The sequence below is a fragment of the Dendrobates tinctorius genome, unplaced genomic scaffold, assembly GCF_039654945.1.
Source record: "Dendrobates tinctorius isolate UK_male_01 unplaced genomic scaffold, ASM3965494v1 ptg000232l, whole genome shotgun sequence".
Lineage (NCBI taxonomy): Eukaryota > Metazoa > Chordata > Amphibia > Anura > Dendrobatidae > Dendrobates > Dendrobates tinctorius.
In genome coordinates, this window is record NW_027361899.1 from 17466926 (window position 1) to 17539014 (window position 72089).

General features: G+C 47.6%; 1 protein-coding gene across 1 annotated transcript; it reads right to left on the reverse strand.

Annotated features, from left to right (window-relative positions):
• Positions 1–12177: 12177 nt before the first annotated feature.
• COQ8A (coenzyme Q8A) lies at positions 12178–41326 on the reverse strand. Its single transcript, XM_073556379.1, has 15 exons — positions 41171–41326; positions 27818–28019; positions 27185–27559; positions 24393–24459; positions 23493–23570; positions 21333–21455; positions 18307–18392; positions 17962–18102; positions 17776–17857; positions 17464–17557; positions 16798–16939; positions 15092–15199; positions 13402–13467; positions 13213–13299; positions 12178–12871 (listed from the first exon to the last, which is right to left on the reverse strand). Exons 2-15 carry the CDS (start codon positions 27992–27994, stop codon positions 12581–12583), a joined length of 1917 nt encoding a protein of 638 aa, XP_073412480.1. The 5' UTR covers positions 27995–28019; positions 41171–41326; the 3' UTR covers positions 12178–12580.
• Between the last annotated feature and the right edge of the window lie 30763 nt (positions 41327–72089).

Genomic DNA, 72089 nt, shown 5'->3' on the forward strand with positions numbered 1-72089 from the left:
TTAACCTAATCTATCCCTGTGTGGCAGAGCCAAAAGTTTTACCATAACCAGGTTCCCCGCATCATGTTCCCACATGCTTTATGCCTCCATTAGCCCTCTGTGTCTGTACTGTTACACACTTAACATTATGGCTGGTCCAAACAATCAGGGCAACTTACCACCCACCTTTCGTGTCTCCCTCTTTCCTCATAGACTGTAAGCTTGCGAGCAGGGCCCTCTTTCCTCTTGGTATTTGTTATAATCTACTGTATGTGATTATTGTTATGCTGTAATGTCTATTGTCTGTACAAATCCCCTCTGAAATGTAAAGTGCTGCGGAATATGTCGGCGCTATAAAAATAAAATTTATTATATTATTACATTACATTACTGATCCTGAGTTACATCCTGTATTATACTCCAGAGCTGCACTCACTATTCTGCTGGTGCAGTCACTGTGTACATACATTACTGATCCTGAGTTACATCCTGTATTATACTCCAGAGCTGCACTCACTATTCTGCTGGTGCAGTCACTGTGTACATACATTACATTACTGATCCGGAGTTACATCCTGTATTATACTCCAGAGCTGCACTCACTATTCTGCTGGTGCAGTCACTGTGTACATACTTTACTGATCCTGAGTTACATCGTGTGTTATACTTTAGAGCTGCGCTCACTATGCTACTTAGGATTAGCACGATTGTATACACACAGTGACTACCAGCAGAACAGTGAGTGGCACACTTTATTATAAAAGTATCAAAAACAATACATAATACATAAGACAAACAAAAACAACATTCCAGAACTAAAAACCAAGACAAAACCATACAGAAACATACAACGCCTGTGCAAAACTTGCAATGTCCTTTGTGGTCCTCAAGCTTTCCAGCTTGGAAGGCCCCCAGCAGGAACTCTCCAATAACACTATACAATTTAAATAAAAATAAAAAACCCAGATATAATCCATTCATCCCCGTTCACACCCCATTCACGCTTCCCACCCATACCTATATACAAATAACAAAAGAAATACTTCCGGCCCATACTGCCTCAAAAGTAGCTTTAGCCATTAACTTGGCAAGAAAACCCCCACCGAGCTTAACAACCCTATGCTTTTTTTTTTTTTCCCCCCCACCTTTTTTCCCTCACCACAGGTCCATATACGTCCATGGCCTATCACTCCACAAGGTCCATAACAGTTCGTGGCCTTATCACATCTACTTGAGGAGCACGAAAGTTTTATGCCCCTCAAGAAAAAAAAACCCTCCACCATTTGCCTCCGATGTGCTCCAGCATGCCTTTTTCCTCCATGATCCATGGTATGATATCTCCACTTGCCACTTCCCTTTCACTTGGGGTCCTTTGATTTTTCCACTCTCACCTCCCCCATTCACCCCCCTCCCAAACTCACTATACCCTCCCATGCCCTCTAACTAAAAGAAAATAATAACACATACACAACACATAACATACAATATAACACCAATTAAATATAATTACTAAATACACCATACCCTTCAAAACTTTTTACAGGCCCAAGTTCAGTGCCTGCAAGCCCAATATCCATTAATGCTCTATGTTTCCAAAACAAAAGACTAGAGTGGCATGCTTTTAGCCCACCACCAGGAAAAGGAGTTCGAGGCCCCGTCCCTCACTAACTCATTCACCCTGTCCCTCAACAACTAAGACTGTCCCTGCTTCTGTCCCTAAAGAAACTGTTCCCATCTGTCCCTACTCCACCTAACTTAACATAACTCTCTATCTGTCCCTCAGTGCCTGTCCCCATCTGCCCCTACTTCTGTCCCTAACACACCCAGTGAAACTTATGCTATCCCTACCCTCATTCACACGGAGCTAGCTCTCCCTTGAGTGCGTTTTTAAAAGGAGAGGCCTCTCCAAAGCCAAGAGGCCTTCCTCACACCCAACCTTTCGAACTCCAAAGAACGGACCTTCACCAGGTCACCCAAGATGTTTCCTACCACCTCATCCCTTGGGAGGGTTTTTTTCTGCGTCGAAACTAGGCACCGTGCATTCCAAGTGTAGAACCTAACCACTACACTGACTAGGAATAAAGTGCACGGGTCCCGACCACCCAGGGATCTGAACGCCCCATAGGCCCACTCAGCGTAGGAGAGGGACGCCAGCCGCGGCCAACGTATGGAAGCACCCGCCCTGTTGTACACCTCTACATTAAAGGGACACTGAAGCAGGAAGTGCTCCATGCTTTCCAGCACGTCGCCACACTCCTCACGGGGACAACCCCGATCATCGGATTTCCTGCACTTCAGGTTATCCTTTACATACAGCCTCCCATGGAAGCAACGCCAGGTCAAGTCCCAAAACTTCATGGGGATCCGCTTAGAATTTAAAAGCCCCAGCCCGACCTCCAGATCCCGGCCTGGGCAATCCTTAAGGGCCAGGGGCTTCTGGAAATGGGTCAACAGGACCCTCCTGTCAAGGCATTGCCTCGACATGGTCCTGATTTCCCACATTCCCAGACCCCACAGGCGGATCACCTTCAGAACCGGGGTACCGTAAGCCGGGAGATGCCCATGAGGTGTGCGTAGGTCCTTCACCTGCCCTCCTGTCTCCCATTCCTGGAAGAAAGGCCAAAGCCAACCCTTGCAGGAGACTACCCACGGAGGAGCCCTCGCTAGCCAGAGGTTGGAGATGTTAGTCTTAAGAAAGGTGTTTACTAGAAACACCACCGGGCTGACCATACCCAACCCACCTAGTCTCCTCGTACGGTATGTAACCTCCCTCTTGATTAGGTTAAGCCTATTCCCCCATAACAATTGGAAGAACAGGCTATAGACCCGTGTCCAGAGAGGTTCCGGCAAGATGCACACACTGCCCAGGTATATTAATAAAGGTAGCAGAAAGCCTTTAGCCAGGGCAACCCTTTCCCTCAGGGTTAAAGACCAACCCTTCCATTGGTCCACCTTTTGGGCAGCGATCTTAAGTCTGCCCTCCCAATTTTGCTGGGGGTAATCCCCGGGGCCAAATTCGATGCCTAGAATTTTGGCGGTGGCCTGGGGCCCTGGAAGGGTGTCCGGGAGATCAAACCTGGGATCTCCCCCTCCCAGCCAGAGACTTTCACACTTATCCCGGTTGATCATGGACCCGGATGCCTCCGAGTAGCGCACTACCTCCGACATGAACCAATCCGGCTCCCCTCTCGAGGACACGAAAAGGGAAACATCGGCATACGCCACCACCCTCAGAGAGGACCCAGAGCCCGCCTGGTCCATCCTGACTCCCGCCAACGGTCCACGATCTACCCTCCTTAGGAAGGGATCGATCGCGAACACGCATAAAAGCGGGCTCAGCAGACAGCCCTGACAGACCCCAAAACCCACCTCAAAAGGGCGACCTGACCAACCGTTCACCAGCGGAAAAGTCTCAGCCCCTTGGTACAAGATCTCTAACCATTTTACAAACCTCCCAGGCAGACCATACCTGAAAAGGACGGACCAGAGGTACTCGTGGTTGACCCGGTCAAAGGCTTTCGCTTGATCTAATGACAGCAAGTACCTCTTCCAGTGACCTGCCCTACCCTGCTCCAATGCCTCTCGGACACCGAGCACAGCACTAAAAGTACTGCAGCCTGGAACAGAGCAATGCTGGGCCCCCGAAAGGAGCCGGGGTGCAAACTTCACCAGCCGATTAAACAGCACCTTAGCCAGAACCTTCCGGTCCGTATTGAGAAGCGCTATGGGACGCCAATTCTCGATACGGGACGGATCCTTACCCTTTGACAGAATAATGAGGGCTGACTTCCTCATTGAGTCGGGAAGAGTGCCCGAGGAGAGACACTCATTAAATACCCCTGTCAAGAGAGGGACCAAGGAGTCCCTAAAAGTCTTATAGAACTCAGATGTTAGGCCATCCGGACCTGGCAATTTCTTGGGCCGAAGCCCATCAATGGCCAGTCTCACTTCCTCTTCCCTGATTTCTTCTGCCAAAACACCAAGAGAGGGATCACCCCCTGGCTCAGGGACGGTTTCAGCCAGGAAAGCCGACATCCTGTCCCGATCCAGATCCTTCTTTTCCAAGAGGTGTGAGTAGAAGGATCTGACCACCTCCAGGATCCCTGATTTGGATCTGTTCAGGGACCCCGTACTGTCGATCAGTCCTGTCACCATCTTACAATTCACTGACATCTTCCAGTTTCTGTAAGGGTCGGGCGAGCGGTACTTCCCGAAGTCCCTCTCAAAAACTAAAAGGTGTGTCTATCATACTGACACCTCTTGAGTAAAGATTTCACTCTGGAGATTTCCTCACGGTCACCTCCAATCGAGACAAGCTGCTCAAGTTTCCTCCCCAGGGCCTGGTACAAGCGGTGCCTGTTCAGACTCCTGAGGCTCGAGAGCTGACGGAAGAACCCCGCCACCCGCTTTTTGAAGATCTCCCATCACTCTGACTTACTACTACAGAGATCCAACAGTGGTACCTGGCTCTGAAGAAAATCCTCGAAGGATTGTCTCACCTCCGCTTCTTCCAGCAGGGACGAATTGAGCTTCCACAGCCCTCTTCCCATCCGAGGAGTCTCTGCAACATTCAGAGAAAAGAATTAGACAGTGATCGGAGAACTCCACCTCAACGGCGGACACAGCAGAAAAGATGGAATCCTCCAAAAAAACCTGTCAATTCTAGACCTACTGCTACCCCTATGGTAGGTGAAACCCCCATGACCTGGGGTGTGCCGGATGTGGACATCCACCAGGCGAGCTTCACTGGCTATGCTATTCATCGCGACGCTATCATAATCCAGGCGATCTCCGGGACCCCCCCGGTCACAGGACCTCGTAATGGTGTTGAAGTCCCCACCGAAGACCACCTGCCGGCTCGTAAAAAGAAAGGGCTTGATCCTCAGGAAGAGACATTTGCGGTCCCAGTTGGACTGCGGGCCGTAGATGTTGATGAGCCGGAGCTCTTGTCCCCTCATGAAGACATCTAGGATCAGGCACCTCCCCATTTCCAACTCAGTAACCCGTCGGCATTCAACAGCTGCAGTCTTAAAAAGGACTGCCACCCCGCTATACGGCTCGGCCGCAAGAGACCAGTATGAGGGCCCGCACCTCCACTCCCTCCGTGCTTTATAGATGGCCCCCATGTCTGTTAGTCTGGTCTCTTGCAAGAATAAAATATCTGCCTCAATCTGGGAGAAAAAAAAATCAAAGGCCGTGAAGCGAGCCGCATCTGACTTAATGCTGGCGACATCAATGGACGCCAGCGGGATGAGTAAAGCCATCATGGGTGATCGAGTTGGATGGCCAGTTTCTTCCCTGCCCCGCTATCACCTCCACCTGGGGAGGGGTCAGACACCTTCCTTTTCAGGGAAGCTCCCGACGTGGCCATCCCACCCCCCCGGTGTCCTCGCCCCCAGGTTCCAGGTCTGTCCCCCCCCTCAGGAGGAACAGTGCCCCCTGACACCCTCCGCCATCCCCTGAAGGACCCTCCGGTGTTGCCCCCAGCCCAGCACCCTCGTCTTGCGGCTCATCATCTGAACCTCCGAGGGCGCTGAACCGGTTGGAGAGTCTGATCAGAGGGGGGGGGGGGGGGGTCAGCGGGCCCTTCCGTGTGCACCCTGGTGGTCGGGGGCGGGGGAGACTTTGAAGGCTTGTCAGCCTTCTTCCCCCCCCGTTTTGCGCTTGGCACGCCTGGTTTTGCCACCTGATGCTGTAGGCTGCTCTCTGACATCTTCGTCGACACTTTCGTAACGAGAGGAGTCGTCTGAGTCAGCCGCTTTCTCCTCTCTCTCCATCCTCCTAATCTCCTCACTCACCGCACGCTCCCCCAGGGCCTCAGAGGCTTTGGCCACGGGCCTGGAGGGAGGAGTAGGCATCACCCCGATTGCCAGAGGCTCCACCTGTCCCTTACCTCCCTGGCGCTTTTCCTGCCTCCGCTGGTACGCGGGGCCCCTTGCAGCATTGCCCTTCCTCACTGGCCCCTCAGCCCTTCCTCCTCCGCCACCACCTGCCACAGCAGAAGAAGCGCCATCGGGGGTTGCCCCCCCCACCGGGCCTGCAGCGGCATTAGAGAAAGAGCGAGGGCAACGGCTGAGAGGGTGACCCAGGTCACCACACAGGTGGCAACGAATATCCTTACACAAGGCGGCCAGGTGACCTACCCCACCACACAACGCGCACTTCTGCACCTTGCAGTTGGCACTGAAGTGGGTGGGGTCACCGCACTTGTGGCAGACCTTCGGCTGCCCCTGGTAGAAGACCAGCATCCTGTCCCTTCCAAGGAACGCCGAGGAAGGGATGTGGGTGACCGTACCGCCGGAAACCTTCAATTTGACCATGAAGGTCCAGCCACCCGACCAGATGCCGAACTCGTCCCTGTTCTTTTTTGGGACCTCGTGACCTCCCCGTAACGGGAAAGCCACATCATGATGTCCATGCCTGAGAGTGACTCGTTACATGTAACCACGGTCATTCGCTTGACAGAATTTTGGTGAGACACTGCTTGAGCCACGAAGTCTCGCCATCCAGGCTCTTCTCGCACCAGCTCGTAATTCGACCAGAAGAGCTCAAGCCCCTCTGGCCGCACGAAGCTGACGTCGAAGAAGCGGGACGCCGAAGGATGTATCAGGGCAAAGATGTCATTCGCCCCGAAGCCCATCTTAAGGAGGAGCTCCACCACCTTGCTCCTAGGTGGACAAGCTTCACTGCCCCCCCACACCTAAGACGGACCACATTCCTTCTTGGCGGCCCCTGCCCAGCTGTGGGGAGAGACCAAACAGTCCCTCCCTTTGATTTTGGAAGGCAGAAAGGCCGTGTCTCTCTATCCAGAAAGACAAGTCCACTGTCCTCCCCTCTACCACTATTGATCTATCTCCCCTTTTGAGAGCCTCCAGGAAACGGCGGTACGAAACGCCGTCACTGGAGCCCGGAGGCGAGGAGACCCCTCCAGGACCACCCCGACCCCCAGCCGCGGCCCCCGCATAATTGCGTTGGGGTCTCACAGCCGGAGGGGCAGACGAGCCAGCCCTCCCACCACCACTTGTGCTAGCACCCTCATTCGTCCTCCCAGTCACTCTCCCATTCACTATTATTTGCATTCACCCCAGCATTCACTCCAGCACACTCACCCACATTCACAGTAGCACTCACTCCCTCATCCATGTCACTCATATCACCATTCACTTCAGCAAACATCTCCTCAAATATGCCCACTCCGCTTTCGTACTCACTCTCACTATTGGTGTACATAGCAACATTTACATTTCCTAAACCAGTGCAGTTCCTCTCTTTGCCTACTGGGGGCCCTGAGCTCTCTTGCTGGGAGCTACTCCAGCTCCTGTCCAGGAGCGCCGCTGCCCCTTTAAATGCCTCAGTGCTGATGACATCATGCACACTGCCCTGGCTGGGCCTAGGAGCAGCAGCAGCTCCTGGTTTCAGCTCCATTTTTTTTTTCTTTTGTTGAGTTTTCATTACTCTGGGCAGGGACGGCCACTGGCACCGCTCCCTGCCCTGCACTTTTCTTCACCCCCGCCGCCGGCTTGCCAGGGAGCGCCAGAGTCCCCATACCCTCAGATGAAGGTAGGTAGGCTGGGGACCCCCGACAACTCCCCGCCAGCTTTTGGGGGCAGCACAGCATTACTTGGAAGGGTGGGTGGGACAGAGGGCAGTGGGCCTGCCGTGGCCACGGCCCCTGCCGGTCGCAGCCACCCCAGGCAGATCCACGGCCCCCCCGGGTGACGCCGCAACCGCTGAGGCCACACACCCCCGCCAGTCACGGCCACCACGGGCAGAGCAGTGACCCCTTGCGAAGCCACGCCCCCCCCCGCGGACGCAGCGGGTGGGACGACGGCCGAGGACACCCCCCCCGCATGCCGCAGCCTTTGCAGGCCGGGCAACACTCGGGGAGGCCACGCCCCCCTCACGGACCACCGCCGCCACCCTATGCCCACCACTTGAGACAGACAAGGCCGGCCACTCCCCCTCGTCGCCCAGCAGCGGCGGAGCCCCCTGCACGGACCCCTTTTTGGGTCGACGTGCCAGAGACCCCGCTCTCACCACAGGCGCCGACATGGAAGCGACCAGCACTTTGCACCGCCTCAGCTGCTGCTTGATGTTCTGTTCGCCCTTCCTAGGCCTCTGGACCCCCACTAGCGATCCAGACTTAGCGGATCCATACGTGGGGGGTCCAGAAGCCCCAGCACTCACCACCGGAGGTGCGGCCCTGGCTCTACCAACTTTACCTGGTGCCAGGCCAGCCCCCCCGCCACCGAGGGCTGAGCCTGGGCACCACCACCAACACCACAACCAGCACCGACCTACATGTCGCTGCCCTGGTCTGAACTGTCACCAGATGGGACAGTCAGGTCACAACAGTCATCTCTCTCCCCGCTCCCTCACTGGGGACCCACAACAGGGCCCGAGCCGGGGTGGGTAGCGGGTTCCACACAGCGGGACAGAGGGGCCCCGGGAAGAGGAGCAAAAACCAGTTGTTCCTCCACGCCTTCAGAGGCCTTACGCCTGCGCCTCCTGTTTCTCCTCTTCCCGGTTGCCTCATCCTCCGGGCAGACTTCATACCCAAACAGCGTGCCAAACCGTGCTGGGGATTCCGTCTGCCGTACTTGTTTAGTTTAAGGATGAGGCAGCCCCCCTCAGAACTACTCCCGCTCCCTCCATCCTCCCCCTCGCTCCCACTTTCCTCCGCATTACTGGAGTCCAGCGGGAGGGCCACCTGCTCAGGGGCTATCCCACTGTATGTTACCTGGCTCACGCTGGTGTCCGCCAGGTCTTCAGGTGGAGGTGGCCCGGGTGTGGTGTGGGCGCCATCTTGCTCTTCCTCCTCCTCGCTTTCCTCCACCTGGATGGGGACTCCTGACCCCCCCCCAGGAGACCCACCGGCCATGGCCCTGAACCGGTCCTCGTTCTGCAGCTTCTCCTGGAAGGGGCCGCTGCCGGCCATTATGGAACTTCGCCGGTCCTCCAGGGCCCGAATCTCCCCTTTCAGCAGCTTGACTGTGATGGCGACTTCTGCTCTCTGAGGCAGGGAGTCTGTTTTTACTGATGACCGGGGCTCCCTCCAACTCCCCCCGGAGTCTCCCGAGCTGCTTGCCGGACTCCTTGTACTCAGAGAGGTGGGCATGGATGCGCGAGGCGTAGGTGGTAGCCGGCTCTCCCGCAACCTTGGAGCCCCAGATGTTAAGGGGGGGGCCCCGCCTCACCTCTGCCGGCTGCTGCACCTCCGGGGGAAGGGCCCGCCACAGCCTTCACTTCAGAGACCCCGGACCCTGGCGTCCGCTTTTTCCCCATCCCTGGGACTGGCTGGCTGTGCCTTGGGCCTCCTGATGGTGGATGAGGCCCCCCACCCCCAGCTGGCTTGCCGGGGGGTGGGAGCCAGGGGCACAGCTCCGGCGCTCAGTCCCAGGGAGAGTCCTCTTTCCCGGGAAGGGGGCAGATGGAAAGTCCTTGCAGGAAAAACCTCCCTTCCCAGGAGCTTAGCAAAACCCTAGCCTGCAGAGCTCAGCACAGACGCTCCTCCTCTTCCTGGGTGTGTCCAGAGCTGCACTCAGTATGCTGCTGGTGCAGTCACTGTGTACATACATTACTGATCCTGAGTTACAGTGCCTACAAGTAGTATTCAACCCCCTGCAGATTTAGCAGGTTTGATAAGATGCAAATAAGTTAGAGCCTTCAAACTTCACACAAGAGCAGGATTTATTAACAGATGCATAAATCTTACAAACCAAAAAGTTATGTTGCTCAGTTAAATTTTAATAAATTTTAAACATACAAGTGTGGGTCAATTATTATTCAACCCCTAGGTTTAATATTTTGTGGAATAACCCTTGTTTGCAATTACAGCTAATAATCGTCTTTTATAAGACCTGATCAGGCCGGCACAGGTCTCTGGAGTTATCTTGGCCCACTCCTCCATGCAGATCTTCTCCAAGTTATCTAGGTTCTTTGGGCGTCTCATGTGGACTTTAATCTTGAGCTCCTTCCACAAGTTTTCAATTGGGTTAAGGTCAGGAGACTGACTAGGCCACTCCAACACCTTGATTTTTTGCCTCTTGAACCAGGCCTTGGTTTTCTTGGCTGTGTGCTTTGGGTCGTTGTCTTGATGAAATGACGTCCCATCTTAAGATCCTTGATGGAGGAGCGGAGGTTCTTGGCCAAAATCTCCAGGTAGGCCGTGCTATCCATCTTCCCATGGATGCGGACCAGATGGCCAGGCCCCTTGGCTGAGAAACAGCCCCACAGCATGATGCTGCCACCACCATGCTTGACTGTAGGGATGGTATTCTTGGGGTCGTATGCAGTGCCATCCAGTCTCCAAACGTCACGTGTGGTTGGCACCAAAGATCTCGATCTTGGTCTCATCAGACCAGAGAACCTTGAACCAGTCTGTCTCAGAGTACTCCAAGTGATCATAAGCAAACTGTAGACGAGCCTTGACATGACGCTTTGAAAGTAAAGGTACCTTACGGGCTCGTCTGGAACGGAGACCATTGCGGTGGAGTACGTTACTTATGGTATTGACTGAAACCAATGTCCCCACTGCCATGAGATCTTCCCGGAGCTCCTTCCTTGTTGTCCTTGGGTTAGCCTTGACTCTTCGGACAAGCCTGGCCTCGGCACGGGAGGAAACTTTCAAAGGCTGTCCAGGCCGTGGAAGGCTAACAGTAGTTCCATAAGCCTTCCACTTCCGGATGATGCTCCCAACAGTGGAGACAGGTAGGCCCAACTCCTTGGAAAGGGATTTGTACCCCTTGCCAGCCTTGTGACCCTCCACGATCTTGTCTCTGATGGCCTTGGAATGCTCCTTTGTCTTTCCCATGTTGACCATGTATGAGTGCTGTTCACAAGTTTGGGGAGGGTCTTAAATAGTCAGAAAAGGCTGGAAAAAGAGATAATTAATCCAAACATGTGAAGCTCATTGTTCTTTGTGCCTGAAATACTTCTTAATACTTTAGGGGAACCAAACAGAATTCTGGTGGTTTGAAGGGTTGAATAATAAATGACCCTCTGAATAAACTTTTCACAATTTAAAAAAAAATTAAACAAAGAAATAACATTCATTTTTGCTGCAGTGCATTTCACACTTCCAGGCTGATCTACAGTCCAAATGTCACAATGCCAAGTTAATTCCGAATGTGTAAACCTGCTAAATCTGCAGGGGGTTGAATACTACTTGTAGGCACTGTACATCCTGTATTATACTCCAGAGCTGCACTCACTATTCTGCTGGTGCAGTCACTGTGTACATACATTACTGATCCTGAGTTACATCCTGTATTATACTCCAGAGCTGCACTCACTATTCTGCTGGTGCAGACATTTAACTAATAAAATGTACAAGACATGACTGAAATAATTACAAAGCAAGCACAATAAGTTTGTCCCTGTCCTCTGTTCCTGCGAAAGCTGGACCACCATACACAGCCCCTGTACAGCTGCATTACTTGTCAGATTTACAGAAGTGTTGCCCACCCTCCAGGTTTTCGTGGGCCCCTTTAACACATACCATGATTCATGATGGACAGATGCGGCAGAGAACTATAGGGATAGTACAATGCCAGTGAATTCACTTCTTACATTACATGAGTGATATATTGTCCCCCCATTCAGTATTATAGTGCTCCATACAGATAAATTGCTCCATATATTAATAAAAAAAAAAAAAAACCACACACAAAATCCTCTCCTCGCTGGCCGCTGCTCTGCTCCGGCCTCCTCAGCGTCTTCCGGCGCTCCGCACTGACCATTCAGGCAGAGGGCGCACAGTATTGACGCCATCGCTCCCTTTGACCTGAAACGTCACAGTCCGAAGACGCCGCAGCGGAGAAGCGGGAAGAGGCAAGTATCGCAAATGCCCATGCCCTGAGCAAGCGGGGGGAGGCCCACACATTGGCGCCAGCACAAGCAGTGGGCCCCCCTAGCGCACCGGTGTCCCGGATGGCGAGTGGGCTCCCCCTCCCCCGCCTGGCACTTGCTTGGGTGCCGACGCCAGCCCGGCCATCCTCCACAGATCAGAGCTGCAGGTCCGGCCTCGTCCAGGGTAAGTGTCATGACGTGCAAGTGCCACATAATGGCGCCTTCTTGTGGTGACTGCTGGTATAACAGGACGAGGGGATGTGTGAAGAAATACATGCTTGGGTACACGAAGGGTTAATCACAGCTCGTGAATCACCCGAAATCAGACTCCTCTTACAAATCCGGTGGTTACAGTACAAAAAGCATTTAATTCCACTTAATTGCCAGAAAAAAAAACAATAATTAATTTGAAAACAAAAATAAAGCGAGAGATTACAGATCCTTCCATAAAAAGCTGAGATACAAAACCTTCCGAGGTCCCCGACATGGGGGGAATCAGTGGTTCCCCCCGTCATCGCGAGACGATCCCAGAAGTTTCCACAGTTTATTTCCTATTCCGGACTTGTAAGGAGCCGGCGACCGATCGTATCCGTAGGTTGGAGCCGTTCGTGGCGGCTTCCGTGACTCCGACCTCTCCTGTCGCGTCCTAATAAAAGCGGCAGGTGATTAGAGTGCAAATGTCTGTGTGTGGGGGAGGGGTGAGGGGTGTTTAAAAAAAAAAAAAAAAACCAAAACAATCAAGTCCGGCCCTTTAAGGCTTCTTGTGCTCCTTCCCCTGCCAGTAGTTCTCGTACGCCTCCTCGAACATATCCTTACAGGGCATGGCAGCCTTCAGCTTGGAGCAGATGAGGAAGGATCCCCCCATCTTGCGGTGCAGGGAGTAGGTCTCCTCCGGCGGCGGGATGAGCCGGTGCTTTAACATGACGGGGATCAGGCGGTGGATCCTTTCCGTGGTGCTTTGGGAGCCAAAGTCAAAGGGAACGTCCGACGCGAAGGCCTCGCCGAGGATCAGGACGGCTTCGAGGTGAGCGTTCTCCATGGCCTGAGGAGGAGGACGACGAGAACAATGAAGAAAATCGTATTGATTAATCTCCTACAGCTTCCTGCACGCAGCTCCTATGCAGACCTGTGTGTCTCCATGGTGACAGACTACAAACAAGCCCTGTGTAGTCTGATACTATGCTCCTCCTGTAGTCTGGGGCGGAGCTACATCACTACAACTATGGTGGAAGTGTAACACGGCCCGCTCCTCTCTGACCACGGACGAAAAGGATATAAATGTCCCTTTAAAGGAGTTCCAAACTATCGGACCTCAGAACCTGGCCAATCAGATTTCGCTATTACAGACATGAGCTGGACTGTGATTGGCTACAGCTACTTTACCTTCGACTCGTATCCGGTGAGAAACTTCATCTCAATTGACTTCTTCAGGAGTTTCTCTCGATCTTTGTCGGCTGCAGCTCGAATTACCTTGAAAACCAAAAACAGTGTCGGGGGTCAACAGGGAGTGCAGAGCATCGTCGTCCTCTGGGGTCCTAGTCGTGTCACGGTCGCACCGTATAATGGTCTCACCTCAATATACAGGTCGGTGAATTCTTCATCAAAGCCGCGGGTCGCTCCGAAATCCAGCAGGGCAACCTATGGGGGACAGAGGGTCAGACGGGACCAGCCGAGGGCGAGCAGCAAGAATACTGCACACAGAAGAACTTAACAAGGAAACCTCCAGCCAGGAAAGTCGGCCACTGATGGAAAGTCAATAGCCACCCATGGAAACTATAGACCGGCAGCTGCCATCTTATTTAACCCCTGTAGCACGAGGCCAGTTTTCCTCCCTTATTTTCAGAGTCATAATACGATCCAGATATTTTGGGGGTTTTGTTTTCTCGGCATTGTACTGTATTATTTTTAAAGAAAAATGTCTGCTTTGAGTTTGGGATTTTTTTTTCACTTTATTCTTTTCCACGTTTACATAGATGAAAATCTACATTTTTATTGATACCACTTATGTGCAGATACGCTCTTTTGATCGCCCATTATTGCAATGCTGCAGTGACCAAAAAAGCGTAATTCCGGAGTGTCGATAATTTTCTCGCTACGCCGTTTACCGATTGGCATCACAACATTCAAAATCGCCCAAATATATGTAAATTTTTTTTTTTTTTTTAATGGTTCTGTTTGAATGGGGCAAAAGGGGGGGTGATTTGAACATTTTTTATATTTTTAAACACTTTTTTTCTTTACTTTTTACTAGAAGCTGCAGTTGTCCGATCCCCTCTGCTACATTTTTGTACATCTGCTAGAGGAAAAAAAAAAAAAAAAAAAAAAATTCCTGCTGCGCTTTAGGTGCCAATAGAGACAGGCAAGAGCAGATCCGGCAGCCGCCTGCGCAGCAGCAGCAGCAGCAAGAGCAGATCCGGCAGCCGCCTGCACAGCAGCAGCAGCAGCAAGAGCAGATCCAGCAGCCGCCTGCACAGCAGCAGCAGCAGCAGCAGCAAGAGCAGATCCGGCAGCCGCCTGCACAGCAGCAGCAGCAGCAGCAGCAAGAGCAGATCCGGCAGCCGCCTGCACAGCAGCAGCAGCAGCAGCAGCAAGAGCAGATCCGGCAGCCGCCTGCACAGCAGCAGCAAGAGCAGATCCGGCAGCCGCCTGCACAGCAGCAGCAGCAGCAAGAGCAGATCCGGCAGCCGCCTGCACAGCAGGAGCACCAGCAAGAGCAGATCCGGCAGCCGCCTGCACAGCAGGAGCACCAGCAAGAGCAGATCCGGCAGCCGCCTGCACAGCAGGAGCACCAGCAAGAGCAGATCCGGCAGCCGCCTGCACAGGAGCACCAGCAAGAGCAGATCCGGCAGCCGCCTGCACAGGAGCACCAGCAAGAGCAGATCCGGCAGCCGCCTGCACAGGAGCACCAGCAAGAGCAGATCCGGCAGCCGCCTGCACAGGAGCACCAGCAAGAGCAGATCCGGCAGCCGCCTGCACAGGAGCACCAGCAAGAGCAGATCCGGCAGCCGCCTGCACAGGAGCACCAGCAAGAGCAGATCCGGCAGCCGCCTGCACAGGAGCACCAGCAAGAGCAGATCCGGCAGCCGCCTGCACAGGAGCAGCAGCAAGAGCAGATCCGGCAGCTGCCTGCGCAGCAGATGCAGCAAGAGCAGATCCGGCAGCTGCCTGCGCAGCAGATTCCTCCATTTCCAGACAGTTCTATCCATTTTGCACATTAGGAAGGATGCTGATGCCGAGCGAGGGTGATGGAAGGTGTAATTACCTTTTTCAGCTCTGGGTCGTAGAAGAAGTTGGACCAGTTCGGGTCGGTCTGCATGAAGCGGAACTCGAACAGCTCCCGGAGGCACAACATCAGGATGTTCTTACAGATCTGAGAGGAGAACACAATTGATGAGTTTACTCCGCAATGAACGCGCAGGCCGGCTCTATAATTAAACTCTATTGTTGGCAGTGGCACTTTTCAATATACATCTTAGGCTGCGGTCAGACTTACGAGAAACTCGAACGAGTCTCACACCTCAAAACCCAGCACTGCCGCCGGCACTCGGATCGGAGCGTTCAGCCGCATAGAAATACATGCAGCCGCACACTCCGGTCGCGAGTGTCGGGTATTAAGGTGCGAGACTCGTCCGAGTTTCTCGTAAGTCTGACCGCGGCCTTAAAGGAACAGTAACCCAATTCTCTGCAGTTTATACCAAATAGTCCATTAGATGTTTTATTACTGAAGATTTGCACTATGGAGGGGGAGGCACATCAGGAGAGCCGAGCGGCCATTCCATGAACCCCACGCTCGATGTTTATCAGCGGTAACTTTCCAGGACCCTTGTGTCACATAGAAAGGGTAAGAAGTTATTTTGGGGAGGTGATGCCAGCGGGGGATGGACGTGGCGAAGCTCCAGGGCGGCAGCTGTAAAGCAGGATCTGTCACACAGTAGACACGTTCCCGGCACACATCCCGCCGGTGCTTCTCAAGGTCGCTGAAGGTGACGCCACTGTGTGCACTGTCAACAGCAAGCAAAACACAGGCGCCGACAGCACTGGGGAGGCACGAGGGAGACCATCTTCTGTAACTCGGTGGGTGGGGCTCCTCTTTAGGATCACGTTTCCAGCGTTTTCTTCTTTTATTTTTTAAAAGCCCCCACAGGGTCCATATGTAGAACCACATCTAGTAGTACACTGCTCCTTTAAATATTTGATAGAAAGTATACATCGTATTCAGCAACAGACAACAAATGTATCTCCATATAATCATTAATAATTCGGGCAGATTTTATACATCTTCATTTTTACACATCTAAAGTTTAGGACATAAAAAAAAAAAAAAATAAATAAAAAAATATATCTTTTGGAATTTCTCTTTAATTTTCTTGAGATCTCCGAGGCCCAGAACCCGGATTGTGGTTTGGTCACTTGTGTAGAGCATGCAATAAATCACAGGATTAGTGATGAGCGAGTGTGCTCGGCACTTGAGATTTCCAAGCATGCTCGGGTGGTCTCCGAGTATTTTGGCGTGCTCAGAGATTTAGTTTTCGTCGCCTCAGCTGCATGATTTACGGCTGCTAGACAGCCTGAATACATGTGGGGATTCCCTAACAAACAGGCATTCCGCACATGTACTCAAGCTGTCTAGCAGCCACAAATTAAGCAGCTGCGTCGACAAAAACTAAATCTCCGAGCATGCCAAAATACATGGAGACCACACGAAAATGCTCAGAAATCCTGAGTAACGAGCACACTCGCTCTTCACTACACAGGATCCATGACGCCCATTGCCAGCGCATGTGACCAGGAGCAGCAGCAACACACACAGCTCCCCCCAGCGGCCACAACTGGACGAGAGGAACCAGCGAAGCCTCGGCAGGTACACACACCGCTCTGTACTAGCAGAGCTGAAGTTGTCGCCCATGTCCATTCGAAGGTTTGCGTCCGCCAGCACCAGCGGTCACCCCTGTACTCCCCATTACGCACCTCGTTGCGCGTCTCCTGGCTGAGCTGCTCCGCTTGATCGAGTGGGAAACCGGTTACTAGTTCTGTGGTCAGGACGTGCGCGCTGCACAGATCGTCCACGACGGCCGGCACGTAGAAGAAGGGGTGATCATTCAGCAGCTCCCTGCAATCCATAGGGAAGAGTCAGTGCAGTGTTCACCCCCATCCAACCCGCTCGGCTCTGCTACATCAGTGATGGACGTCTGCGACACCAACACCCGTTATCAAGGCGCCCTAACCAAATCCACAGTAAACAGGTGAAAAACGTGATGTAATTGGGGGGGGTCGTGGTCCATTAGTGCGTGGGGCCCCTAATTGCAGCAGGCGACAGCACAGAGCAACACAGGGATGCAGTCAAATCTGCAGTTTCCAAATTATCCCCATCTTAAAGAAGCCAGACTTGGAGCTTCCCCAATTACAGGGATCCCTTTTTGGACTTTTTTTTTTTTAATGTCTTAGAAATTGTAAGCACCCCAGTAGCGCCACCACAGGACAAACATGGTGCCCACCGAGATCATCAGGCTGCAATAACGCCAGGTCCTCCAGGGGTGAGGAACGCTCATTATTACTAGTTAAATGTCCTACTAGGGACCAGAAAAGAGACTTTTTCTACATGACAAACCCCTCCGACCCCCGGTGCGGACCTACTTGAATCTCTTGGCACACGCGGCCTCCCTCTTGTAGTCGCACTCCAGGGCCAGCTCTCGGCTGAGGACTTCTATCAGGTGTTCGGGGAACAGACCTTCAAAGAAAAAAAAAAAAACAAAAAACGAAGAAACACAGAACCATGTAACGCGGCTGATACCTTATAGGACGGGCAGTCACGGAACAGCGGGCGAGGCAGAAGAGGACGAGAACGCGTCGGTGCACCGGCCTCAGTCCCGAGAGCCCGACCGACTGCGGGCGGGAGAACATCACAGACCCACAACATGGAAGACGGGAAAGGGTCATTCATTTTACCTTCAGGCAGAGCGTTGCTCATATTGAGGACGGTCATAAGATTATGCACATCGCTGTTAATACTTTGAGCCACTCCAGGATACTAAGGAAAGAGATAAACATGATTAATAGTTAAAAGAAAAATAAAAAATAAATAAATAAATCAAAACTAAAATAAAAATAGAGAAAAGAAAGAAATCGCCAGACCTGTATTTTCATGGCGACTTCTCTCCCATCCTTTAGACGGGCCAGATGGACCTGACCAATGGAGGCAGCAGCAAATGGCCGTTCTTCAAAGGACTCCAGTTTGTCCCTCCAGTTGGGTCCCAGGTCGGCGTTCAACGTTTTCTGTGGATAATTTATTATAAACACCAATGGTTCAGGACGACTGATGCCACATATACTCTCCCCGCAGGAGGATACATGAAGGGCTCCGCCGTTCGGAGCAGGAGCCTCGGTTACTGTCTCTTGGTTCTGATACGCAGACCGGCGGTTCAAGGTTAATATTCCCCTAATATTTCAGCCACATACAGTGCAGAGTCGGAGACTCACCGTCATTTGCTTGATGGGCATGAAGTCGGCGCTCTGACGCACCCGCTCAAAGATCTTCTGCAGCTGCGGATTAATAAAGGCGTCGTCTGCACGGAAACAAAGAAACAGAACTTTAGTCAAAGGGAGACTATAGAAAAAGGATTACTTGCTCCGCACTGCAGAGCTTGGTTTTATTTTATTCACAGATAGAGAGGAGATAGCATGTGTAGTCTCTGGGAGGGCAGGGAAAGATAACCAATAAGGATGAAGGGGGGGGCGGGGCGCAGGACAGACGTTTTGACAATATACATAAATGACCTAATAAAACACCCTGTATACACACACAGAGCTCACATCCAGCCTATGTTACTGCGAGAGACACACAGAGCACATATCCAGCCTATAATACTGGGAGAGACACTCTTGCAAGAATAAAAATGGATATTTAGTTTAACATGATCAGCGGGGGAAGGAAAAAAGAAAAAAAAAAAAAAAAAAAAAAAAAAAAAAAAGAATGAAACTATGTGCACAGCTTGATAAGCTTCTAGCACAACTAATAGCAAATCCACAAAGTTTATGACAGCACTTTATGGTCACTTCATAAATTGATAATGGAGTCATTCAAAACTATAACTTGTCCTGCAAATAAATAAGCCCTCGTAACGCTGTGGGGTCAGGAAAATAAAGTTGTAGCTCTTGGGAGGAGGGGAGAAGAAAAGAAATAACACCCCCCCACCACATATTTGCGGCATGAAGTAGACATTTAAGAAGAGTTGCCGTACTTTTTAGACACCAGATTATATTTGGAGTCACAGTGGTTTTTTTGCTTTTTATTTTTAATCTGCAGTAACAATGTTTTCTGTAACTGAACCCCCTCCCGGTCGTTGATATTTCAGGGTCGGACATTTTCAGCATGCAGAGAGTGTTTTTATTTTTTTTCTATTTTTAACGCCCAACATTATTTTCGTCCTCCCCTTCAACTGCTGGGCTTCCCCCAGGATGATTTCTGGAGGCTGCGGCTTATTATAGACCGGACGACAGCTGCACGACATGTCACCACTACAGCCGGCGGTCGTAGGTAAGACGGGACCGGTCCGCACCATTGTTGGGCAACGCGCTAAGGACGAGCAGTCACCGCGATCACTACTCCTCTGCAAATCCCCCCGGCTGCATGTCCGCTGCCAGCAGCGGCTATTTATACTATGTGCCAAGAAGCCGGCCAGCTATAGTGGAAATGTACCGAGCCGAGTCTACAAGCGAAGTGCAGGGGTCGCCACGAGAGAAAGTGGCCACAGCTCAGATCACATGCACTTCAATGGGAGCTGAGATGCAGTACCGAGAACGGCCACTACACGTACGCAGCGGTGCAGACCCGGCTCTCACCCTATTGACCCAGCCAATAGGGCGTCAGAACTCCCCCACACACACACACACCTGATCGGCATCAATATTTCAATCCTGGTCAGTCCCTTTAAAAAGCAAAAATTCTACTCAATGTCAGGCAGCAGCTACAAAAGCACAAGATTTTAGTGCGGGGGTGACAAAGAAAAAAAGACTGCAATTCAAAAGTAATTAGTCTTCTAAAAGATGACGAGAGGCGAGGAGATCAATCAGCGAGCTCTGCATACAATCCTACATATATGCCTGATGTTAGACGTTCACCATGTGAGGACATGGACCCCGGAGCAGAGCGCTCGCTCCAGCACAGAGAGCGCAGGCGAGGGGGCTTCAGTAATGGACAACTGTTAGAATTCTGCCCCCCACCCCAGGGTCCTAATAGAAGAGCAGCTGTGTCCTGGGATATCGGGGGAGGGGTGAGGGATATCCGGTCTCAATACAGTCAGGGCGAAAAAAAAAGAAATTCAAATTAGGAATCTGGAGTAAGTTTACTGAACACCCTCCCCCCCCCCCCCCCCGAAAAAATAAATAAAAATAAACACCACTCTGCCCTCTGGCCCCTGTGCGTGGAGCTCTGCTTGTACCAGCAAAATGGAAAATGCGCTCGGCTGTACTCCGTTTCCCAGATTTCGAGACAGGAAGCCGCTGCCTGCTCCGCAGTCACCTAAGGTCAGTCACATGCCAACTAGACTGGCCGGTGTACCCCGGGTGCAGCCGAGTGCACCGCACCACTGCATACGCCGCCTCCCTCACTGGCAATCGATGGCGCTTTCTTTGCAGACCAGGCTCTCTCCAGGAAAGCCACTGCTGTCAATCACCAGTGAGGGAGGCGGGGCATGCAGAACCAGTGGCTGGAATGATGCGCTGAGCTGCTCGGCCACTCCTAGAGTGCACTGATCACTTAATTAGCATATTTGATTAACCGCTGCCTTTTTTCTGCAGAAGCTAAAAAAAGTTTCAAACCACTAAAGTTGACATTTTTACAGGGGAGATCTCCCCATGAGGCTGTGCGCTCAGGTTATACTGGAGGTTGCTGAGTGACGGCATTTGTCAAAAGATTAAATTATTACAAGACCGACTACGGGGAGTGAATGGGAGCCAAAATCACGGCTGTAAACAGGACGGGGAACATCCTGCACCGATGAAGGGTAGCTCCGGAGAGAGGGAGATTTACACTTCTCCAATTCTGCTGATGGCCGTATTTCCACTGATTACGCCGCTCCGCTCGATGTGAAGGGGGAAAATTAGGCGACACCAAGGTCAAGAGGACTTTTACCTTGGAGGAATAAAATGCAAAATTTTACTGTGTATTTCGTGCAAATAATTTTTTTTTCTGATCTAGATTACATCTTCTCTATTCTGCCAATGAGAGGACCAACTGAGCACCGACCGGTCCTGAGGCCGCTGCATAAACCGATGAGACGCCTGATTAATCTTCTGACACTATTGGAGGCCTTAAAACATGTACGGTAAGTTTGCACCATCGTATAGATAACATGCGCCCCTGTTGAAGTCAAAATGTCAGAATTTTGGAATTCTGTCATGAATCAGAATGCTCTGGATGAACAGACCCTCCTGAATGTGCAGCATTTTTCTGACAAACGTCGTGTGGCCACGAGGTGCGACGTCACGGCCATGGGGGACCTTACCTTGAATACTCAACATCTGGCCGAGTTTCAGGGCAGCGCCACGGACCTTGCACAAGGTCCTCACGATCCGCTCGGCGTTGGCTTCTGATAAGAAGGGGCTGGATTCCATGACGGATTTTTTACCTGAAAAATTAAGAAAATAAAGATTCAGAAAACAGAACGACAAACGTCCACGGCTGCACACAAATGTTCAATGCAAAAAAAGAAAAAAATTCTCGTTAATTTGACCAGTTTTGCCAATAGTCGGTAATCAATGAAGGTCTAGAGAGCGTTCTCCCGCTCCGGGCCACACAGGTGGGAGTGCAGCTCTGCAGCCGATATCAATGACAAATCACTACTCAGCAACAATCCACCCAGCGCCGCGCCCCACGGGTCAACGGACTCACAATAAACAATACCACGAGCCCACGCCGGCCGCAGAGGGCACATTCCTGGGCGCTGATCTAGGGAGAAAACAACCGGGCATCAGAGCTGGCAGCGGATCCTTCGTGCCCATGTCCGGATGACGGATCAGGCAAAAAAAAAAAAAAAAAAAAACTGTTTTATGCATCCGAGCTGTACGAGGTCAGACAGAGACCACACTAAACGGAGCAATCCGGCCAGAGCCACTAAAGCTGCAGCCGGCACCAGCTGTCCGAGCGGAGATCTGAGCGTGAGGTCACGAGGAGCTTACAGACTCCAGAATCTTCTATGTAAAGCAGAAGTGAGGACGCGGTGACCCCCTGCAGCCCCCACAACGGAGGATAATAACCTGGACACGGGCCACACATTGCCGCATGGTGGAGTGTACAGAACACACATTCTCCACGTCAGGACGGGAGGGGGGGGGGCACATATTTGGCAAATTCACACATACACCCTCGAGGTTTGCCGACAGATAAAAGGGGATCAGTGAATGAACCTCAGGGTCCGGGCGAGTTCACAGCAAGAGATTATGGTGCAGAAGTGGCAGGAAGAGAAGCAACTCACTAATGGAGGGCCAACGACCAGGACGGGCCGGACATATCCTCACCGAGATGCAGAACTGGAGGTGAAGCAGCTGAAACCGGAGAGCGGTGATCGGGGATGAGCTGCGCCAGCACGTGCTGCATGGTGACCCCCAATACCCCGTGTGCCAGAGCGTTCAGGTCAGAGCGGGAGCGTTCAGGTCAGACTCCGCCATGTGGAGTGGGGGGCCATGTTTGTAGGCAGAATGGGACTCGGGTGTTGTGCCCACACCGCCACCCAAGGGGGCAACACTTGCCCCGACTCCAAGGACTTTGGGCACAAACAGGAGGCGCCGACATTCTCTGTATTCTGGTCACTTCTGCACAAGGCAACACCCACCCTAAAGCCGGACCTGGACGGAGCGCACCCTCTAAACTTTGCACTTGGCAAACCCTTCACTTTACTTTGTCAGAAAACCTATTCGACAGGCGGCAACACCCCCTGAGGATGTGCGAGCTCCGGGCAGAGTCGAGCCGTTCCCTGGAGGCCGACCCACAGCTTGGTAGATTGTTTGATTTCAGCACTTGATTTGTCAGGATTCAGAGACTACATACACACCTCTAGGAGTGGTAGCGAGACATTGTCATGTGATGTGACCGCTGCAGCCAGCCGCTGACTAGCTGCAGCCTTTATCATTTCATCAGAGCAGATGTCCACTGACAGACTACTGATTGGCTGCAGTGGTCACACAGTAAAATGTCAAGTCACCACCAGGAACAGCACCACTGCAGTAGGAGAGTATCGATTGGTTTTCTAGGGTGCAGTGAATTAAGCTGGAGTTTTCCAATAGTGAACAACCCCTTTATATATTTAAAAAAAAAAAAAAAAAGGCACACGCTACTTCCAGGTTCTATAATCCAAAGCTGCGCGCATCGTTAGTTCCAGCAAGCTTCAGTTCAGTCCCCTGCTGTCTCTTCCCAGTTCCGACAAGAAGTGAGACCATTAAGCTGATCCGAACTATCAATCTTCAGGAGCGCACCGCCACACCTGGGAGGCAGAGGAGCGGTGCGCTCCTGAAGATTATTAATCCTCAGAAAACAGCCTTTAATACGGTTCATTACTGGAGATAGCAGCCTGCCCCACAGCCGAAAACACAAAGCAGACACTGCACCAGAAGGAGGTGAATACTGGCAGATGGCAGGGAACACCATCAAGCACCCACAGATCACTCACCATTGTTTTCACTTTTTGGGCCTAAGCTTTTCTTTGCGACTTCAGCAAGAGCTCCAATGCCCAGACCGACCGCCAAACCTAGAACAGAGGGGGAAAAAAAAAAATCTAAGTGATAAATGGCAGATGTGCAAGTCTCCATCAGAGAGAAGGGGCTCAGCAGAAATGAGTTAAAAAAAAAAAAAAAAAAAAACACCCCAATTTTTACAAAATAAGTTGTTTCGTTGTCAAAACTCCGGCTCTCCGCCCAGACGCGCACACCCACCCTCCTTACATCTCTTGCGCACTCGTCTCACCACGGAACTATTTTAAGCATTTTATCCCCCCTATAATCAGTACCCGATCCTATATCATCATGTGCAGCTGATCCACAGCATTGTGTGCCCACAGAAGAAAGGCCGCCATTGTTTTACAGATCCCTCAGGACACGACACACCACAGGTAATTACAGGACAAGACCGCGATCAGCGCCCGCTTCATAAGGAATAAAAACCATCGGCAGCTTTTTACCATCTTTTGTGCATTGAAATAACCAACTTAGGATTTAAAGACAAATGTTCACATTCACTGACAACAAACTGGGAAGTTTTTACATATATGATGCTCATTAAAAACACAACCAAATTGTCAGCTTTGCTGTGTAGACAAGGACAGACTACGCAGAGTCATCATTAGATGGCGGGCAGGTTCAGGACGGCTCTGTGGTGCTGCCTGAACGCCGTCATTTCTTGCAGATTAATGCCCTACAACATCTAGTAATTGACTCCCATTAGAGCGCAGATAAAGGGGACCACCATTTAGGAGGTAAAACGTAAGTCTTCACGCCCCTAATGAGACGCTCATACAGCACACAGCGCTATTCTTACTCCGCCTTGTTAATCCTCTGCAGCACAATATCTTTACCTCCGAAGTTTGCCAATCTCCCGATCCTCGTCACTGGCACCTTCCTCTCTCGCGCTCGCTCGCTGAGCTGAAAAAACAAACAAGGTTTCATGAAAAGGAAGAACGGACGTTCCTCTGTGCCGACTTTACCGTACAGAACGAGTCTGATTCCACCAGCGCAGTGACTCACCATTTACTCTCCAGTGCAGCAAATGCAAGCGGCCCAAGTAAGGTATGATAAGATGAGCGCCGGCAGACCTCTCCCACCCATGCTCGGTGCCAACACCATATGCTTTCATAACGGGCACCCCCCATGGCATGAGCCCGAGGGACAGGGGACCCACATGGCACAAACATACCGTGGTGCTACATTTAGTAGGGATCCATTTGTCAGAGCAGAAAGCCACAGCAAACCATAACATTCTATTACTTCATGTCAAAAAAGCAAAGACTGACTCAGACCCTCCAAGACCCCCAAAGCTTGATAAGTTAGTGGCAGGGAGAGAACCAAGTGTCCCAATACACGAGACACTGTCCACTGGTAAAGCAGACATCACCTTCATATAACGGCCATGTCCTATTTATTAGGATGAGAGTGCACACCATCGCCCCCACCCAAAAGCCGTGACCGAGCGGGAAAGTCACAGGTGACGCCAAGGTCAGGACAGACTGCATTAATAAAACACTGCGCAGCGGTCACAGTCTGTCCACACTGCCAGAGCGTGACCAGGAGGAGGACTCCTGCCAGACCCCGGGAAAACAGCTAACATTCCCACATAACACAGACAGTGTCCGGGCATCTTACGGGGTCTCCATTGTGCACAACCCCCATTAACAAGTATCGAATATGCAAAGTGGAGAAGTCCTTAAAGGCACCGACAGAAGAGTCTGCCGGCCAATAGGAAGTGATCTCCCTGCAGCGCCACCACAGGGGAAGTGAAGTATTAGGCCCTGTGCACACGGTGCAGATTCTGTGCAGTTCTGCAGCAGATTTGGCCCAGCAGAACTGCACGTGATGTACAGTACCATAAATCAAAAAACACTGTGCACATGCTGCAGATTTTTCCGCGCAGATTTGGTGCGGAATAAAAGCAGCAGCAAGTCGCTCCTTTTGTACGGTTTTGCTGCAGTTTTCCACCTGCTCCATTATAGAAATCTGCAGGTGAAAACTGCAGGGGAAGTCCGCACTAAAACTGCACGTAAAACGCAGGTCATTTTACCTGCAGATTTAGGAAAATCTGCGTGGAAAATTCCACAGCAGAATCCGCACCGTGTGCACATAGCCTTACACAGCAGTGAGTTTTCTGGAGGAGCGGTCCTGACGACAAGGCGGATAAGGAACAGAAGAATAATTTGTGTGTTGTGGCCGATTATTGGGGACTAAATGCCCGACAGACACAAGAGGTTACATCACGTCACACGGACATTCCTCTAATAACACATTTCAGTAGAAATCTCTGAAGAGCGGAGATGTTAATGGCTCCTGCTGTACCGGTGCCAATATATACAGAACACCGGCTCCTGGACCGGAGGAAACAAGGGAAGAAAGCTACATCGCCTGAGCTTTATTATCTGTGAAACACCAAGTGACAGCAGAATAGTGAGTGCAGCTCTGGAGTATAATACAGGATGTAACTCAGGATCAGTAATGTAATGTATGTACACAGTGACTGCACCAGCAGAATAGTGAGTGCAGCTCTGGAGTATAATACAGGAGGTAACTCAGGATCAGTAAAGTAATGTATGTACACAGTGACTGCACCAGCAGAATAGTGAGTGCAGCTCTGGAGTATAATACAGGATGTAACTCAGGATCAGTAATGTAATGTATGTACACAGTGACTGCACCAGCAGAATAGTGAGTGCAGCTCTGGAGTATAATACAGGATGTAACTCAGGATCAGTAATGTAATGTATGTACACAGTGACTGCACCAGCAGAATAGTGAGTGCAGCTCTGGGGTATAATACAGGAGGTAACTCAGGATCAGTAATGTATGTACACAGTGACTGCACCAGCAGAATAGTGAGTGCAGCTCTGGGGTATAATACAGGAGGTAACTCAGGATCAGTAATGTATGTACACAGTGACTGCACCAGCAGAATAGTGAGTGCCAAGCGTCACACACCCACCCCTGTATTATACTGCAGAGCACAGTATCCCAATAGGTAATTAAGTGATTTTCTTGCTCAGGGAACGGTCTGAAGAGCTCTTGAAGCCACGAGCCACCTATATATTAAGCGGAGGACAGTCAGTATACAGGTCATACGCAGGCAGAGGCTCGCCGATCGAGGCCTTCCAGGTGATCGCACATCCTCGGAGCTGAGCGACATCTTCCAGCAGATTTCCCGCCGCCGTCACTGCTGCAGACATATGACGTGGCACAGACGTGCAGACAGACACACGTCCCCAGCGCTTCTTCACAGAGTCATCAGCTTTTCAGGGCTGGGAATCTGCCCGACACGTACAGGGGTTTATATACACGAGTCACGCCGCTCATATTATGAGCGTTCAGCTCTTTGTAATCAGGTTTAATGGGGGTGATTATAAAGACATTAATGTAAAAAAAATAAAACAAGAACTCAAATATATTACAAAGTCTGTTATGACGCTTGGAAAAAGGGGAGGAAAAAAACCAAAATGGCCACATCCGGAAAAGGACAATGCTAATAAACTACAAGATCACACTTCATTTAGGGTTTAAGGATTATTAGGGCCCAGAGTCTGAGTCATCCAGAGCTTCCTGGTGCATGACTAAAATACCAGGGACTACAGTAAAAACAGACATCAGAAAGGAAAATAAAAAGATTTACCATCTGTTTGTGAGGCTTCTGCTCGGGGTTGGTCTTGGCCTCCCGGGCTTTATCAATGTCCTCTGCTGTAAGTCCACCGACAGAAGACGTAGGATCCTGGTGAAACGCCCTTTTCTGACCCGCAGCTGCAAGAGGTCCGGCGGAGTCTCTAAAATGACCAAGTAATGGCCCATTGTCCCGATCGGGGTCTGGACGGAAGGCGAGGACCTCCTGCCCTCGGCTGCTGACCTTTTCTGCACTGGGAATACTGGGTTCGTGGGTGCAAGTCCCATCAGAAGTTGGGGAGTATTCCATGCCAGCCATCTCCAAGACCGGCCCTTCAAAAGTGTCCATCCCTTCCTCCCCGGACAGGTTCTCCTGCTGCTTCCCCAATTCCTGAAACAGAAAAACCAATATGAAACGCAACAGTCGCTTCCTGACCAAGTTCCTGCGTCCCGGCAGGCGAGCGGAGGGGTCGCAACGTCAATCAATCACTTCCAATGCAGAAGTGAGCAGCTCTGGAGGACCCCTTTAAGGTTACTCATCCTGTCCCTCTCCACCGTACTTTGCACTGCAGTTCTGTTTAGAGACAGAGGAGCCAGGAAATTCTGCATCGATTACATAAAAAAACAAAATGTTCCCTGATTTTATTACCTGGACTTTCCCCATGGTGGAGCTGAAACGTTCCTCAGCTGCTACTTGCAAACTTCTTGCCAAGTTCACTGCATCCTTCCCCAGCATCGCCTGCTTCAGCTGCCCGGCCTGCACCTCCAGCACCGCCTTACCGAGCTTCGCCAGGCCTCTCATCACCATGATTGCATCCGCCGCCATGATGGCTGCTCACCGTGTCCTACACCTGCAGAGAGATCTCACATCAGAGCGAGACCGTGCAGTCTCCATATTGTTATTATCACCGCCCGCAAAACCCCAGCAACGCCGAGCAGCGCAGCCCGCAAAACCCCAGCAACGCCAAGCAGCCCGCAAAACCCCAGCAACGCAGCCCGCAAAACCCCAGCAACGCCGCCCGCAAAACCCCAGCAACGCCGAGCAGCGCAGCCCGCAAAACTAACACTGGGGTGGAAGAAAAAAAAAAAAAAAAAAACCAGTATGAAGAGTCACACTGACTGTCCCCTGCAGCTGCTCTTTACTCCCTCTCCCATCCTAAGGGTATGTGCACACCCTGCGGATTCTGCTGCGTTTCCGCAGCGTTTTTGGCTCTGCAGAAACGCAGCAGATTTTGCTGCGTTGTACAGTACCTTTATTTCCTATGGAAATAAAAAAAAGCTGTGCACATGCTGCGTTTTTTTCCGCGCGGTTTTGCTGCGGTTTACAATCCGCAGCATGTCAATTGTTTGGTGCAGAAACGCTGCGGTTTTACACCTCATCCATTATGAGGTGTAAAACCGCAGGGCAAAACCGCAGAAAAAACGCAGATAATCTGCAGAAAAACTGCAGCACTTTGTCCTGCGGATTTCCTGCGGTTTTCTGTACAAAATCCGCAGAGACTAAAAACTACGTGTGCACATACCCTGAAATAGTCTTCTATCATGGGAAACCCCCAGTGACAATGTATGGAGCAGTGGATGCTATAAATAGTAGAACTTCATTTTGGGAAAATCCCTTTTACTGTTGAGTTCCGAACAAGGACGGACCATGGAATAGATATAGAACTGTCAAAATGGTACAAGGAGCCGCACGTCACCCTTCACATTGCTGAAGATAATATACATGCCGATCTAGGCTGCTGACCATTTGAATATTTTCTGCAGCGTGAAAATTTACTAAAACTACACAAAGGATTTTCTATGTGTGAAGTCAAAAGGTTTTATAAGACGGCTTTACAGGTTCAAGCACTAAATATCTGACAATTCTACAGTCACCACTAGGGGGAGCCAAGTGCATACAGTGAATACAGGAATCACAGCATGTAGCCCACCGGCATCATATCAGAGGGGGGGCAAAGAAAAAAAGGAATTGCACAGTCTATTTGCTGGCACCATTCCTACACCCGCTCCTATGGAATACCATGTATTTATAGCTTCTCTACAAGGAGAGGCGAGGGTTCCCCACTCTGATGCAATCCATACATAACAGGGGCGGGGGCTGGGAGACAAATACAAGTTGCACGTTTCAGATAAGCAACTTGTGTTTCAGAGGGGGTTTTTTTTTTTTTTGTTTTTTTTTTTATAAATACTTGTGAGACTGTTGAGTTGGCGCCATCTCAAGGTATTTGTGATAGCAAAATTCTGGCAAAAAAAAAAAAAAAAAAGCGCATTTTAGATATAGAGACCCCAAAAAGGGGCCAAAGACCAATGGTGCAATTGAAAGTCAAGTGACCTAGGGGTTTGGTTGGGGTGGGGTGTCTGAAATTTTTAGGGTCGGGATTTAGGCAAGAACGCAGTGTGATCAGGACCCCAAGGCCAGAAATTACGACCCTTTTATGTTTTTTAAATCCACATTATGCCAGTTTTTCCTGCGCCATGGATGAGGGGGGCCGACTCCACGCTACTGTACTGTCGCCGGTCTATTGAATGAGCAGCCTTGGAGGAAGTTTAGTACATATTTAATAACTTTCCCATTCTTTTGCAGATTTGGCTGCGGACACTTTCACACCTTTGCACTGATGAGAACATGGGATATTTTGTCCACCATGTGCCGTTATGGCACAAGACTGTACAAACCTGGCCTCCTGATTTACCCGATCTCTTTAGGCATAAGAGCCACTACTGCCCCCACAGAGGCAGCAGAGATCCCCCTGACCGTGCCCCCCAGCACAGACCTTACCCAGCCTCTTCTCCCCGCAGCTCCGCCGGCCTCGATCCCGAGAGTTCTCCCCAGGAAGATCCGATAAATCCCTGGGCCTGGAGCCGCCGGACACCGGTGACGTCAGCGAGAGAGGCAGCCCAGGCACCATAATCCGGCTTCCATTAATCACCCTCACATCAGACTGGAGCTGGAACTTGCTCCAACATGAGCCCATTTTTTGCTGGAAAACTGGGTGACAACCAAAACATCTGCTCAGATGCCACCCAGCTTTCCAGGAGTCCAGAGGGACACATCCGGCCATGGCTGAAAGAAAGCAGCGGGTCAGACTAGAGAAATAGGACGACTGGAGTCTCGTGCAGCTGGTACCAACACAGCACATTACTCTGCACTGGAGCTGTGGACAGAAGACGGCAACAGATTTTTTTTTAATTGCAAAGTTGCCTTAAAATAAATGCAGTCAGCCATCTCCCGGGGAGAAGTTTTTCTGGTGTAATGTAAGAAGGAAGCAGTCTACCTTCTACAAGATGTGCGCGCCCCGCTGATACGGCCCAGTCAGACGGCGTTCCTAACCCCACAGTAAACCCAACATTCTGTCCAGGAGTTGGCACCAGATGTCCCAGTGTCACACCCGGGGATATACAGACCTGCAGGGGCCACATGCCGCGCTCCCGGGAGATACAGATGTGGGCTGGAATGTGCATTTCCCCAGAGCTCAGACTTTCCGCTGCCGATGGGACGTGCAGGGGGCCGACGGGGAGTCACTTCAGGTAACTTGGTCTACTAGGGGCTGAAACATGAGAAGTCTGTAAACTGTACAGCGTTCCCTGCACATGTGGAGGGGGCTCCAAAGATTATGCTTAACAGGAGTGGAATAAAAACATTCTGTGCAAAGGAATCTCTTAAAGGCGTCCTTACACCAGTTTGAGCAAGTTGAAAACTTTCCCCTCAGCATGATGTTGACCAATATTAAGCTGGAGTCGTCATACAAGGGGGGGGGGGGGAAATACATTCAGAAGAACCCGCTTTCACCTGTGAGATGTAATGTAAATGGCCCCATCTGCAGAGCTGAGCCATTACAAACACTTCCAGCTTTCCTCACAGCAGTCAGTGTGGTGGTGGAAGGGGAGTAGACAAGCTACATGTCATTACAAACATGTCTGCAGCTCTACTCACAGTGCTGTCGGCGCTGAGGATACTCCCCTCAATCCAGAACACAGACTGCACTGAGAAGAAAGCTGGAGGTGTTTGTAATCACTCAGCTCTGCTCTATATTACTCTATAGCTGCAGAGATCATGGCTGTTTTTATTTTTCCTGCAGAGAAGAAAAAAAAAAAAAAAAAGTAAACAACCCCAGAGGTGAATTTCTGCCAACGTCACACTGGGCTTATAGCAGATGTAACATCCAATCAGGAGCCTGCTTTCCAGAACAAAAAGAAAAAGGTTGTGGAGACCTTAAATTGCACCTCTACTTTCACTCAAAGCTGGAACAAGTATTGTTTTGCTGCCCTCATAAGCTTGAACAAGGAAAAACTATTTTTTTTGTTTGCACATGCCAGTCTAATATGTCCAGGAACTATCCTAACGTTAATGTATCCACTTTAAGGGGACACAGCTCTTCAGGATTCTGCCAGCACTATGGGTGCTAGAACTTCATTTCATTCAATTCCCAGTATGCATTTCACCCGTCATTCAAAGGCTTGCATGATCTTTTGGTTAATCCTGTAGGCCATTTGGCAGACACGAAAAAGTAGAGGGCCACAGAAGCAGTCCCCACACAGAACCACAGACCCTGCCCGTCCTCAGCCACCACTAGAGGGAGCTCAGGGGCTTTCTGCCTACAGATCATACACTGAACTGGCAGAACCCATCATGTCATTCTTATGGCTACTTTTCTCAAAAACTAAGACAAAAATTCAGAAACACCCCCCGATGTAAAGAAGCAATAATTGTCAATGTTCTTTTATAAAGAACCTCTAAATCACACAATGACTAATACTGAAGGCATCTTTACAAAACAACCACCTGTTACAAACTCAACCTACCAAAGTCCTTGGAAGCATTCCCAAAAGTGGCACCGTTCCATTAAAGTAAATCATTGCAACCCCCACCCCCCTCGCTGACCTTGGGCGAAGGAGGCAGCAGCCGCTCACATCGCACCGTATTCCCAGCTAGGAAATAAAACGCACTTTGATTGTGACAAGAGAACGCAGCGGTCAGTAAAGAGACGCTCCAGCCCGAGTCTAACCATTCTGCTTGCTGCCAGTGAATGGAAACAGACTGACCAATCATCCGACCTCGGGGCCCCAGCGCTAATCCAATGGATGACGGGGCCAGTTTCACAACTTTGTGCTGCACTATTCAATAATCATTGGTGCGGTGTCTTCAATCTCAGGATTAGTGGTGGGACCCCCTGTGATGAGAATACCCCTGCTAAGGCCAGGTAGGATCCAGACCTGCGCCATAAATGCCCAAGGAGGGAAGGAGCCAAAAAAACCTTCAGATCTCTCCAGCAAGGGGCACAACAGAAGTTCTCCGCAGGTGATACAAAGGTCTGGTTAATGGCAAATTGCTCCGTAGGCGGCGAGCGTGGATGTCAGGTCACTAACGAAGGCGGATGCCGAGGATATTAAGGGAAGGTAATCAACAGAACACAATGCGGCCGGCCCAGGGTGTCACTACCTACATCAAAAGTGTGTCGAGGTGCAAGAGGGGTCCATCAAATACAGAGATTCACACCAAAGTGTGGGGACACTGCACAAGGAAAAATAAATTTACACCTTCTGTAACCATCTGGGTCATTCCTGACCGCACCATTTGTGATCTGTCATCCAAAGACGTATACAGCCAGGGATGAAGGATGTGGAGGGGCACCAAACTATTTTCTAACACGTTCCAATAAAAAACGCTTTGTGCGCATATGTAACATGCAGCAAGTGAGACAACTCCGCCAGAGTAACCGAGGATTCAAAAACATGGCCGCTTTGCTCCAGAAATGGCGCCATCCGCCCAGGAGGTTAAGCATGGTACTACAACTCCAATCATTCACTTCATCTGAGCCATAACAGCAACACCTGACACAATCCTATATAGAAAAGTATTACCACTTTCTAAATAATAAAAGGATGTGTTTCTCTAGTCTCAGACAATCCCTTTAAGCTTCTGCACAAGGGCTTAATAAACATAAGGCAAGTCTGTGCAGTCAGTCTCCTATACAGCAGACAGAGCCACATGGCCAGCGGTGCACAATGCAAATGCTGCAATAAGATAGAAAAAGAAAGAAGCCAAAATGTTTACTAGGAAACACAAAAGTTACAAAAGCAATACTGCAGGGGGCGCTGCAAGGAGTTACAGGAGACTGAGCAAAATCAAGCTAAAATGACTATATGGCAGAAATCCTGGGAATCCTGATCTCTAGTGGGATCTGCTTTCCTAGAGGAGATCACCAGCTACTGTACAAAATGCTACAGGACAGGCAAGTCTGGAGAAATGACCCTTGTCCAGAAGGAGAACTGCCCGCACCTCTCCCGCAGTAAATAATTAAAAAACAAAACTCATGCCCCGGTAATCCTGTTAAGCGGCTTTACATCAAGCAAAGTCAGATTATTCGGGAATTATACAATTACAGGCTATTTAAAGGACTTGTCGCATAAAAGGAAAAAGAGAAAAGCACGAAATACAAGATACATTTTGGGGCCCGAACATAGAAGGGCCAGCATCCGGACATCATTAGGAGACAAGCCACCCCGATGTGATCATCCAGCAGTTGTGCAACTACAAATCCCAGAAGGTCAAAATGGAGATGCGCGCTGGGACTTGTAGTGTCAGGAAAGCAGGAATAAAGTGGACGTCATCAACCACATCCAGTTAGTGTACACAAAGTGACAAGATGTCGGCCATATCTGCATTTATCAAGTTTTCCTACAGTGAGGAGCGGAGCCGTGTAATAAGAGTTCTACAAGAGATCCTGGACTTATACTGTGACAAAGAAAAAGTACTGTCATATCTCTGACCATGTGTGTCAGCATGCGACGACTTCTATTTATTCCAAAAGTGTAAGAAACTGAACTGACCGATGTAAGATGTGTCAGCCAAACGAGACAGCTATTCCTGTAGTCTATCTAATCTTGTACATAGGAGCAGTATTATAGTTATATTCTTGTACATAGGGACAGTATTATAGTAGTTATATTCTTGTACATAGGAGCAGTATTATAGTAGTTATATTCTTGTACATAGGGGCAGTATTATAGTAGTTATATTCTTGTATATAGGGGCAGTATTATAGTAGTTATATTCTTGTACATAGGGGGCAGTATTATAGTAGTTATATTCTTGTACATAGGGGCAGTATTATAGTAGTTATATTCTTGTACATAGGATCAGTATTATAGTAGTTATATTCTTGTACATAGGATCAGTATTATAGTAGTTATATTCTTGTACATAGGGGCAGTATTATAGTAGTTATATTCTTGTACATAGGGGCAGTATTATAGTAGTTATATTCTTGTACATAGGGGCAGTATTATAGTAGTTATATTCTTGTACATAGGATCAGTATTATAGTAGTTATATTCTTGTACATAGGGGGCAGTATTATAGTTATATTCTTGTACATAGGGGCAGTATTATAGTAGTTATATTCTTGTACATAGGATCAGTATTATAGTAGTTATATTCTTGTACATAGGGGGCAGTATTATAGTTATATTCTTGTACATAGGGGCAGTATTATAGTAGTTATATTCTTGTACATAGGAGCAGTATTATAGTAGTTACAGTTGTGGCCAAAAGTATTGACACCCCTGCAATTTTGTCAGATAATACTCAGTTTCTTCCTGAAAATGATTGCAAACAAATTCTTTGGTATTATTATCTTCATTTAATTTGTCTTAAATGAAAAAACACAAAAAGAATTGTCCTAAAGCCAAATTGGATATAATTCCACACCAAACAAAAAAGAGGGTGGACAAAAGTATTGGCACTGTTCGAAAAATCATGTGATGCTTCTCTAATTTGTGTAATTAACAGCACCTGTAACTTACCTGTGGCACCTAACAGGTGTTGGCAATAACTAAATCACACTTGCAGCCAGTTGACATTGATTAAAGTTGACTCAACCTCTGTCCTGTGTCCTTGTGTGTACCACATTGAGCATGGAGAAAAGAAAGAAGACCAAAGAACTGTCTGAGGACTTGAGAAACCAAATTGTGAGGAAGCATGAGCAATCTCAAGGCTACAAGTCCATCTACAAAGACCTGAATGTTCCTGTGTCTACCGTGCGCAGTGTCATCAAGAAGTGTAAAGCCCATGACACTGTGGCTAACCTCCCTAGATGTGGACGGAAAAGAAAAATTGACAAGAGATTTCAACGCAAGATTGTGCGGATGTTGGATAAAGAACCTCGACTAACATCCAAACAAGTTCAAGCTGCCCTGCAGTCCGAGGGTACAACAGTGTCAACCCGTACTATCCGTCGGCGTCTGAATGAAAAGGGACTGTATGGTAGGAGAGCCAGGAAGACCCCACTTCTTACCCCGAGACATAAAAAAGCCAGGCTGGAGTTTGACAAAACTTACCTGAAAAAGCCTAAAACGTTTTGGAAGAATGTTCTCTGGTCAGATGAGACAAACGTAGAGCTTTTTGGGCAAAGGCATCAACATAGTTTACAGGAGAAAAAAAAAGTGGCATTCAAAGAAAAAAAAACAGTCCCTACAGTCAAACATGGCGGAGGTTCCCTGATGTTTTGAGGTTGCTTTGCTGCCTCTGGCACTGGACTGCTTGGCCATGTGCATAGCATTATGAAGTCTGAAGACTACCAACAAATTTGGAGCATAATGTAGGGCCCAGTGTGAGAAAGCTGGGTCTCCCTCAGAGGTCATGGGTCTTCCAGCAGGACAATGACCCAAAACACACTTCAAAAAGCACTAGAAAATGGTTTGAGAGAAAGCACTGGAGACTTCTAAAGGTGGCCAGCAATGAGTCCAGACCTGAATCCCATAGAACACCTGTGGAGAGATCTAACAATGGCAGTTTGGAGAAGGCACCCTTCTAATATCAGGGACCTCGAGCAGTTTGCCAAAGAAGAAAGGTCTAAAATTCCAGCAGAGGATTGTAAGAAACTCATTGATGGTTACCGGAAGCGGTTGGTCGCAGTTATTTTGGCTAAAGGTTGTGCAACCAAGTATTAGGCTGAGGGTGCAAATACTTTTGTCTGGCCCATTTTTGGAGTTGTGTGTGAAATGATCAATGTTTTGCTTCATTCTCATTTGTGTTTTTTCATTTAAGACAAATTAAATGAAGATAATACCAAAGAATTTGTGTTTGCAATCATTTTCAGGAAGAAACTGATTATCTGACAAAATTGCAGGGGTGTCAATACTTTTGGCCACAGCTGTATATTCTTGTACATAGGAGCAGTATTATAGTAGTTATATTCCTGTACAGAGGGGCAGTATTATAGTAGTTATATTCTTGTACATAGGGGGCAATATTATAGTAGTTATATTCCTGTACATATAGTGATTACCATTAGAAATAAAACGGTCATGTTACTTTTTGGGACATCATCTAGTTCCTGGTGCACACATTGTGACACACACTTCTCTATAACGTCTCATCCAAACAAGCAGAGACATTTAGAAGCTGAACAGGCATTGCGCCAACAACAATACTGACTTGGAAGACAGATCCAGCAGAAGCCAGAGAGTGGAACAACAAGGGGCAGACCTTCCAAGGGTGCAGGGGGTAAAAGAGAGGAAATATCACTGCTGCCAAACACTCACCTCCCCATGGCCGGAATCTCCCTGAGCTGAAGTAAATGGACAGAAGCTACAAAGAGCAGAACTGACATACTTAAGTCCCACAGACCGAATCCTACCTAGAAACAACGTATCACACGCCTTGTATAACACAAGGGGGGCGCTACCACCAGACTGCAAGCCTAGGATCAGCAATATGAACCTTAGTTTACATGCATTATGTCCCCCCGCCGGCTGTAAATATCAGGGCAGTTATGCAATATAGCTGACTTCCTCTTAGCGGAGATCTCCTCCTTCCTTACAATTTCTTTTGACTTTTCTACTTGAAAAAGGATGAGCTACTGAAGGCAAGGTAACAAAAAGAAAGCAATAATTATTAGCTCTGAACTTAGCAACCCAACTGCCTAAAACGAGACGTAACGAAATTGCAATTGGCCATGACCTGCCGCCCTCCCCCAACCCATAGAAAACATTAAAGGTTACAACACATGGACGATAACCAGATCGTTCTGGCTGCGCCTGTTTTAAAATGACCAGTTATAAGATCTCTGCTTGCGTTCTGTGAATGGGAACATTCTTGTTTACAGACAAAAGATGGAATCCCTGCAAATATGCAAAAAATAAATAAACACAAGAGCTCAAGTCTTACAAGTCCTCTTTGTTTGCTACAATGTATCAGTGCAGGATCGACTCTTTAGGACACATTATTGGATACAAATGTAACAAATCCCCAGAGTGTGAAATATTAGGTCTGTTCAGGTTTTCAGTGACCAATAACAAGCTGAAAATGGCAAATTAAAGCAAAGTTATATTCTGCAACACTTAGAAAGAAACGTGAAATACAGGAAAGATTGGAGCAAATGAATTATTACTGAAAAAACAAAAAAAACCTGACAGTTGTGGAATGAGAAGCGAGCACAAAGCCTGCAGGGTAATTCAGCAACTCTTCCCAAAATGATCTCTCATCTTTCAGGTGTTTCACGCCCAGTGTTAAGGATTTCTATGCGGCGCTCACAATCTGCTCCACTTTTCCCCTGAGCTCCATATAAATAAGGTCACGCTGCCAAGGTCAAAGCGACTGGGCATTCAACAGGTGGAACAGTGCAGCTGGCACACGGTGGCTTCGCCATAAGCAACACCCCCTCCTCTCTGCCATGATACCGTCATCTATATTCACCTACAGTAGCGAAAAGGAAGGATCTGCAGCAGAAAGTCCCAGGGCATCAGACAATGGAGTGTCCTAGATTCACAGTCCTCCCTCCGGCTGATGGGGTCTGTGCCAAGTCAGAGGAAAAACTTCCTGGCGGCCAAACCCTGTGCAACCAACTTATACCAGAGGAAACAACAACACAAAAGCCACCTAAAACTAATCTATAGTGACTGGCAATAATATAAATGCCTCCCAGCAGGATGGCTTACGGGGAGGTGCAAGAAAATGCAATAAAAAGGAACAGAGGCCGAGTGCATAGTATAAGGTGGAAATCCAGTCCGATAGGGAGGTGATTTATATTCAACCCATATCACTAGCCTGCAGAGGTTGCAAAACTACAAATCTTATTATGCAGCATGCAACAGAGCTGGAAATCACAGCACAAATAGGTATAGATCGTGCAAAGATAAAAAACGGGAACATGCATTTGAGCCATTCATGTTGGGCTTTGTTCATGGGGTCATTTGGACGTTGCACCTGAAATTAATAAGTGATCTGTTAGATCAGGCATGCAATTGGAAGCAGAGGGAACCTATTGATTATGGGGTCAACTTGATGCCAGGTTTGTTTGGTTTTTTAACAGAAAAGAAAAGAGTATAAAGTTCAACATATAGATGAACCAAAAAAAGAGCACAGACAGATTCCATAATCAGTTGTGTAACTGATGGAAAAGATCACTTGTTCCTGAAAGCGAACAGACAAATAATCTTTATTTTTATATAGCGCTAACATATTCCGCAGCGCTTTACAGTTTTGCACACATCATCATCATCACTGTCCCCGAAGGGGCTCACAATCTAAATTCCCCATCAGTATGTCTTTGCAATGCGGGAGGAAACCGGAGTATCCGGAGGAAACCCACGCAAACACGGGGAGAACATACAAACTCCTTGCAGATGTTGTCCTTGGTGGGATTCGAACCCAGGACTCCACCACTAACCACTGAGTCACCATGCTGCCCCAACACGTGTACAGACGCCTAATCCACAGTGCCTGGTGCTGGAGGTGTTTACAGTCTATTACTGGACATGTGAACACGGCCTTAGTGCCATCTCCTAGAATGGATTCAGCAATCTGTTTTGGATTCAGCAAAAAAAAAGTTGTGCAGATAAACGGCTATTTCGTGTATTTTTTTCCTTCTATAGCTTACAACGAGAAGAGTGGGGGCTTTCATGTTATAGTATGCTATGTTCACACGTCCATCCAGTAATCTTCTATTAGAACGGATCCAGCAGCAATCCATTGCCAAAAAATAAAAATAGATTACAAATGGATCAGTTTGGTGTTTTTTTACATTGAAGTCTATAGAAAACAGATCCATTAATTAGCCGTACGTTTTCTTCTATTTGCAACTGATCCAGTAAGTAAAATATATTAATAACTAGTTGAAGAGCCCGGCGCTGCCCGGGCATAGTAACTAACTGTGGTTAGTTATAGCAAATTATAATTATCCTCCATCCCATAGTCCCGTGCCCATATACCCATCATACATATCCTCCATCCCATAGTCCCATGCCCATATACCCATCATACATATCCTCCATCCCATAGTCCCGTGCCCATATACCCATCATACATATCCACGATCCCATAGGCCCGTGCCCATATACCCATCATACATATTCTCCATCCCATAGTCGAGTGTCCATATACCCATCATACATATCCTCCATCCCATAGTCGAGTGTCCATATACCCATCATACATATCCTCCATCCCATAGTCGAGTGTCCATATACCCATCATACATATCCTCCATCCCATAGTCCCGTGCCCATCATACATATTCTCCATCCCATAGTCCAGTGTCCATATACCCATCATACATATCCTCCATCCCATAGTCCCGTGCCCATATACCCATCATACATATCCTCCATCCCATAGTCCCGTACCCATATACCCATCATACATATCCTCCATCCCATAGTCCCGTGCCCATATACCCATCATACATATCCTCCATCCCATAGTCCCGTGCCCATATACCCATCATACATATCCTCCATCCCATAGTCCCGTGCCCATATACCCATCATACATATCCTCCATCCCATAGTCCCGTGCCCATATACCCATCATACATATCCTCCATCCCATAGTCCCGTGCCCATATACCCATCATACATATCCTCCATCCCATAGTCCCGTGCCCATATACCCGTCATACATATCCTCCATCCCATAGTTCCGTGCCCATATACCCGTCATACATATCCTCCATCCCATAGTTCCGTGCCCATATACCCATCATACATATCCTCCATCCCATAGTCCAGTGTCCATATACCCATCATACATATCCTCCATCCCATAGTCCAGTGTCCATATACCCATCATACATATCCTCCATCCCATAGTCCCGTGCCCATATACCATCATACATATCCTCCATCCCATAGTCCCGTGCCCATATACCCATCATACATATCCTCCATCCCATAGTCCAGTGTCCATATACCCATCATACATATCCTCCATCCCATAGTCCCGTGCCCATATACCATCATACATATCCTCCATCCCATAGTCCCGTGCCCATATACCCATCATACATATCCTCCATCCCATAGTCCCGTGCCCATATACCCATCATACATATCCTCCATCCCATAGTCCAGTGTCCATATACCCATCATACATATCCTCCATCCCATAGTCCAGTGTCCATATACCCATCATACATATCCTCCATCCCATAGTCCCGTGCCCATATACCCATCATACATATCCTCCATCCCATAGTCCCGTGCCCATATACCCGTCACACATCCTCCATCCCATAGTCAACCATTATGACATCACAATGAGGGGCGGGGCTTGATACACACACACACTTTTTCCCCATTATGTAGATAGGGGCAAAATTGTTTGGTGAATTGGAACACGCGGGGTTAAAATTTCGCCTCACAACATAGCTTAGGACGCTCTCGGGGTCCAGACGTGTGACTGTGCCACATTTTGTGGCTGTAGCTGCGACGCTGCGGATGCCTATCCCGGACACACACACTGAGCTTTCTCTATTAGATTGATGGTTTGTGAAGCTGCAGCAATGCTGAGTGCAGGATCAGCTCCTGCTGCACAGTATCACTGCAGACGTGTGCTGCCGCTTCTACCACACCCCATCCCTCCAGATGGCAGCAGCACCCATGTGGTCAGCACCAGAGGCCACAACACTACAAGTCCCAGCACAGCGGGCAGCCAAGGCATGCTGGGAGCTGCAGTTGTAGCGCAGCCGCACTGCCTCCTCCTCCCCAGCACAGCACGTACCCCGGCACCGGCCCTGCCGTCTCCAGCCTCCGCTCTTCTCCCGTCCCAGTCTCTGACACGCGGTGCTCAGTGTTTACCAGCCGTCCTCCCAAGTCCTCCACAGCGGCCCCGCCCCCTACCTCTTCGCATTCACTTTAAGCAATCCTATTGGTCGCCAAAAAGTCTAAACTGAAAACCGATTGGTCAATTCTATTGTCAGTCACGGAGCGTGCGTGCTCAAAGCGTGTGCACGGAGGCTCAGCCAATCAGAAGCTCCGGTGTCAGCAAAATGGGCGTGTCAGGCGGGAGAGCAATAACAAGTATGTCAGCCAATTAGAAGGCGGACATTCTATAACACCCCAGGTGTTCGCTTAAAGTTGTCAGCCCTTTGCATATAAGGCCTGAGAGTTGCCAGCCAGCGCGGGGTGCGGACTGCGGAGTCTGACTCATGAAAACTGTGTGAACTAAGCGTGTCTTTGTTGCCTGTAGTAACCAATCACAGTGCAGCTTTCATTTCTAAAGTTGCTGTGGTAAAATGAAAGCTGCGCTGTGATTGGTTGCTATAGGCAACAGAGTTTTCTGTTAGATATAATTAACGAAGAACGAACAGACGCTAATGGCCGACTAATTTGTTGACACCGTCTCCTAAGTCTGAGGAACTTTTTAGATTTGCGCTGAGGTGAATGTGTGAGGCTTGTTGTGTGCAGAATTTTTTCGAGTTTATGTATTAATTAAAATGCAGTTTATATATAGAAACATTATTATATTTTTTAACAAGTAATTTCATGCGGAGTGACTAGTTGAATTATTGAGGTGTAGGCCTAGGACAGGTGAGGTGTGAGCCTAGGACAGGGGAGGAGCTGGACTAAGGTGAGGGGCGGGTGTAGGACAGATGAGGAGGGGGCCTAGGACAGGTAAGGAGCAGGACTAGTGCAGGTGAGGAGTGGACTTAGGACAGGTGAAGGGCAGGACTAGGACAGTTGAGGGTGGGCCTAGGACAGGTGATGAGCAGCAATGACAGGTGATGGTCGGGCTTAAGAAAGGTGAGGGGCAGGAGTAGGACAGATGAGGGGGCCTAGGACTAGGGAGGGACAGACTTAGAACAGGTGAGGGGGCGGACCTAGGACAGGTGAGAAGAACCTAGGACAGGTGAGGGGGCGGACCTAGGACAGGTGAGAAGAACCTAGGACAGGTGAGAAGGACCTAGGACAGGTGAGAAGAACCTAGGACAGGTGAGAAGGACCTAGGACAGGTGAGAAGGACCTAGGACAGGTGAGAAGAACCTAGGACAGGTGAGAAGAACCTAGGACAGGTGAGAAGAACCTAGGACAGGTGAGGGGGCGGACCTAGGACAGGTGAGAAGAACCTAGGACAGGTGAGAAGGACCTAGGACAGGTGAGAAGAACCTAGGACAGGTGAGAAGGACCTAGGACAGGTGAGAAGAACCTAGGACAGGTGAGAAGAACCTAGGACAGGTGAGAAGGACCTAGGACAGGTGAGAAGAACCTAGGACAGGTGAGAAGAACCTAGGACAGGTGAGGGGGCGGACCTAGGACAGGTGAGTAGAACCTAGGACAGGTGAGAAGGACCTAGGACAGGTGAGAAGAACCTAGGACAGGTGAGAAGGACCTAGGACAGGTGAGAAGAACCTAGGACAGGTGAGAAGAACCTAGGACAGGTGAGGGGGCGGACCTAGGACAGGTGAGAAGGACCTAGGACAGGTGAGAAGAACCTAGGACAGGTGAGAAGAACCTAGGACAGGTGAGAAGGACCTAGGACAGGTGAGAAGAACCTAGGACAGGTGAGGGGGCGGACCTAGGACAGGTGAGTAGAACCTAGGACAGGTGAGAAGGACCTAGGACAGATGAGAAGGACCTAGGACTAGTCAGGGACGGGCTTAGAACAGGTGAGGGGGCGGACCTAGGAGAGGTGAGATGTGGGCCTAGGAAAGGTGAGGAGTTGGCCTAGGACACATGAAGGGGAGGCCCTAGGACAGGTGAGGAAGGAGTCTAGCACAGGTGAGGGTCGGGACTAGGACAGGTGAGGAGTGGGGCTTATGACAGATGACTTGCCAGCCTAAACAGGAGAGAAACCGGCCTTGGTCTGATGAGGGGTGGACCTAGGACAAGAAAGGTTGGCATAGGACACATGAAGGGGCGAGCCTAGAACAGGGGAGTAGAATCTTTTATTTTTGAAGATGAGGCTACACGGGGGGCTTTATATTATCATATGGGGCACAGAGAGGGCAGTATATCGCTGATGTAGAAATCTTATACGGACTCCTTTGGTCAGGAGCGCACCATTCCATAGCCTCCCGGCTTCCTGCGCCCCTTATGATTGACAGTATACGGCTGCACCGTTAGCCCAAGCTGTGCTGTCTAATGCTGCGAACAGAGCAGCGCTAGCAAGCTCTATAGCAAAGAGTCTACAAATGCGCGCTCCTTGCTTAATAGACTGCGCGCCGGAGAGAGGTTTTGAAAAGAGGCGAAGAGGTAAATTGTTTTGTTGCTGGTTTCTACAACCACTTTGCATTTTTACCCATTTATGATGATGAGAAAACCTCTTTAATTTTCGGCTTGCAATTATCCGGTCATTGCTGTATATGCGAGCGCTATTTGGGCATGGCCTGTCGGTATTATTTTTCTCTTATATTGCAGTATTCATGGTAATATTGGCCTCGGTATAGTCGTGTTTGGTAATGATCAGTGTGGTGGCGCTATGTTGCGGTATTATTTACCTCTACATAACGGTATTATTGGTAACATTGGTCCTGGTATAAGGATTTTGTTCATGTGATCAGTCTTAATATGGTGCTTTCTTTTAATTTCTCACTGTGAGATCTCTGCTGTCAGTGAATGATAAAAGCCTTGTTTATATCGAAAGGCTTAAAACCTGTCCTGGCTTAATATGTCTCACATAGGTACAGACTGGGGCTGAAATTCAGCCCTGGCATTTGAAATCACACCGGCCCATGCTGTCCCCGTCCCCCAAGCACCAAATGGGATATATTACTAATATTACACTGCATGGAGAAAAGCAAGATTTACTACAAGACCAATATTTCTAATGATAACTCCGTCACAACTCTTACTATGGGGGTCTTGAGAACACCGATTCTGTTAACAACATAGCAGACAAGGTGGCCCACGACCAGACAGACCCTTCTGGCATTTGCCAGAATTGCCAGATGACCAGTCCGGCCCTGCTCATAGCTGAGGGTTTGCTACAATTACATCCAGTCCAGGCGATAATTTTAGCAAATGCAGATGGGAAGTTTTTTGTTTTTGCAGTCTCCGCTGCGTCTCGTGGTAGATAAGTGATAGCGGGGACGTGGCACACAAGATAATGCCGAGCACCACCTTGTGCTAATATTATGACGGCTCATGTATCGGAGCGAGGGCCGGGAACTAGCACAGCAGGTTGTACGAAGAAGTTTGTTTACTTAAGACATTTTTCACAGATTTTTTTCTTCTTTTTAACATTTTGTTTTTGCCAAAGATAACTTGAGAGTCCACATTTAGGCTTTCTTTTTCTAATTTTCCTGCTTATGCACTTTGGATTAAGATATGTTCACACAGCGCTTTTTTTATAGCATTTTTTTTCCCTAATGCAAAATCTTAGCAGGAAAAATGCTGCATTTTTGCATGATTTTTTAAGCATTCAATTGAATGGTAAAAAATAACCAAAAGGCAGACACCCTCCCTTATTGACACCTCTCCATTATTATTCAAGCAAAAAAGGAAGCACACTGTAGCGCCATAACATGCAAATATGAAAAATGAATTGCATTACTGCATTAGAAATATGAAAAATTGAGAAAGTTTAGCGCATAAAATGGCCAAGTTATGTGTACCTGGATGCCACATTAAGGCATTTCTCGTTTTCCAGGTCCCTGTCTATGCCAGTCCTCACTAAGACTGAAGTCTCCATCTGAATGGGAACCTATGAAAAATCCTCTGTTAGGACTGAATCTATATCTCTGTGGAGGGGTTTTATGCCTTAACGTGGCTTCCAGGTACACATAACTTGGCCATTTTATGCGCTAAGCTTTCTCAATTTTTCATATTTCTAATGCAGTAATTCAATTCATTTTTCATTTTTCATATTTGCATGTTATGGCGCTACAGTGTGCTTCCTTTTTTGCTTGAATGTATATGAGTTGGTGACTCTAGGTTAAGCACCTGTTCACACTATGCTTGGATGTGACGGTCAGTTTTTGAAATTTGACCTCTCCATTATTAATCAGGCTTAATGTCACCTTACAATACCAAGGTTACATTAACCCTTTATTACCTCATATGCCACCGCTACACAGCAGTGGGAAGAGAGCGGGTAAGTGCCGGAATTGGCGCATCTTCCAGATGCTCCTTTTCTGGGGTGGCTGGGGGCAGATTTTTTTTAGCTAGGGGGGGCCAAAAACAATGGTCCCTCCCTAGGTTATTCATTTCTGCCCTCAGTCACTAACTTGCCCTCTCTATTGGAGAAAATTGCGCATGAGCCCACAACAGTTTTTTCCTTGAATTAATCCTTTAATTTAACACCTACAGCTCCAAAATTTAACACACAAACACTACTAACATTACTAGTGAGGGACATATATAAATCTAACGGATATGCAATGGTTTACTGTATGTAACCCATGTCTCATGTCCTGTCGGGTTCTGTAAAGATTTTACAGATGCCGACAATTGATTTTTCACCTATTCTGCTATCTAGATCTCTATGAAATATATATAAATATTTATACTGTATATGTTTTCACAAATGTTTGAGGCTATTGACCCATTATATGTCCATTTTGCAAGCCGGCGAGATCGTACGGATGCCATACGGATGCTTAGATGCGAGAAAATTGCTTCCTCACATTGCCAATGGAGGATATACGGATCACTGTTCAGGGAACATTTCTGCGTATTTCGTCCGTAAAAAACGGACCGTATTTTTATACGTTGTGTGTAACTCCAGCCTTTAGGCGTCATTCAAATGTCAGTGGTTCTTCCTATGTTCTTCATCCGTTTTTGGATCCCATTTTCATCAGTGTTTGGTCAGTTTTTACCATCAGAGTTTTTGGTTTTCACTGATGAAAATAGAAATAAATCGCAAAGCTACTCGGATCAAAGAAAGGACATTTCTCCATAATATTTTGCAGATCATTCGGCCCCATACACTGTAGTGGGTTCAAGAGTTTGTGTGCTAAGATGTTAGTGGTGATTCTGATGGCGAGCATGCTGACTATTTCCAACCATACCTAGCAGAATTGTGAGTAAAGATCGAGTCTATAAAGAAACTTTCACCAATGCAAAATATTTACAAAGTGTCTCAACTGTTTATTTACATTATTTCCATATCCAATCGGAAGTGGACATGTCCCTGATAGTGATGAGCGAGTATACTCGTTGCTCTGGTCTCCCCGAGCATGCTCAGGTGTCCTCTGAGTATTTTGGCGTGCTCGGAGATTTAGTTTTTCCTCGTCTCAGCTGCATGATTTGCAGCTGCTAAACAGCTTGAATACATGTGTGGAATGCCTGTTTGTTAGGGAATTCAAACTTGTATTCAGGCTGTCTACAAGTCGCAAATCATGCAGCTGCGACGCTGAAAACTAAATCTCCGAGCATGCTAAAATACTCGGAGATCACCCGAGCATGCTCAGGGAGACCAGAGCAACGCGTATACTCGCCCATCACTAGTCCCGGATGTACAGGCGGCTTCACATCATGAAATCTAAAGCCCCCGATATTGACATGCGAGACTCATCCGAGTTTCTCGCAAGTGAGGATGAGCCCTAATGTGTATGGTGGGCTTTAGTAATCCACTAGAACTAATAGCGATGATTTTTTTTTGTCCCCACAAATAAGTTCAGCATTCTCCTATCATACTGCGAATAAATTGTGCAAAATTGCATAATAATCACTTCTTCCTGCCAGCCCACATGCAGGCGAGAGTCATTACATGGTTAACCATAATCCTCCCACTGGGGCCGCGGCTGTGGGTAAAAGATCAAGTTCATCTTCCACATCAATGAACTTCTGTTAATCCAGACTCTTCGGATTATATAGCAGATACATTGGAGCAGTGTTATAGTAGCTGGGGTTTGTTACACTGTATCAGTTTATGTAGGAGCTATGATCCTGAAGTCCAGGAAAGTTACAGATCTGCGTTTGTCAGTGGTGTGAACAGCGCCAGATCGTGTAAATGTAAACAAGAGTGGTTCTATTCACTGCCAGCAAGCATTAATCTAGAGAATGGTGATGAGGTGAGACACTGCTGCCTTTCCACCGCTGTTCCCATCTTTGTTGACAAGCTGCAATGGTGACATCCCGATTACGTTGACCTTAATCCGCGTTTATTGCTGAGCCAAGTGATTAGGGGCAGCGGTCATATGCGCTGTAGTTGTGACTTCACCACTGTAGCCTGTCAACAAAGACTAGAACAACAGCGGCGAGGCAGCACTTGAGCAACAGTAGGTGAATAATATGTTTCATGCCTAAAAAAAAATCTGAAAACTCCTTAAAATGATACATTTCTGTCTTCCTGCAGCCACCACAAGGGGGAGCTCACTAACTCACTCATTAAACACAGCTTCCTCTCCATAGTGGTGACCAGGGTGTTATTAGCACTGTCCTCTGGGGCTCATGCCCACGAATGTCCTGAATATTTGAGCTGCTGACTCCCTGCCTCACTCTTGTAGGATGGTTGGAGTTACTTTGGGGGGCATAAAAAGGTGGAAAAATTTCTTTGTGAGTTCTAAAAGGATAGATAATTACTTCAGAGACAGAGAAGGTAATTAAAGGGGTTTTCCCACTGTAATAAAAGTTAACCTGTAAGGGCGGAACAGGTGAGGTGGATCTACTAAGCTAGATCCACTGGTCCGGGGGACACATGGACCCCAGATTTTGGTGGAGATTATAGAGGACACATGGAATTGTGGAGACTAGGACTAACAGAGAACTCAGGAGCAGATGGACAGATGGAGGGGAACCCGGCATGGATGGGTGCGAGTTGAAACACAATAGCACAGTTAATGGACCATACCAAACAAGGAACACTAGAGTCTCATTCCCAAGACATAAGTGAGTGCGCCAGTGGGCCTTAAATAGGTCTGGGGAGATGATGTCATAGACCTGAAAAACTCAAAGTGGAGCACAACAGAGGGCAGCAGACCCAGGAGAAGGGAGTGGAGCCTGGAATATCCAAAATAGGTGTATAACAGTACCCCAAGTGCTCATGATGTCATAGACCTGCAGAACTTGACGTGCAACACAACAGAGGGCAGCAGACCCAGGAGAAGGAAGCAGAGCCTGGAATATCCAAGATAGGTGTATAACAGGAACCCAAGTGCTTATGATGTCATAGACCTGCAGAACTCAACTTGGAGCACAACAGAGGGCAGCAGACCCAGGAGAAGGGAGTGGAACCTGGAATATCCCAAATAGGTGTATAACAGTACCCTAAGTGCTCATGATGTCATAGACCTGCAGAACTCGACGTGGAGCACAACAGAGGGCAGCAGACCCAGGAGAAGGAAGCAGAGCCTGGAATATCCAGGACAGGTGTATAACAGAACCCCAAGTGCTTATGATGTCATAGACCTGCAGAAATCGACGTGGAGCACAACAGAGGGCAGCAGACCCAGGAGAAGGAAGCAGAGCCTGGAATATCCAGGACAGGTGTATAACAGGACCCCAAGTGCTTTTATATATGAAACATATCCAACAGAGCAGGTACTCTCCCTTCGCAGATACATCGCTGGCTCTCCGCTGCTGCTCCAGTCTCAGTGTTTTGGCGGTAGCAGCGACATCACGTCGACTCACACATTTCCACTGAGCAGGTCTGCTTATGTAGCTGGCACAGGCCACCAAAGTCAGTGACTGGCTGCAGCGGTGATGCTCACTGCCAACGTGACATTACCACTGCAACCAGAATACAGACCCGAGGATGGGGAAAAGATAAGGGGGTATTAGTACTATATAGGAGGGTAGTGGGCACCGAGAGAATAAGGACTTTGTCTGCCTCTATTTGGGGAGACCCCCCAGAGTACTAGCCAGTCATTTGGAATTCAGGAAAACTTTCCCTCACACCCACAAGGTCGAGTAAGTGACATTTTATAGTTCTTGTCCAAACAAGTGCTGTTTACGCCTCTTGCTGGGATGTCGGCCAGGACCCAGCAGCGAACACTTCTACATTTCTTGTCCGGACATAGTAATAACAACCAACACAGGAGTCACCCGAACCCTGCAACGTGCGCGATCAGAAGACCTGACCCTGATTACTATCTATGAGACACGAGGCCCAGAGCGCCTCAATCATCACACCGGCCTCCACTAATGAGGCTGCATCGATGGCTCCTTCACTTGCAGATTTGATCGTGTCTTCTAAAATGAAAACTTCTGCAACTTTCTGATAGGCTTTGTGCGTCAAATCCTCACCTTCCCTTCCTGTTCCCTGTATGTATGTCTAGTATTGTCCGTCAAGGGGACAGGGTCTGGCAGAAGACTCCAATGGAGATTAGTCGATGACCACACCTACTTGGCCAAAAGACTACATTTATATACAGAGAAAAAAAGGCCATATCTCAGCAATGGAGAGGAGCAGGGACAAAAGAAAACATCGGCGGATCCAGGAGAACAGCGGAGTTTACACTTAGTTATTAAATGACATTTTTTTGGCACATGATTGGTCTCCTTTAGGTGGAGGTGCTGGTCGTTTCCTTTGCCCCTGGCTTATTGCTTGCAGGTCATTGTTAATATGTTTGTCATTTATTTAACTTATGGGTTAAATTGCTCAGCTTGGAAATGTCTGCAGAGATCTGTTGGCGCCGAGTCAACTCTCCACTCATAGAACAATAGATTTTCCATTGAGTGTTGATCTATGAGGCTGGTCACATGATATGTCAGACCGGACGTCCAGTCATACCCGCGATACTGTTTTATTGTATGCACAGGGATTTTATCGAGAAAGCATACAGTATATACAAATTTCTGGAAGCGTAATCATATATATATACACACGTGGTCAAAATTGTTGGCACCCGTCGTTTAATGACAGAAAAACCCACAATGGTCACAGAAATAACTTGAATCTGACATAAGTAATAATAAATCAAAAATCTATGAAAATGAACAAATGAAAGTCAGACATTGCTTTTCAGCCATGCTTCCACAGGATTTATAAAACCATAAAACTCGTGAAATAGGCCTGGACAGAAATGATGGTTCCTTAACTTAATATTTTGTTGCACAACCTTTTGAGGCAATCACTGCAATCAAACGATTCCTGTAACTGTCAATGAGACTTCTGCGCCTCTCGACAGGTATTTTGGCCACTCCTCAAGAGCAAACTGCTCCAGTTGTCTCGTGTTTGAAGGTCGCCTTTTCCAGACGCCATGTTTCAGCTCTTTCCAAAGATGCTCAATAGGATTTAGGTCAGGGCTCATAGAAGAGGATAATAATAATAATAATAATAATAATAATAATAATCTTTATTTATATAGAGCCAACATATTCCGCAGCGCTTTACAGTTGAACAGTTTCAAACACAACAGTCATAAGTAACAACGTTAACAATACAATAATTAAAGCGAAATAAGCCGCCCCTGCTCATGGGAGCTTACAATCTACAATGAGGTGGGGGAGATACAAAGCACAGGTTTGTATTTACAATGATGTATTTACAATGATAGTCCAGTCATCTTCAGGGGGTGGGGGTTAGATGGAGATAGTGAATGGGCTACACACACACAAACATAACATGACTTTGATTACTGAATGTGATAGGCCGCTCTGAACAAATGTGTTTTGAGCGAGCGCCTAAAACTATGCAAATTGTGGATGGTCCTAATATCTTGGGGTAGAGCATTCCAGAGAATTGGCGCAGCACGGGAGAAGTCTTGGAGTCGGCAGTGGGAGGTACGGATTAGGGCAGAGGTTAGTCGAAAGTCATTTGCAGAGCGCAGCGGTCGGTTAGGCCGATAGACAGAAATGAGGGAGGAGATGTAAAGGGGTGCCGCACTGTGGAGAGCTTTGTGGGTGAGAACAAGTACTTTGAATTGTACCCTGTAATGAATTGGCAGCCAATGTAAGGACTGGCGAAGAGCGGACGCGTCTGAGTAACGATTAGCCAGATGGACAACCCTGGCTGCTGCATTAAGTATGGACTGGAGAGGGGAGAGTCGAGTGAGAGGGAGGCCAATTAATAGAGCATTACAGTAGTCCAGGCGGGAGTGGATCAGGGCGACAGTGAGAGTTTTTGTTGTTTCCATGGTGAGAAAAGGGCGGATTCTAGAAATGTTCTTTAGGTGTAAGCGGCACGAGCGGGCAAGAGATTGTATATGGGAGGTGAAGGAGAGATCGGAGTCAAACATAACACCCAGACAGCGCGCCTGCTGTCGGGGTGTTATTATGGTGCCACCCACAGAGAGGGAAATGTCAGATTTAGGGAGGTTGGTAGATGGTGGGAGCAGAAGAAGTTCAGTTTTGGAGAGGTTGAGTTTCAGATAGAGAGCAGACATGATGTTGGAGACTGCAGACAGACAGTCACTGGCGTTCTGTAGTACAGCGGAGGTAAGGTCAGGGGATGATGTGTACAGTTGTGTGTCATCAGCATAAAGATGGTACTGAAAGCCAAATCTGCTGATGGTCTGTCCAATTGGGGCCGTGTAGAGAGAGAAGAGAAGGGGGCCAAGGACTGAGCCCTGAGGTACCCCAACAGCGAGAGGAAGAGGAGATGAAGTGGAGCCAGAAAACAGAACACTGAAGGAGCAGACGGAAAGATAGGAGGAGAACCAGGAAAGAGCAGTGTCCTTAATGCCTAGTGACTGGAGCCTAGAGAGTAGGAGAGGATGGTCAACAGTGTCGAAAGCTGCAGAAAGGTCGAGAAGAATGAGCAGAGAGTGGTCACCATTACGTTTTGCTGTCAGAAGGTCATTGGTCACTTTGATGAGTGCAGTTTCTGTCGAATGTAGGGGGCGGAAACCGGACTGTGAAGGGTCTAGGAGGGAGTGAGTGGAGAGGTAACGGGTAAGGCGGGAGTATATCAGGCGCTCCAAGAGTTTAGAGATGAAGGGGAGATTGGAGACTGGTCTGTAGTTGTTTGTGCAGGATGGGTCGAGGGTGGGTTTCTTTAGTAATGGAGTAATGATAGAGTGTTTGAAGGAGGAGGGGAAGATGCCAGAGGAGAGGGAGAGATTAAAGATTGTAGTTAGGTGAGTTGTGACGACTGGAAAGAGAGACTGGAGGAGATGTGAGGGAATGGGGTCGGTTGTGCATGTAGTCGGACGAGAAGAGGAGAGGAGCCTGGAGACTTCTTCTTCTGTGATGGGATCGAATGTGGAGAGTGAGCCAGGGGAAATGCAGGGAGGGATGGAAGTCACTGAATTTGGTGATTGGGAGTGGATTTCCTGACGGATATTGTCTATTTTCTCTATAAAGTGGGAGTCAAGGTCATCAGCGCAAATGTCTGTGATAGGGGCTTGTGCTTTTGGCCTGAGGAGGGAGTGAAAGGTGTCAAAAAGTTTCTTGGGGTTGTTGGATAGTGAGGAGATCAGGGTGGTGAAGTAGGTCTGTTTGGCGAGGTGAAGGGCAGAGTTATATGTCCTTAACATAAATTTGAAGTGTATGAAGTCTTCTGGTGTGCGGGTTTTCCTCCATAAGCGTTCAGCACACCTAGAGCATCGCTGGAGAAATCGGGTTTGCGATGTGAGCCAGGGCTGTTTCACTCTGTGTTTGGAGGTTCTGAGGGTGAGGGGAGCTACTTGGTCAAGGGTGCTTCTAAGAGTGTCATTGAAGTGATGTACAGCCAGATCAGGACAGGACAAAGAAGAGACTGGGGACAATGATGAGTGTAGGGAGTCTGAAAGTGTATGAGGGTTAATGGCTTGTAGATTTCTGACTGAATGGTAGGTAGGAGGGTGCTGGGGTGAGCGAGGATTTGTGAGTGTAAAGGAGAGAATGTTGTGGTCAGAGAGGGGAAGCGGTGAGTTATCTAGGTAGGAGATTGAGCAGAGCCGGGCGAAAACCAGGTCCAGGGTGTTACCGTCTTTGTGTGTTTCAGAGGTTGAGAGCTGAGAGAGGCCTAGAGAAGTGGTTAGTGATAGAAGCTGGGATGCAGATGTGGAAGTGGGGCTGTTAATGGGGATGTTGAAGTCTCCCAGGATAAGGGTTGGTAGTTCTGAGGACATGAAGTGCGGCAGCCAGGCAGAGAAATGGTCCAGGAAGTGGGTGGGTGAGCCTGGGGGCCGGTATATGACCGCTACTCTGAGGGAGAGGGGACGAAAGAGCCTGATGGTGTGGACTTTAAAAGAAGGGAATGAGAGTGATGGAACTGGGGGGATGGCCTGGAAAGTGCATTGTGGGGACAGGAGTATGCCGACTCCACCACCAGGTCTGTTTGTCGGTCTCGGGGAATGGGAGAATTGTAAGCCACCATGGGAAATGGCAGCAGGAGAGACAGTGTCAGAATCCTGAATCCAGGTTTCCGTGAGGGCCAACAGATTCAGAGAGTTTTTCAGAAAGTAATTGTGTAGGAAAGGAAGCTTGTTGCATACAGACCGTGGATTCCAAAGGGCACAATTGAAAGAAGGAGATGAAGGAGTGCAAATAATATTAGTAAGATTATTAAGGTTTCGATGTGAGGTAGGGTAGGGGTTGAGGTTGGGGGATGGTGGACCGGGGTTGGGGGAGATGTCCCCTGAAATCAGTAGGAGCAGGAAGATAAAGAGCAAGTAGTTTTTGGAATTGTATGAAGATTTTTTGTGCAGTGTGTTTGGGCAAGATGGGCTGAGGTTTTTTAAGAAGGTGAGAAGTGCATGGGAGCTGTACATGGGAGAAGGAAAGAGAGAGGAGCTGATGTATATGAGTTGTGATGGAGGGGGGATTGGTCGGTGAAAGTGGATTGCAAGAGAACATAGGAGGATAGGAATAAGGCACATGGATAAAAGGGACAGCAGAGTGTGGGTTACCTGACTCCTGTCCTGACTAACTGCCATGTAATAACTGCTGTATCCCGACGCTTATCTTTGTGACGCTTTGCTTCTGTGATGCGTGCACCCCCACATGCGTGCACCCCTATGGATGGTTCTAAATTTATAGTCCAGACTGCAGGGTCAGAAGAGATGGATTGTGGGAACTGGTTGAGGATAATTTGGCAGCTGGGGTCAGCACACCAGGGTTTTTTTTTTGTTTTTTTTTGGGATGATCAAAGACGTTCAGCCTGGCAACATCTATTTTAACACCTCCACCAGATAAGATCTACACTGATCCCAGTCATGGAAATGCAACAGTGAGTTTTAAGTACAATGCACCAAATGATTTATAACAATGAATTAGCAGACACAATAAAATATGTTTCTAGATGGTAAAGCAGCAGATGACACAGCAGACAGCAAGCAGAGGGAATTTTTACCATTAGAGTCTATTGCAGCAGATGAGACAGCAATCAGAGGTGGGAAGTTGTGAATAGTCCAGTGTTTTCCTCTTAGCCATTCTTGGGTGTTTTTAGCTGTGTGTTTTGGGTCATTATGCTGTTGACCTGCGACTGAGACCAAGCTTTCTGACACTGGGCAGCACATTTCTCTCTAGAATCCCTTGATAGTCTTGAGATCTCATTGTAGCCTGCACAGATTCTAGACACCCTGTGCCAGAGGCAGCAAAGCAGCCCCAGAACATAACAGAGCCTCCTCCATGTTTCACAGTAGGGACAATGTTCTTTTCGTGATATGCTTCATTTTTCCGTCTGTGAGCATAGAGCTGATGTTCCTTGCCAAAAAGTTCCATTTGTGTCTCATCTGTCCATAGGACATTCTCCCAGAAACTTTATGGCTTGTCAACATGTAGTTTGGCCAATTCCAGTCTGGCTTTTTTATGATTTTTTTTCAACAATGGTGTCCTCTTTGGTCATCTCCCATGAAGTCCACTTTGGCTCATACAACAACAGATGGTGCGATCTGACACTGATGTTCCTTGAGCTTGAAGTTCACCTTTAATCTGTTTAGAAGTTTTTCTGGGCTCTTTTGTTACCATTCGTATTTTCCGTCTCTTTGATTTGTCATCAGTTTTCTTCCTGCGGTCAGGTCCAGGGAGGTTGGCTACAGTCTCATGGAGCTTACATTTCTGAATAATATGTGCAACTGTAGTCACAGGGACATCGAGCTGCTTGGAGATGGTCTTATAACTTTTACCTGTAACATGTTTGTCTATAATTTTCTTTCTAATCTCCTGAGACAACTCTTTCCTTCGCTTCCTCTGGTCCATGCTGAGTGTGATACACACCATGTCACCACACAGCACAGTGAGGATCTGTAGCCTCTATACAGGCCACTCACTGACTCCAGGATTGTAGACACCAGTGATGATCATTAGTCGACACACCGCAATGTAACATGGCCCTTTTGTCACATTATTTTCAGGGGTACCATCATTTCTGTCCAGGCCGATTTCATGAGTTTTGTTTTTTATAAATCCTGTGGAAGCATGGCTGAAAAGCAATGTCTGACTTTCATTTGTTCATTTTCATAGATTTTTGATGTATTATTACTTTTTTCAGATTCAAGTTATTTATGTGACCATTGTGGGTTTTTCTGTCATTAAAAGAGGGGTGCCAACAATTTTCACCACGTGTGTATATTAGTGGTTCAATTGTTTGGAATGTTGACGATCACTGTTTGCTGTCAGTAAAATGGAAGCTCAAGAAAGTGAAAACTTACACAGACCTCAGAGTTCTGGGAAGGTTTGTTGTAATTTTATTCAGTATAGACGATCCATTTTTGTCCCTAGGTAAACTAAACACATCATCAGGAGCAGAAACCTCCATCATATCCCTATAGTATGTTACAATGTATCAGTGCAGGTAAAATATATCAGTCTGGAGATGTCTTGTGTGTGTCACACCATCCTGGGAGATCTGGGGGTAGAACATCACTGCGTATTGTGAACAGCAGATCTACATCACGAAGCAATCACTGACCACAGGGAGACCAGTCAAAGAAAACACTGCGGCAGCCGGCAAAGGCACTCAATCAGTGAAATCCTAGGTGCTAGAACCGCAGATCTGACATTTAGCCTGTTCATTTGGATTCCATAGTTAATGAATTTGGCTTCCTTTGGTGCTGAAGAGGTTAACAACCTTTTCTATGCTGATCAGAAACATGCAGCTCCATTTCAGCTGCTTATGATCTGATTGTTAACTGTTCCTATAATACCTGGCCAGACCTTCTGTCTTGGTGTTGAAAGCTCTGCTTACTTGCTCTTAGGAGACGCTGTGCTGTGTGCTAAAGCTAAGTAGTTGAAGTTTGGATTTGGAGATGTGGTGTTCTGTAGTTTGCAGTAGTGGGTGTGTGTTTATCTCTTGTTCCCTTTTCCCATTTAGTTTGTTCCTTCCAGTCCTTATTCTCCTCACTGTTGTTGGTTAGTGCTTTTCTATGATATAGGTTTTCTCTTATCCATATTTTGTCTTGTGTGTCTGGTTTACCCTTCATTTTTCCCCCACGCCTCATGGGACGTGGGAGGTGACAGACTAGGTTTTTTACAGGACCATAGTTAGGTCGGAGACTCTCTAACTTAAAGAGTACCCCCGGGACAGGGATAGTTAAGACCCCAGCTTCAGGGACAGTTTGAGATACCTCTTCCTTAGTGAAGACTGTCACAGCGTGACAGGAGACCCTACTACAACTACTATAACACTGCTCCTATGTACAAGAATATAACTACTATAATACTGCACCTATATACAAGAATATAACTACTATAATACTGCTCCTATGTACAAGAATATTACTACTATAATACTGCCCTTAGAGTTGAGCGAAACGGGTCGAAAAATTTCAAAAGTCGCCGACTTTTGGCAAAGTCGGGTTTCATGAAACGAAACCCGACCCTAGGATGAGGTCGGCCACGAGGTCGGCGACTTACGCGCCAAAGTCGTGTTTCAAAAGTTTGTTTTGTGCTCTTTTTCAGCCAATCAGGATCCACGGACACTGTGGGCAACGTGATGACATAGGCAGGGGTCACCACCATCTTTCAGAAGGGCATGCAAGTGATTGGCTTGCTTTGGTGGGCGTCACAGGGGGTATAAAAGGGCGTGCACGCCGACCGCCATCTTACTTCTGCCGATCTCAGTATAGGGAGAGGTTGCTGCTGATTCTGTAGGGAGAGCGTTAGGCAGGGAAGAAGACAAAAAAACTGCTTCTGCTGCTAGCGATTTGGCCTGCACAACACACCAGTCACTGTGTGTGCAGTGCAAGGGGAGGCTATATAGTGGTGTATCAGTGGTGTTGGTTGTTGGGCTGCCTTCTAAGGCTTCCTGACATTCCTGCATTGCTGTTTACCCACTGCTCCGCAAACTGCTTTTTTAAAAGCAATCCCAATTTTTTTTTTTTGTCCTGCTGAGAAGAAAAAAAAACTGCTTCTGCTGCTAGCGATTTGGCCTGTACAACACACCAGTCACTGTGTGTGCAGTGCAAGGGGAGGCTATATAGTGGTGTATCAGTGGTGTTGGTTGTTGGGCTGCCTTCTAAGGCTTCCTGACATTCCTGCATTGCTGTTTACCCACTGCTCCGCAAACTGCTTTTTTAAAAGCAATCCCAATTTTTTTTTTTTGTCCTGCTGAGAAGAAAAAAAAACTGCTTCTGCTGCTAGCGATTTGGCCTGCACAACACACCAGTCACTGTGTGTGCAGTGCAAGGGGAGGCTATATTGTGGTGTATCAGTGGTGTTGGTTGTTGGGCTGCCTTTTAAGGCTTCCTGACAGGCTGGCATTGCTGTTTACCCACTGCTCTGCAAACTGCTTTTTTAAAAGCAATCCAATCTCCCTTATCCTCTAGTCACTTTTGTCACAGCTGTGCCATCGAGCCTGTGACATAGCGCTCAGATATCAGTGGGCCTCACACAATCCAAAAGTGTCCAGTGTCCACAAGTGTCTGCAGAAATTCAAAATCTCCCTTATCCTCTCGTCACTTTTGTCACAGCTTTGCCATCGAGCCTGTGACATAGCGCTCAGATATCAGTGGCCCTCACACAATCCAAAAGTGTCCAGTGTCCACAAGTGTCTGCAGAAATTCAAAATCTCCCTTATCCTCTCATCACTTTTGTCACAGCTGTGCCATCGAGCCTGTGACATAGCGCTCAGATATCAGTGGCCCTCACACAATCCAAAAGTGTCCAGTGTCCACAAGTGTCTGCAGAAATTCAAAATCTCCCTTATCCTCTAGTCACTTTGGTCACAGCTGTGCCATCGAGCCTGTCACATAGCGCTCAGATATTCATTGGGCCTCACACAATCCAAAAGTGTCCAGTGTCCACAAGTGTGTGCAGAAATTCAAAATCTCCCTTATCCTCTAGTCACTTTGGTCACAGCTGTGCCATCGAGCCTGTCACATAGCGCTCAGATATTCATTGGGTCTCACACAATCCAAAAGTGTCCAGTGTCCACAAGTGTGTGCAGAAATTCAAAATCTCCCTTATCCTCTCGTCACTTTTGTCACAGCTGTGCCATCGAGCCTGTGACATAGCGCTCAGATATCAGTGGCCCTCACACAATCCAAAAGTGTCCAGTGTCCACAAGTGTCTGCAGAAATTCAAAATCTCCCTTATCCTCTCGTCACTTTTGTCAGAGCTGTGCCATCGAGCCTGTGACATAGCGCTCAGATATCAGTGGGCCTCACACAATCCAAAAGTGTCCAGTGTCCACAAGTGTCTGCAGAAATTCAAAATCTCCCTTATCCTCTCGTCACTTTTGTCACAGCTGTGCCATCGAGCCTGTGACATAGCGCTCAGATATCAGTGGCCCTCACACAATCCAAAAGTGTCCAGTGTCCACAAGTGTCTGCAGAAATTCAAAATCTCCCTTATCCTCTCGTCACTTTTGTCACAGCTGTGCCATCGAGCCTGTGACATAGCGCTCAGATATCAGTGGGCCTCACACAATCCAAAAGTGTCCAGTGTCCACAAGTGTCTGCAGAAATTCAAAATCTCCCCTGTCCTATTGACACCTTGTACCTTGTTTTACATTACTATATAGTTTGTTGGATTTTGTCTACATTTCTACCAAAAATGAGGAAGGCTGGTGGAAGAGGCCGTGGAATTGGGCTGGGGTTGGCAGCTGGTAATGATGGTGTTGGTGGTGGATCTGATGGTAGTGGCAAGAGCAAAATAGGACCGAATGCAGGAGGTGTTGAGCCTGCGTCATCGTCTGGCTACATAAGGCCTCGAACGCTTAGTTTTCTAGGAGTTGGCAAACCGCTTTTAAAGCCAGAGCATCAGGAAAAAGTTTTGTCTTACATTGCTGACTCAGCCTCCAGCTCTATCGCCTCCTCTTCTTCAGTTGTAAAAAGTAAAAGCACTGAGTCGTCATTGGAGGCTCATGTTCATGAACCACACCTTTCCTTGTGTCCTTCACCCCAACCAAGATTGAAGGATGACGCAGGCCATACTACTGATTACTCCATGGAGCTGTTTTCACATACCATGCCTGGATTATCAAGTCAAATGGTGAATTACCCAGGCCAAGATGAATCTGACATGGAGTGCACTGATGCACAGCCGCTGATGGATGATTCTGCTGGTACATTCACTCAGAGCACTACATTGTCCTCGCAGTGTACAGAGCCAGATTCTGACCCTGATGAGACTCAGGTGCCCCTTCCCGCACACTATACCACCATACACGGTGACACAGAGGAAGGTGCACATGACATAGAAGAGGAGGTGATGATGACCCAGTTGTTGACCCAGATTGGCATCCATTGGGGGAAGAGGGTGCTGCTTCCAATAGCTCAGATGAGGAGCATCCACAGCAGACATCGACATCGCAACAGCTGTTATCTGGCAGGCCCGGAGCACTCCAAAGACAGGTTCCAAACATCAAAAGAGTTGCTGGACAGCTTGTCCAGAGGGTCAAAAGATCACAGCGTGCTAGGCCGCAAAATGTCTGCCAAAGTAGGAAGAGTGCAGTGTGGCATTTTTTTGACCAAAATCCTCATGATCAGGCCAAGGTTATCTGTAAGAAGTGCGCAAAGACCTTTAGCCGAGGGAAAAATCTGAAAAATTTGAATACCAGTTGCATGCTTAGACATTTAACCAGCATGCACTTGCAAGCGTGGACACAACATCAAACCTCAAGTGCCACATGTGCAACTGATCACAACGAAGGTAGTCAGCAATGCTACATTGTTTCCCCCACTGTAAGCCCACCGGTTAGCACAGCAGCAAATGTTGAGGTGTCGTTGCAAGGCCACAGCAGTCAGGGAATCCCACTGTTATATCAACGAAAGACTGATTCTAGGCCATCAGAAAGAACACCAACTCCATCACCATCATCAACCCTCTCTCAGTCCGCCCTGTCCACCGCTACTTCCACCATATGCAGCTCTCAAGTCCAGCTCACCCTCCCAGACACTATGAGTAGGTCAAGAAAGTACTCAGTGTCTCATCCGCGTACACTGGGTTTGAACGCCCACATTGCCAAACTAATCTCGTTTGAGATGATGCCCTTTCGGTTGGTGGAAAGCACAGCTTTCCGCGAACTCATGGCCTATGCAGTACCACGCTATGACCTACCCAGTCGCCACTTCTTCTCTCGCAAAGCCATCCCAGCCCTCCACCATCATGTGAAAGACCGCATTGTCCATGCACTCAAGCAGTCAGTGAGCGGAAAGGTGCACCTCACAACAGATGCATGGTCCAGTCGGCATGGCCAGGGCCATTACGTGTCCATCACTGCGCACTGGGTTAATGTGGTGGATGCAGGGTCCACAGGGGACAGCGGTGGTGGGACAGTGCTGCCTAGCCCACGGTATAGGAAACAGTTGGCTGTAGGCGTTCGACCCTCCTCCTCCTCCTCCAGAAGCAAAAGCTCGTCCACAGAGCGCAGTCGTACGAGCACTCCATCTGCAGCTGACACTGTTGCACACGATGTGTCCCCCTATCGAGCAGCTAGTGGAAAGCGTCAGCAGGCTGTGTTGCAGATGATGTGTTTGGGCAACAGACACACCGCCGAGGTGCTGGCCGAGTACTTGAAGCGACAAACTGAGTCATGGCTGGGCAGTGTACATCTTGAGGCAGGCAAGGTAGTTAGTGATAACGGCCGTAATTTTGTGGCAGCCATAGCCCTTTCAAAACTCAGCCATATACCTTGCTTGGCTCACACCTTGAACCTGGTGGTGCAGTGCTTCCTCAAAAATTATCCGGAGTTAACAGCCCTGCTCCAGAAGGTGCGAAGACTGTGCGCGCACATCCGCCGGTCGCCTGTACACTCCGTTCATATGCAGAAGCTGCAGCGATTGCTCCACCTTCCCAACCACCGCCTCATTATCGACATTGCAACAAGGTGGAACTCCACCCTGCACATGGTGGAGCGGCTGTGCGAGCAGAGGCAGGCCATAATGCATTTGTGGGAGGATACACGGCCAGGCACTTTGAGAGCAGACATGGAGTTGACAGGTGTGCAGTGGTCGAAGCTGAAAGACCTTTGTAAAGTCCTTCAGTGTTTTGAGGAATGCACACGGCTGGTAAGCGCAGACGACGCCATCCTAAGCATGAGCATCCCACTTATGCGTCTGCTCATGCAAACTTTGACGCACCTTAAGGAGCAGGCGTCTGCAGCCAATGTTGATGAGGAGGAAGAGGAGGAGGGAATCCTTGATGACATTCAGCCATTGTCTGCTCAGGGACCTCTCCTGGACGAGGTGGAGGAGGAGGAGGATGATGGGGATGATTACTTAGGGGAGGAGGATGCATCTCGTGGGGCAAGTGAAAATGTTGGCGTGGCAAGGTCTGGTACAGGGTTTGTGCGTGACTGGAGGGATGTGGATTTGCCAGAAAGTGCTCCTCCAACCAGCACTCGCAGTGCATCATTGACACCGGGAACATTGGCCCACATGTCAGATTATGCCTTGCAGATCCTAAAAAGGGACCCCCCGCATTGCCAAAATGATGAACGATGACGACTACTGGTTGGCCAGCATCCTGGATCCACGCTATAAAGGCAAATTACAAAACATCATGCCACAGGAGAACCTTGACCTAATATTGGCTAATAAACAAGCAACTCTGGTAAATCGGTTGCTTGAGGCATTCCCAGCACACAGCAGCAGTGATGGTTCTCACACGAGCCGTATGGGCAGGGGGCAGCTTGGCAGAGGTGTTCGTGGTGCACACAGCAGAAGTGGCGTTGGAGACAGGGGTTTCATGACAATTTTGTGGACTGATTTTTTAAATACCGCTCACACAACTGGTAATACTGCATCGATGGAAAGTGACAGGAGACAGCAGTTGTCAACTATAGTTACAAACTACTTTTCCTCCCATATCGATGTTCTCCCACACAGGTCATTCCCCTTTGACTATTGGGCCACTAAACTGGACACCTGGCCTGAATTGGCACAATATGCCTTACAGGAGCTCGCTTGCCCAGCTGCAAGTGTGCTATCGGAAAGAGTCTTCAGTGCAGCTGGATCAATCCTGACAGAAAAAAGGACCCATCTGTCAACCCAAAATGTGGATGATCTAACCTTCAATAAAATGAACCACGCATGGGTTTCCAAGGATTTTGTCCCACCTTCCCCTGATGACACATAGGGTGACAGAAAAATGGCTTGCTTTGGTCCACCTCTTCCTGGGACTTGACCTATTTCACCTTTTGCATCAGCTGAATGTCCAACATCAACATATGCCACTTTCTAAAACTCCCTAACTGTGCTGCCTCCCCCCCCCATGGCCGGGGTCACCACCTAGCGCACGACACCGTGCGAGTGCCGTTGCCCTGGACAGGTGGGTAGGCCGACTCTTGGGCGCGGGCACTGGCACAGGGTCCTTCATAGTGCAATCAAGTGTCTCTGACGGTGGTGGTGCACACCCGCCGTCAGACACACCGCCGTACTATGAGGGGCCCAGTTCCAGTACCGACGCCCACGAGTGGGCCCCCTTGCTTGGGCAGGGCCCCAGCATTTGCAATCTTTACCTCTCCCTGCTCCTCCGCTGTGTAGTCTGGGCCGTCAAATCCATACTGTGCCTGACACCGTCTGAGCCTGCCTCCTGATGTATAGACATATATTTTGAATGTGTACGCTATCCATACATGTTATCTGGGGATACGGTACCCTTTCTAACCTTTGTGCAATCACGTGCAATCCATACTGGGCCTAACACCGTCTGAGCCTGCCTCCTGATGTATAGACATATATTTTGAATGTGTACGCTATCCATACATGTTATCTGGGGATACGGTACCCTTTCTAACCTTTGTGCAATCACTTGCAAGCCATACTGGGCCTTACACCGTCTGAGCCTGCCTCCTGATGTATAGACATATATTTTGAATGTGCACGCTATCCATACATGTTATCTGGGGATACGGTACCCTTTCTAACCTTTGTGCAATCACTTGCAAGCCATACTGGGCCTTACACCGTCTGAGCCTGCCTCCTGATGTATAGACATATATTTTGAATGTGTACGCTATCCATACATGTTATCCGGGGATACGGTACCCTTTCTAACCTTTGTGCAATCACGTGCAATCCATACTGGGCCTAACACCGTCTGAGCCTGCCTCCTGATGTATAGACATATATTTTGAATGTGTACGCTATCCATACATGTTATCTGGGGATACGGTACCCTTTTTCACCTTTGTGCAATCACGTGTAATCCATACTGGGCGTGAGAACGGCTGGCGAGCTGTTAAGCAAGCTACAGCACCTGTGGTTTGCACACGTAAGTTTTTCATTTTTTCAGGAATGACGGTTAGGCCTAATTCCGGAACTGCGGTTGACCTGCACTTACTGGGAAATCATCGTTCGCGGGTAATAATTGTAATCAGTGATCCCCATCACTAACGTTGTTCAGCGGGTTATCTGCACCTGTAAGCGACAAATGCTGGCCTTTTCAGTGTAGCGCACATGCAGCCACGGACATGTAAGGGCATGACACACCAGTTATTGGCCAATCTCATGTGCCAGAGCCTCACGTGTCCCTCTAGTAAGCCGGACTCGGACCGTGGGGCATGACGGAGTCTCGTTCGTTAACGGAATTAAGCTTGCAATGTGTGCATCTGTTCTGTAGCTGGCATGGTTGAGGTTTCCCAGGTGGAGTCGAATTTAACCGTAGGCTCCACTCCTGGTGGTGCCCTTCTGGACATTCCTTTAAGATTCAGCTTTGCAACCATACTGCCCACGTAAAACAAACACTTTGCCTTCATGAACGCTGTTTGGAGGGTCATGACTCGTGGGAATAACGGCGCCCAATCAGTTAACCTGCTAGAGAGATCGTTCGTTGCTCCCAAGCATGACATCACACTCCCTAGGAAGAAGGTAATGCCACTGTGGCGACCGTACTCCTGGGGGCGACACAAGTGCACTGATGCCCAGCCACTGCTCGATGAATCTGCTGGTACATTGACCCAGACCACTACATTCCCCTCGCACGCTACACGACCTGAATCTGACCCTGATGAAACTCAGGTTACCCTTCCCATATACAGTTCCTTCTTACACGATGACAAAGAGGAAGCTGCAGATGAAAGTGCAGGTTCGGCCCACCCGCCATCAGACACACCACTGTACTATCAGGGGCCCTGTGCCAGTGCCGTCACCAACGAGTGGGCCCCCCCTGCTTGCTCAGGATCACAGCACTTGCAAAGTTGAAATACTGTGCAGTGAGATGGAAGATGGGGACGTCGAGGAGTCCAGACTAGTACAGGGATTCCCTAGCGAGGAGACTTGATTGTTTTCAATGTTGGGACAGCAATTTTTGGGGAGCACTATACTCTGGAGAATGATAGATGGGGCCCACCATACACTGGAACATTCCAAAGGTGGACATCAGACACTGGAGCAGCATTTACAGGGCCCATTATACACTAGAGCATTAGAAATGGGGCCCATTATGTTTGGAGCATTATTTGGGCCCATAAGACAGTGGAGCTTCATCCATGGGGACCAACATATACTGTAGCATTATGTGGAGCTCATCATATACTGTTTCAAACATTATATGGGACCAATGATTCTGTATGGAGAAATAGATGGGCCTCGTCATGAGATGTAAAAAGTGAGGTATTTTTCATTGTACTATACCGCTATTTCTCTGCCGTATCGGAGCATGATGAGTTGTGGTATGTGTTAAAGGGGCGCTCTTTCGCCCAGGGCACATGAAAACCTGCAGCCAGCCCTCCCCCCCCCACAACTTTAGCCAAATAACCCCCAATTTTCAGTGCGTAACTTGTATAATGAAGTTAATTAAGGTTGACAAGCTTAAGTAAGAAGAATTGATGCTTTTGGCATTCAAATGGGCACTGTAGGTGTGTTTCCTGTCCTCCTCTCACTGCCGACTTTTATTCCCCATTGACTTACATTGGGTTTCGTGTTTCGGGACGACCCCGACTTTTCCCTATAATCACGAAACGAAATGCGACCCTAAAAAAACAAAAGTCGCTCAACTATAAGTCTGCCCTCTATGTACAAGAATATTACTACTATAATACTGCCCCTATGTGCAAGAATATAACTACTATAATACTGCCCTCTGTGTACAAGAATATTACTACTATAATACTGCCCTCTATGTACAAGAATATTACTACTATAATACTGCTCCTATGTACAAGAATATAACTACTATAATACTGCTCCTATGTTCAAGAATATAACTACTATAATACTGCCCCTATGTACAAGAATATAACTACTATAATACTGCTCCTATGTACAAGCATATAACTACTATAATACTGTCCCTATGTACAAGAATATAACTACTATAATACTGCTCCTATGTACAAGAATATAACTACTATAATACTATCCTCTATGTACTAGAATATTACTACTATAATACTGCCCCTATGTACAAGAATATTACTACTATAATACTGCTCCTATGTTCAAGAATATTACTACTATAATACTGCTCCTATGTACAAGAAAATAACTACTATAATACTGCCCTCTATGTACAAGAATATAACTACTATAATACTGCTCCTATGTTCAAGAATATAACTACTATAATACTGCTCCTATGTTCAAGAATATAACTACTATAATACTGCTCCTATGTACAAGAATATAACTGCTATAATACTGCCCCTATGTACAAGAATATAACTACTATAATACTACCCCTATGTACAAGAATATAACTACTATAATACTGCCCTCTATGTACAAGAATATTACTACTATAATACTGCCCCTATGTACAAGAATATAACTACTATAATACTGCCCCTATATACAAGAATATAACTACTATAATACTGCTCCTACGTACAAGAATATAACTACTATAATACTTCCCCCTATGTACAAGAATATAACTGCTATAACACTGCTCCCTATGTACAAGAATATAACTACTATAATACTGCTCCCTATGTACAAGAATATAACTACTATAATACTTCCCCCTATGTACAAGAATATAACTACTATAATACTGCTCCCTATGTACAAGAATATAACTACTATAATACTGCTCCCTATGTACAAGAATATAACTACTATAATACTGCTCCCTATGTACAAGAATATAACTACTATAATACTGCCCCTATGTATAAGAATATAACTACTATAATACCACTCCCTATGTACAAGAATATAACTACTATAATACTGCCCCTATGTACAAGAATATAACTGCTATAATACTGCCCCTATGTACAAGAATATAACTGCTATAATACTGCCCCTATGTACAAGAATATAACTACTATAATACTGCTCCCTATGTACTAGAATATAACTACTATAATACTGCTCCCTATGTACAAGAATATAACTACTATAATACCACTCCCTATGTACAAGAATATAACTACTATAATACTGCCCCTATGTACAAGAATATAACTGCTATAATACTGCCCCTATGTACAAGAATATACTGTAACTACTATAATACTGCCCCTATGTACAAGAATAGAACTAAACTACTATAATACGTCCCCTATGTACAAGAATATAACTACTATAATACTGCCCCTATGTACAAGAATAGAACTACTATAATACTGACCCCTATGTACAATAATATAACTATTTTAATACTGCTCCTATGTATAAGAATATAACTACTATAATACTGCTCCTATGTACAAGAATATAAGTACTAAAATACTGACCCCTATGTACAATAATATAACTACTTTAATACTGCTCCTATGTACAAGAATATAACTACTATAATACTGCTCCTATGTACAAGAATATAACTACTATAATACTGCCCCTTTGTACAAGAATATAACTACTATAATACTGCTCCTATGTATAAGAATATATCTACTATAATACTGCCCCTATGTACAAGAATGTAGCTTCTATAATACTGCTCCTATATACAAGAATATAACTACTATAATACTGCTCCTATGTACAAGAATATAACTACTATAATACTGCCCCTATGTACAAGAATATAACTACTATAATACTGCCCCTATGTACAAGAATATAACTACTATAATACTGCTCCTATGTACAATAATATAACTACTTTAATACTGCTCCTATGTACAAGAATATAACTACTATAATACTGTTCCTATGTACAAGAATATAACTACTATAATACTGCCCCTTTGTACAAGAATATAACTACTATAATACTGCTCCTATGTATGAGAATATATCTACTATAATACTGCCCCCTATGTACAAGAATGTAGCTTCTATAATACTGCTCCTATATACAAGAATATAACTACTATAATACTGCTCCTATGTACAAGAATATAACTACTATAATACTGCCCCTATACACAGGAATATAACTACTATAATACTGTCCCCTATGTACAAGAATATAACTACTATAATACTGCTTCCTATGTACAAGAATATAACTACTATAATACTGCTTCCTATGTACAAGAATATAACTACTACTGCTCTCTATGGATGAAAGACTTCAGTAGTGAATGGCACTGTCCTTTGTTGGGATGTTCCTCGGTAGTTTCCATGTCTTCCTGTGTGTAGATACATTTGTGTATACACTTAGTTCTGTACCTGGAGATGTACTGAATGTCAGACCTGTAATGAAGGTGAGAATATTTCTGGGTAACAATCATGGCTGTGGGCTGTGCGGTGTACAGTTAGATTCTGCAGCATTACATGGCGGTATTTTATATCACTGGATACATTGTAGCATTCAGTACATAGTGTTATTTTCTCATTTTCATCGATGTGATGAGAAATGAGGACAAGTAAATAAAGGGCATTTCAGGTTAGGTTACTTGTCTCATACTCAGGTACCAGCGCTTAGAGGCTGTACAGTCATTTTTTTTATGGAGAAGACCCCATAGTTTGAAGATTCTCTAATAGGACCCCGTATTAATTCAAGAACTTACATGTTTTTGACAATAACATAAGTAAGGAAACAATACTATGGATATTTTGGGAAGATCTGGAAGATGATACAAAAGGTCACAAAGTATCGGATGAATGACAACACATGGCAGGAAAGTCTCCAGTACGAGATCTGACATGTGGCAGTCACCTAATGCTACCCAAGGACAAAACAAGGGGGATGTGAAGGAGCGGAGCAGAGTATGAGATTTACTGTCATAGATATGATTCTACCCCAAATAATGAGGCCCCCCCCCTAATTAATCAGAGTTATTGTGCGAAATTCTGCACACAGCCATTAACGCATGGGTGGTAGTATTGGTCATCCTGAATGACGATTGTCCAGGATTGCTTTCAGAAATAGCGCCACCCCTGACCATAGGTTGAGTGTGGTATTGCAGCTCAGTTCTAATGATGTCAGTGGGGCTATGTTCCAATTCCAGACGCAGCACTTGGTCAGCAATGTCGATCCTATGTTAGGCAGCTATGTTTTTCTAATTATCCTTTTAGAGGCTGTTAATGTGGCACTTCCAGGAGGCCATCTATGCCACCAAACATTTTATGAACTTTCCATTCTGGTAGATCTGCTCCGGACAGCTGTAAGTGCTATTGCACTAGGAGACAAAAGATCAAAGCCGCAAAGCGAGAGATCACACAAACTTATCAGACAGCCAGTGCTGCAATGCATGGAGTGTAAAAAACACCTCCCTGTTGTGTCACTTACTACAAAGTTTATAGGTGACATCGGTGTGAGAAGAGCACCTGAATCTTCATGGCCGAGCAGCTGCATGCAGCCGTACATCACCAAGCACAATGCCGAGCTTCGAATGGAGTGGTGTAAAGCCTCCATCACTGGACTCTGGAGGAGACGTGTTCTGTGCAGTGACGGATCGCACTTCTCTATCTGTGGTTGATGGAGGAGTCTGGGTTTGGTGATTCCAGGAGGACGTTACCCCCTGACTGCATTGTGCCCTCTGTACAGATGGTGGAGGAGGATAATGCTATGGGCTGTTATTGGGGGGCAGCCTCGGCCCCTCAACTCTAGTGATGGGAAATCTTAATCTTGGGCGGCACGGTGGCTCAGTGGTTAGTGGGTCCTGGGTTCGAATCCCACCAAGGACAACATCTGCAAGGAGTTTGTATGTTCTCCCCGTGTTTGCGTGGGTTTCCTCCGGGTACTCTGGTTTCCTCCCACATTCCAAAGACATACTGAAAGGGAATTTAGCTTGTGAGCCCCATCGGGGACAGTGATGATGATGTGTGCAAACTGTAAAGCGCTGCGGAATATGTTAGCGCTATATAAAAATAAAGATTTATTTTTTATTTTTATTTAAGCATGAGGCATAGTTTATACAGCTCGGAGTTAGAAAATCTACATAAAAATGAAGAAAGGGTCAAACATCCCACTGCCTAATAATTGTGCACAAAAAGTGTAAGGAGCACCGTCACATAATGAGCCCTGCATCTGCCTAAATGGGGAAAATCGGGGTTTTCAGCCTTTGCATGGAAAAATGTTTTCTATTCACTGTCAGCAAACAACTCTGAGCTTTGTAATGTTTTAGCTTCAGTTTAGTGAAAGTGGTGTTGTCAGATGTTGCCACCTAGTGTTCAAACTGTAAATTACAGATAAACATGTGTGGTCATAGAATCGTAGAGTTGGAAGGGACCTCCTGGGTTATCTGGTCCAACCCCCTGCTCAAAGCAGGATTGGCTAAATCATCCCAGACAGATATCTGTCTAGCCTCTGTTTGAAGACTTCTATTGAAGGAGAATTCACCACCTCTCGTGGCAGCCTGTTCCACTCATTGATCACTCTAACTGTCTAAATGTGTAAAATGGTCTAAAATGTGTAAAATTCCAGATTGAGAGTACAGATCTGGATTGCAATATATGGCCTCTGCAATGTTTCTATCGGTATATTCCCAATTTCTGCACACATTTTGTCTATGGCATCAGTGGAAATTGTGTAATATGGCAATTTGTGTTTTAATTCCTCATTGTTTATAAAACCTCTACTAGCTGTCCGTGTATAGAAAGTCCATTATTTACATCTATAGCCTGTCCTGATCAGGTGTGATAAGGTTGGAGAAGTAACTTTCATCCTTGTGTCTTTTGAGATTGTGGTCCAGATCGTAACTGTGAATTTTTGGAACAGCTGTGAACTCCGGAGTTTAACTTTTATAGTCATATTTTACTTCTTTATGTAGGGGGTCAGCCCCTGCCAAGAACTGAATAACACTGTGACTTTAAGAGACAATGCTCCCCTCTGCTTTTTGTGCACTTGGACTAGTCCTTTCCCTCTGCAGCTTGCTAGATGTTAGAATAAGAAGCTGGAAGTGTCTGATCCGGAAGTGGAGACAGTATGAGACTCGCGCCTGTGTCAGGAAGACAGAACAATATGCGTGTCTGAACATTGAGACTGTTAAACAAATAAGCGGATTTAAAGGAGGAAGATAGTGCCCGGTTACCGCAGGATTGGCCAGAAGGAAGTGGTCGCATAACACAGCCAAGACAGTATTCTCCAAGCACCTGTAACATGTAGAGAGAAAGCAATGCTGTGGTACCAGTAACCCTCAGCATTGACCCAGAAGAAGACGGAACCATTAACCTAAAGGAACAGCGCGACACAGCAAACAGCCTGTGTGTCCTTAACTATCTCTAAAGTGACTTTGTTGGAACTGCATACTTTGTTTTGCCTTCACTGAAAGGCGATTTATTTTTAATTTGCTTGTTGCATGGTTTATGAAGCACCAATAAACCAGCCTGGACATCTAAATGGAAACGGTCCCTTTGTTACCATACCACTCACCCATGTGAGCAGCAGTCCCACAGTACATTGCTTTGCACTCACTTGCAGGCAGTAGGCTTCCATTGCATCCACGTCCTCAGTTCCAGGGCCAGCCGCACACACATCATAAGAAGCACAGTTCATTACATCAAGTTCAAGTTTACTGGACAGTTCAAGCGCCTCAGTCTTTGACACGCAGTATCGGGCACAGCACCTTCCAGTTCCATTTTCATAGAATGTTAGAGTTGGAAGGGACCTCAAGGTTCATGTCCAACCCCCTGCTCAATGCTGAGCAGGATTCACTAAATCGTCTCAGCCTGTTTGTCCAGCCTCTGTTTGAAGACTTCCATTGAAGGAGAACTCACCACCTCTCATGGCAACCTGTTCCACTCATTGATCACCCTCACTGTCAGGAAGTTTTTTTTCTAATATCTGTATCTTCTTCCTTTCAATTTCATTCCATTGCTTCTCGTGTTTCCAAGTGAAAATGAGAATAAGGATGATCCCTCTACATTGTCACAGCCCTTCAGATATTTGTGGTCAGCTATTAAGTCTCCTCTTAGGCCTCTTTCACACATCAGTTTTTTGCCTTCAGGCGCGATCCGGCTTTTTTTGGAAAAAACGGATCCGGCAAAATGCAATGCCGGATCCGTTTTTTCCCCATTGACTTGCATTAGCGCCGGATCGCGCCGGATGGCATTGCGTTTCATCCGTTTTTTGCCGGATCCGGCAACTTGTCTCATTCCGGCGTCTTGAAAAAACGTCTACTGTAACGTTTTTTGTCTCCGGCGAAAAAGCCGGAAGCGCCGGATCCG

What these genes read in the sequence shown, in the direction of transcription:
- COQ8A (XM_073556379.1), bottom strand. Translation starts at nt 27,994, where the DNA reads ATGGCGGCGGATGCAATCATGGTGATGAGAGGCCTGGCGAAGCTCGGT. An exon ending in GAGCAACGCTCTGCCTGAAG is followed by an intron (nt 17,558 to 17,775) that starts GTAAAATGAATG and finishes TTTTCTTTGAAG; the next exon opens with GTCTGTTCCCCGAACACCTG. An exon ending in TCACCGGATACGAGTCGAAG is followed by an intron (nt 12,872 to 13,212) that starts GTAAAGTAGCTG and finishes CCTCCTCCTCAG; the next exon opens with GCCATGGAGAACGCTCACCT.